We start from the raw sequence: 64,348 nt of genomic DNA on the forward strand, positions 1-64,348 counted from the left end.
CAGTCTGGTAAACCTTCGATGCACTCCCTCTATAGCAAGTACATCCTTCCTCAGATAAAGAGACCAAAACTGCACGCAATATTCCAGGTTTGGTCTCACCAAGGCCTTGTACAATTGCAGCAAGACATCCCTGTTCCTGTACTCAAATCCTCTGGCTATGAAGGCCAACATACCATTTGCCTTCTTTACCGCCTGCTGCACCTGCATGCTTACCTTCAGCGACTGGTGTACAAGGACCCCCAGATCTCGTTGCACATTCCCCTCTCTCAATTTATAGCCATTCAGATAATAATCTACCTTCCTGTTTTTGCTACCAAAATGGATAACCTCACATTTATCCACATTATACTGCATCTGCCAAGCATTTGCCCACTCACTCAGCTTGTCCAAATCACACTGAAGCATCTCTGCATCCTCCTCACAGTTCACCCTCCCACCCAACTTTGTGTCATCTGCAAATTTGAATATATTACATTTAATTCCCTTATCTAAATCATTAATATATATTGTGAATAACTGGGGTCCCAGCACCGATCCCTGCGGTACCCCACTAGTCACTGCCTGCCATTTGGAAAAAGACCCGTTTATTCCTACTCTTTGTTTCCTGTCTGCCAACCAGTTTTCTATCCATCTCAATACACTACCCCCAATCCCATGCGCTTTAATTTTACACACCAATCTCTTATGTGGGACTTTGTCGAAAGCCTTCTGAAAATCCAAACAAACCACATCCACTGGCTCCCCCTCATCAACTCTACTAGTTACATCCTCGAAAAATTCCAGTAGATTTGTCAAGCATGATTTCCCTTTCATAAATCCATGCTGACTCTGTCCACTTCTGCCTCTGTTTTCCACATGCTCAGCTATTAAATCTTTTATAATGGACTCTAGAATTTTCCCCACTACCGACATGAGGCTGACTGGTCAATAATTCCATTTTCGCTCTACCTCCCTTTTTAAATAGTGAGGTTACATTAGCTACCCTCCAATCTGTAGGAACTGTTCCAGAGTCTATAGAATCTCCGAAGATGACCACCAATGCAACCACTATTTCTAGGGCCACTTCCTTAAATACTCTGGGATGTAGATTATCAGGCCCCGGGAATTTATCGGCCTTCAATCCCATCAATTTCCCCAACACCACTTCCCTACTAATACTCATTTCTTTCAGTTCCCCCCTCTCACTAAACCCTGTGTTCCCCAACGTTTCCGATAGGTTATTCGTGTCCTCCTTTGTGAAGACAGAACCAAAGTATGTATTTAGTTGGTCAGCCAATTATTTGTTCCCCATTATAAATTCCCCTGTTTCTGATTGTAAGGGACCCACATTTGTCTTCACCAATCTTTTTCTCTTCACATACCTATAGTAACTTTTACAGTCAGTTTTTAAGTTCCCAGCAAGCTTACTCTCGTACTCTATTTTCCCCTTCTTAATCAATCCCTTGGTCCTCCTTTGCTGAATTCTAAAGTGCTCCCAGTCCTCAGGTCTGTTGTTTTTTCTGGCCAATTTGTATGCCTTTTCTTTGCCTCTAATACTATCTCTAATTTCCCTTGTGAACCATGGTTTGGCCACCTTTCCTGTTTTACTTTTGCACCAGACAGGAATAAACAATTGTTGCAGTTTACTCTCACGCTCTTTGAATGTTTGCCATTGCCTATCCACCGTCATCCCTTTAAGTAACATTTCCCAATCCATCAAAGCCAACTCGGGCCTCATACCCAAGTAGTTCCCTTTATTAAGATTCAGGACCCAAGTCTCAGAATCAGCTATGTCACTCTCCATCTTGAAGAAGAATTCTATCATATTATGGTCACTCATCCCCAAGGGGCCTCGCACAACTAGGTTGCATTTTGTAACTATGTCAGGCTCAAGACACGAGTGTGATGGAATACTCACCACTCACCTGGATGAATGCAGCCACAACACTCAACAAGCTTTGACACTTAGGCTGGATGGAGTGGTCCACTTGACTGTTTCCTCTACCACTGGGATGTATACCCACCTCCTCTGCCACTGTATTAGTTGTACCATTTACAGGATGCACTGCACCCACTCACTAAGCTTTTTTCAAGAGTACCTCCCAGCCCTGTGACCTCTATTGCTGAGGACAAGAGCAGCAAAGATCATGGGAGAACCATTATCTCAAACTTTCCCTCCAAGTCACAGACCATCCTGATCAAGCATATACTGCCAAGCTTTCATTATCACTGCTCCAGTGTCCTGCAATCGGGCACCTAGCATTGCTTTGGAAGCACCAATATCCAAAAGGACTGCAGGGGCTTCAAGCCTAAGGCCCACCACAACTGCTCCCGTGCAAATTAGGATTGAACAATAAACGCTGTCTTGACATCATTACTATCATTCCAAAAGCAAAGTTCAGAATGAGTGTATGGCAATAATGTTGGAGTGTATGGTCGTGTTATCAGGACTGTGAAGAACTTACACAAAAATTTACAAATCTGCATTTATATAGCATCACTTCATATCCTCAGGATATCCCAAAGCACCTTACAACCAATTAATTACCTCCAAGGCTCAGTCACTGTCGTTATACAGGCAAACATGGCAACTAATTCACACATAGCAAGCTCCTCCAAATAGCAAAATAAAGATACACTAGGTTTCTTTGGCCGTATTGGTCAAAGGGAGAATAATGACAAGGACGTCAGGAGGACTCCTTGGTGATCTTCAATTGGTGCATAGAATTTTTATTTTTGCCCATATGAGCCACTGAACAAGCAAACAGTTTAACATCTACATACTTTGCCTCCGACAACATTGCACACCCTCAGTCAGGCAATGGAGTGTCAGCCTAGATTTTCTTCTTAAATCCCAGAGTGAGGATTGAATGCAAGTTACACATCCTAGGGTGGAAATGTGTGTCTTGTGAAGTACATCTGTCCAAACTTTGAAAGATCGTCAAACCTTTAACAGATGGCGTGATGTGAGCAGAGAAATGCCATTAGGAGCAGAGTCTACACTTCCCGGTTACCCCAGGTCACTCTGAGCTTATCCAGTGAATACCTGAGCCAAGGAGGTTCCTCATTCAGTTTCCAATCTGTGCTGACTTAGCTGATCTCAAAACAAGATGGTTCTATGGCCTCAACTATTGACCCTGGTCATGAAGAAAAGTTTGAGGCCAGGTTCCTGCCAGACCATTACTCAGCGTCAACAGATGTAAGGATGTGGATTCTTGGTCAGCATCAGGCTCACAATGATGCAGACAGCTTCTCCCACTCTACTGCCACCCTCATTTTTCAGCGTTCATTTGCCAGCTGATGTTTACTGCAACAGTAAACGCCTGAGGAATTGGAGGTCACACTGTGACACGGGTCAGTAACTGATTGGGAGGTAATTGGGAATTGAGGCAAAAACAGTCACAATCTAAAAGAAGGGAATAACCGAATGGTGTGCAGCTCTCGGGACAGAAACAGTTATATATTCAGCCAAAGATATTTAGGATTATGAAGGTGTGTGTATGTGTGTGTGTGTGTCACTTGAGCTGGAGTGTCTTGAGTGTGTGCCTAATGCAGCCTGAATCAAATGCTGTCTGCATTGTCTGCAAGTAGACAAAAACATCCAAAAGTTTCATACCTGAAAGCAATGTTTCTTATTTTTCACCACCCTGAGCCAAAAACTGCAGGTTCAAGTCCTACTCCAGAATTTGATGGCCAAGGTGCATTCAAAACGTGGCCAATGTCAGGCGGTATAAGTGGGAGAGATTCCTGGTCAGACATGTAATGGAAAGAAATTTGAGCCTCTATCATCACCTTTCATAACTCCAGACTACAACATGCATGTGAAAGTGTATATTGCCACAACAACTCAGACTCTTTGGGTGGGGTGGGGAGGCGGTTGGCTCAGTTGGCTGGACTTTGATCCCAGTTTCAGCTGAGGTGGATTCGGGACCTGCCTCCTCGCCCTACCCGTGGTGGAGATTGTGGCTCTGTGGGTCAGACCTGTCTGAGGGCAGAGAACTGAAGAAGAAGCAGACTCCCTCTGCTGGTACGTGTGTGTATGGTGTCCTCAGGTGGACAAAATGCACAATGCAATTTTCAATACACTAGAAAGAGCCTTCTCCTGTTCCTATGACTTGCAGATGAATATGACCACTTGTGTAATGTAATGTAATAAACCTCATTGTGAGGTCAATGCGTAAAGCCTGAAAAGATGGAAGGGCAAATGACTCACCCTCCTGACTCCCCAAAGCCTGTCTATCATCTACAAGGCACAAGTCAGGAGTGTGATGGAATACTCTCCACTTGCCTGGATGAGTGCAGCTTCAGCAACACTCAAGAAGCAATAAAGCAGTCTGCAATAGGTATCCCACCCATCACCTTAAACATTCCCTCCTTCCATCACTAAAACACAGTGGCAAAAGTGTGTACCATCTACAAGATGCACTGCAGGAACTCACCAAGGATCCTTAGACAGCACCTCCCAAACCCATGACCTCTACCACCTAGAAGGACAAGGGAACACCACTCAAGTTCCCCTCCAAGTCACACACCATCCTAACTTAGAAATATATCTCTGTTCCTTCACTGTCTCTGGGTCAAAATCTGGGAACTCCCTTCCTAACAGCACTGTGGGTGTACCCACACCACATGGACAGCAGCGGTTCAAGGTGGCAGCTCACCACCACCTTCTCAAGGGGTAATTAGGAATGGGCAACAAATGCTGAACTTGCCAGTGACACCCACATCCCATGAACCAGTGAATCCTAACAAAGGAGAAAACTGACAAGAAAAACAAGCAGACATTTTCCTATTCCACTTTAAGATTTACATCTCCATAAAGCACAAATACAATAAATAGAAACACATTCTGCTGCAGACAATAAAAGATTTTAATGAACTTTGATATTTTCTATGTTACCACGATGTATATTCTATGCATTTTGTGAAAATATGGCCTGAAATGTTTTGCAATAACAATGATTAGACATGCAGCTCGCAAAATATAGTCAGATATAAAATAAATTGCTATTTAAAGGGAGCCCTTCAATCACTGAACACTGCCAATTTACACAATCTGCTTTTACCATTGAGAAGCATTTTCCACAGTTCATATCCTCATCTTGAAATAAGGCTGTCTGCTTCGTTTGGTGTAAGGGACCAGATGAGAGCAATCCTGACCTGTAGTTGGGAAGATTAAGCAAGGATAGTTGTGCCCTAAGTTAGTTAAATGGAAGTGATGGAGGTGACAACTCCCTCAGTGGGACAAACAGATCATTTTATATACAACAGTGAAAGAAACCAAGATCAGAGTATGCAGAAAATAGTTTGATTTAATATGGTTTAGAATAGGTTTGTAGCTGCAAGCACTTTCTGCCACAAAACAATCTCTGAGCTCTTTCAGGAATACTTCTTAAAAGGCTTGAAGCTTGTAACTGTTGATGTTCAGAAGGACTTGGGCATACTTGCTCAAGGAACACAGAAAGTTAGCATGCCGGTACAGCAAACAATTAGGAAGGAAAATGGCATGTTGGCCTTTGTGGCAAGGGGTTGGGAGCACAAGAATAATGATGTCTTGCTACAATTGTATGGAGCTTTGGTGAGACCACACCTGGAGTACTGTGCCCAGTTTTGGCCTCCATATCTAAGGAAGGCTAAATCTACCTTCGAGGCAGTACATGAAGGTTCATTGGATTGGTCCCTGGGATGAGAAGGTTGGGCTGAGTACATTTAGCCTATATTTTCTGGTGTTTAGGAGAATGAGAGGTAACCTCATTAAATCATACAAGATTCTGAAGCGACTTGATACTGAGAGATTGTTTTCTCTGACTGGGGAATCTAGAACATGGGGACACATTCTCAGAACAAGAGGTCGATTGTTTAGGACTGAGATGAGGAGAAATTTCTTCAGAGGGTTGTAAATTTTTGGAATTTTCTACCCAGAGGGCTGTGGATGCCTCGTCATTGAATATATTTAAGGCTGAGGTCAGTAAATTTTTGACCTCTCAGAGAATCAAGAGATATGGGGAACAGGCAGAAAAGCAGAATTGAGGTAGAAGATCGGGCATGATTGTATTGAACAGCGGAGCAGGCTGGAGGAGGCGAATGGTCTCCTATTACTCCTATTTCTTATGTTCTTATGTGATGGAAGGGGCTTAAAAAATTGATTTCAAGCATCTGGTCAAACAAGTCAGCACAAAGGGGTAGTCAACTGGTAAGCAGTTATGGTCAGATAAAACCACCATGTATCCTATTGGAAATACAAAAAGACGACTGTAAAATGACACTAACCTGCATCTGCAGCATCACAGGAATAAGAACAAACAGTTTCCAAATAATTAGACTCTTCTGGAAGAAAACAATATTAAAGTTTGGCAACTTCAAATTAAAATGTGCATAAATGTGACTTCCTGTGCTTTCAAAACACACATAGCAGTTATTCCACATTCACACGATGCCACCTTGTGGCAACTTTGAAAACAAACTTCTCAAAAAAGCATTTCAAAAGGAACTGCACAAAGCAATGGAACTTAGAGCTTTGTACACAGCCGGCCAATCCAGGGGACGCCATGATGGACACTGTACATTCAGCCTTCCCAGGTCGACAGCAATGGAGAGATATTTGACCCCGAAACCATCAAACCAACTTGGGACTGAAAACAGAGACTGAAAATAATACCCACATGTGGCAGGCTATCCAATACAACAGCCCATCACAATTTTATCAGGTCATGCTTGTCGGACAGCATCATGTCTGCTGTTAGTCGCTGTCAGGGAACAGTGAGCATTGTCTTTATGAAAGAGAAAGAAAAAATTAACTTTCACAACCTCAGGATGACTACCCCCCTAACTGCTCCCTTTTTTTGTTTATTCTTTCATGTGATGTGGGTGTTATTGGCAAGGCCAGCATTTGTTGCCCACCCCTAATTACCCTTGAACTGAGTGGCTTGACTATGCCATTTCAGAGGGGAGTTAAGAATCAACCACATTGCTGTGGGTCTGGACTCACATGTTGGCCAGACCAGGTAGGGATTTCCTTCCCTAAAGTGAACCAGATGGGTTTTTATGACATTTGATGATAGGTTCATGGTCACTATTATTGAAACTAGCTTTATATTTCAGATTTATTAATTGAATTCAAATTCCACCAGCTGTCATGGTGGGATTTGAACCCGTGACCCCAAAGCATTAGCCTGGGCCTCTGGATTACTAGTCCATTAACATTACCACTATACCGTCATCACCCCCTGACCCCCAACTCCTCCCTGACCGCCTCCAACTACCCCCAACCCAACCTGTCTAGCCCTCAACCTGACAACTCCTCCCAACCCGACCTCCCCCAACCAACCTACCTACTCATCTACCTGTCACCCTACCCACCTGCCACCCCACCCACCTGCCACCCTGCCACTTTACCCACCTACCGCCCTACCCACTTGCAACCCTTCCCACCTGCCACCTTAACACCTCACCTACCTGCTATCCTACCCACCTACCAATTTACCATCTATCACCCTACCATCCCACCCAGCTGCCACCCTGTCACCTACCCAGCTGCCACTCTACCCAGCTACTATCCTGCCAACCCACCCACTTGCCACCCTACCCAGCTGCCACCCTACCTACTTACCACACCACACCACCCTATCCATTTACCTACACACTCATCCATTCACTCACTCACCCATTCACTCACTCATACACTAACACACTGAAAAGCTGTTTAAATGTCTCAAAACATTTCAGTGCGTTAGTGAACACGTTCCAGAATACAACAGCTAGTGCTGTAAAAAGGGGGCATAGCTTGTCTTCCCCCAATGATCCAGCGCTATGAGGAAACAGTTTGATGGAAGACTGCTCCACATTTCTGAAAAAGAATCGGAAGACCCAGCCTGAAACGTGAACTCTGCGGTGGTGAAGAGAAGTAGGAGAGGAGCAGCAGTCTGACGGTGATTGCCGCTTCTCAGAAGATTCAGGCCAATGTCTTCAGACTTCCAGATCGTTAATAGGAGGAAATTTCTGCACATCCAGTACTGGATGCTGGGTAAGCAGTCTCAAAATTTCTTAGCAGTTTAGGAGTCGAGAGAGTTGGTGGTGAGGTACAGCTGGTTGTCGTCATTGTACATGCGAAGATTAATGGCGTACGTTCGGATGATGTCGCCATGGGACAGCATATGGATGAGAAATAAGAGGGGGCCAAGGATAGATCCTTCGGGGACACAAGACAGAAAGGTGTGGGAACAGGAAGAGAAGAATGATTTCCTGGCTACAATTAGAAAAGAGTGGAACCAGGTAAAAGCAACAACCTGGGGGGTATCATTGACCAGAAACTGAACTGGACCACACATGTAAATGCTGTGACTACAAAAGCAGGTCAGAGGCTAGGAATCCTGTGGTGAGTGACTCACTTCTTGACTCCTGAAAGCCTGTCCACCAACTACAAGGCACAAGTGTGATGGAATACTCTCCACTTGCCTGAATGAGTGCAGCTCCCCCAACACTCAAGAAGCTCAACATCACCCAGGACAAAGCAGCCCACTTGATTACCATCCCATCCACAACATTCTCTCCCCACATCACCAACGCACAGTAGCAGCAGTGTGTACCATCTACAAGATGCACTGCAGGAATTCACCAAGGCTCCTTAGTCAGAATCTTCCAAACTCACGACCAATACCATCTAGAAGGAAAAGAGCAGCAAACACATGGGAACACCACCACCTGGAAGTTCCCCTCCAAGCCACTCACCATTCCGACTTGGAAATATATCACTGTCGCTGGGTCAAAATCCTGGAACTCCCTCCCTAACAGCTCTGTGGGTGTATATACAGCACATGGACTGCAGCGGCTCAAGAAGGCAGTTCACCACCACCTTCTCAAAGGAAATTAGCGATGAGCAATAAATGCTGGTCCAGCCAGTGATATCCACAACCCATAAATTAACTTAAAAAAAAGTCCCACCCTGACTACAGTGGAGAGGCTTTGGAGGATGATGTGGTCAACCATGTCAAAGGTTGCAGACAGGTCAAGAAGGTTGAGGAGGGAAAGTATACATTTTTCGCAGTCATGTAGAATGTAATTTGTGAACATAGGGACATAGGAGCAGGTGTAGGCTGTTCGGCACATCGAGGCTACTCCACCATTCAACTAGATCATGGCTGATCGCCTACCTCAATGCCATTTTCCTACGCTATCCCCATATCCCTTGACGCCATTAGTATCTAGAAATCTATCGATTTTTTGAACAGCCCTCTGAGGTAGAGAATTCCAAAGATTCACTGCCCTCTGAGTAAAGAAATTCCACCTCATCACAGGCCTAGATGGCTTGCTGCTTATTATGATACTGTATCCCTTGGTTCTAGACCCGCCCCCCCCCACAAGCCAGGGGAAACATCCGTCCTGCACTACCCTGTCATGCCCTGTAAGAATTTTGTAAGTTTCAATGAGATCACCTCCCATTCTTCTAAACTCTAGAGAATACAGACCCAGTCACCTCAATCTCTCCTCACTGGACAGTCCCACCATCCCAGAATTAAACTGGTGAACCTTCGCTGCACTACCTCTATGGCAAGTATATCCTTCCTTAGTTAAGAGGACCAAAACAGTACACAATACTCCAGGCACGGTCTAACCAAGGTTCTATACAATTGAAGCAAGACGTCTTTTCTCCTGTATTCCAGTCCTTTTTCCATAAAGGCCAATATACTATTTGCCTTTGATAAGAGATGTTTTGATATTGTGGCAGTGGCAGAAACTTGATTTGGAGGAATTCAATAAAGGACGCAACTCTAAAGGGATGCAGGAACAGAGATTTGGTATGCACAAATATATGCACAAATTTTTGAAGGTGACAGGGCAATTCGAGTAAGCGGTTAATAAAGCATATGGCATCCAGGGCTTTATAAATAGAGGCATAGAGCGCAGAAGATAGGAAGTTATGGTGAGCCTTTATAAAACATCGGTTCAGCCTCAACTGAAGTATTGAGTCCAATTCTGGGCAGTGCACTTTAAGACATCGACATCACTGCTGTTAGCAAAACCCGGCTGGCTGGGGAGGGGCAGCTGAGGGAGGTCAGTGGAGAATACACCTTCTTCTGGAAAGGGAAGTCAGACCCTGACCCCCATGTCCAAGGAGTAGGTTTCGCCATAAGGAACAGGGTAACAGTCGCGCTCTTGGAGCTCCCCTTGGGGAAGCCATGGCGCAGTGGTATTGTCATTGGACTAAAAATCCAGAGCCCCTGCTCTGGGGACCAGGGTTTGAATTCCACCATGGCAGATGGTGGAATTTCAATTCAATAAAAATCTGGAATTAAAAGTCTAATGATGACCATGAAACCATTGTCGACTGTTGTAAAAACCCATCTGGTTCACTAATGCCCTTAAGGGAAAGATATCGGCTGTCTTTACCTGGTATGGCCTACATGTGACTCCAGACCCACAGCAATGTGGTTGACTCTTAAATGCCTTCTAAACAAGGGCAATTAGGGTTGGGCAATAAATGCTGGCCTAGCCAGCGACCCCCACATCCCATGAATGAATTTTTTAAAATGAGAGGCTGATGTCCCTACACCTGCATCTCAGTCGTAACCAATGCACCACTGTCATCAGCACATACGCCCCTGACCTTAGATTCTGACCATGAAATCAAGGAGAGGTTCTACTCCGATTTCGATTGGGTCCAAGCTTCCATCCCCAGGAATGACAAGATCATCCTCCTAGGTGACTTTATGCCCAAATTTGATGTGACCACGATATCTGGAGCAGAACTATTGGTAAGAATGGCGTGGGGAAGGCCAATGCCAACAACATCCTACTCTTGACCAAGTGCGCCCAATACAGGCTGATCATGACGAACATGGTCTTCCACCAGAAGAACCACCTCAAGACCACATGGAGGCACCTGAAGTCGGAGCATTGGCACCTCCTGGACTACATTATTGCCCGACACAGAGACCTGAGGAATGTGCCTGTCACAAGGGCCGTGAAGGGTTCTGAATATCGCTGGGCAGATGATTGACTTGTGCCCTCAGTGATGAACATCTGCCTGGTGCCAAGACATCAGAGGACCCAAAAAGCCGCCTGGAGAAAGCTAAATGTTGCAGCCGTGAAGGACCCGGGACTGTGGGAAGAGTTCCAGGCCCAGTTGCACAGTGCACTGGAGCAAGTGCCCACCACTGATGCCATTTGCATCCAGGCATACTGGGAGCAACTCCAGTCCGCTGTCCTAGATACCTGCGCATAGTCCATTGGGTTCATGCCACGATGGAGCCAGGATTGGTTTGATGCCAATGACACCCACGGTCCGTGATCTCCTCGAGCAGAAGTGAGCAGCCTTCATCGCCAGGCAAAGTCACCCACATACATGACGAATGACGGCAGTGTACCACCAACTGAAGGTTGAGGCCCAGCGATGCATTCGAGACATGAAGGACAACTGGAGGGTGGAGAAGGCAAACGAAATTCAGGCTTATGCCAACCAGCATGACATGCGGCACTTTGTAGAGGGTGCAGAAAAGATCCGTGAGAATGGATCTAGGGATAATGGACTTCAGTTACATGGATAGATTGGAGAAGCTGGGATTGCTCTTCATGGAGAAGAGAACATTGAGAGGAGTTTAATATAGGTGTTCAAAATCATGAAAGGCTAGACAGAGCAGATGGAGAACACCAGGGAGAACGTTTTTACAGAGCGAGTGGTTAGGATCTGGAATGCACTGCCTGAGTGTGTTGGAGGCAGATTCAATCATGGCTTTCAAAAGGAAATTGGTTAAGAGCCTGGAGAGAAAATTTGCAGGACTACAAGGAAAGAGCAGGGAGAAGGACAAGATGAGCTGCTTTTGCAGAGAAACAACAGACACAAGGTGCCAAATGGCCTCCTTCTGTGCTTCAATAATATTAAATGTTGGCCAGGATACGCAGAGAACTCCCCTGCTCTTTTTCAAAGTAATGCCATTGGATCTATAGTTCTAATGAACAATACTGACCTCAGGATGAAGGCATTGTGGCTGCTGCCAGAATAGTGGGCATTCACCAAATTATGATATGTGCAAGGTTCCACACCAATTATACATTATTGAAGTGGGATTCTTTGCGGTTCCTGTACCATTCCCATTTGATATGGAAGATCCCCCACAGAGTCACATGTGCATTTTTGAAGGCTCCATGCAACATTGGGAATCCCACCACCCCGGCAAGATCATACCCCCACTCATCTTGCTTCTCTCTACCTAGAGGGGAAACTGTCAACTCCTTTCTCCTTACATATATATCTCCTCCCCAATACAAGCATGGACTGCGTACTGGGGAATGTTCTCTACATCGTCTACCCTGTCAGGCCAGATCCGGTCATGTAGAAATTAAGAGCAAAGGTAATCTTGAAGATCATTGGCATGTAGCTGCAGATCCTGTAACTGGAAAAAGCACAATATTGTAACCACCTCTTAGGCATTGCTTCTGGCTAAGGTGGTGGTTGGAAAAATGAGCACTAAAAATTCATGGTGGGTAGGGCCTTCTCTGGAGAGTCTTCCTCCTCTTCGCAGAGCACCTTCTCTCTGCAACCTCTGCTCCATTTGTTAGTCATGTTGCAGACCCCGAGGCACTGCATCTACAGACCTTGTAACTGTTGCAAACTCCTCTGCTCTCCCTGTAATGAGCCAACACATAAAGTCACCACATCACCTCCAAAAGTGCTTCCACAAACTTTGTAAGTCAGAAGTGCCTCAGCTGCTAACTGGACGGGTGGTTCTTTAAATAGCACTACTGCAACTCCCTTAGCACGGGCGTTCTTCGGACCTGTGCAATCCAAGTTCCCAAAACGTGCAACAAGTCAGCCATAATAGCTGTTTGGCATCACCCACTCTGGTTCACATGTGCCTAAGCAGGAGGCACATGCAGATCACACCAGAAGTGCCACACAATATTTTCTGCCTTTGGGACTCTGTAGTTCTGTCATCAGTGGCACTACAGAGGTCAATTTTGCAGTCAGAGAGTTGTGCCTACCTAACTGGAGGGAATTGTGTCGGACTAGACTCTGAGAGATGTGTAGAGCTAACCTGCAGTTGTGCAAAACTAGTTTGTGGGAGATTTGGCTTGCGGGTAGAGTTAACAGAGAAGTATCTGTGCTCATTTCGCTCAAATTCAAAGGATATGCTTCAGAGTAACCTGCAACTCATGTTTTGAGAATTTGGTGAAACATTATTCCAAGAAAACCTAGAGCTACCAAATGTCATTGATCAATCTCACTGTATTAATCCACAACTTTTTCCAGTGGCTTTAACCCTGAAACATAACCAAACCTTGCCCACATTAATTACAAAACTTCCATTTGAAAGCAGATATTGAGGGTGATAAGGAGGATCTGAGAATGCTACACTGAATCACTAGTAGACGGGATGCTGAGGAAAATAGGAACACTTTCAAAATGGCTAAGAAGTAAACTAATGTGGCTATTGGGAAGTAATGAGGGCGCAGGACTTATGGGGGTGGAATGAAGAATGTGAGGTGTGGCAGGAAGAAAAAGTTTGTAGTATAAACAACAGGCAAAAGGTGTGCAAAAAGTAGAAGTTTAACTAATCAAGAAAGCTCAACTGGGTAGTAAGGTGATTACAGTGAGTATAAAGTGCTCAAAATGCTTTTCAATGTATTTTGCAACAGACAGGGCTATGGATATGGGTAGAACCTTCCTTTGATACTAAAGGTACCATGTTAAGTAACCAAAAACTCAGAAATAGCCTAAATGACTTGTTCACAAAAGAAGCATTACTTACCCTCCAATTTAGCATTAGTGTTTCTTTGTACCTACCTTTAAATTCTAAGAAAAATAGAAATTGAAAAAATATTGAGACCAAGATACCTCCTTCACAAAAGAGTGCATAGGAAATTGCTAATGAAATGGTCACAGCCTTGAAAGCTTTCAATGAAAAAAAGAAAAGTCTATTTTATACACTCAAAAATAATATCAAAAACTACTGAGCTAGACAACTATATAGTTTGTAAAACAAAGGGTATCTATAAGGATGGAATAATGATACACACGGCAAAATATGGACAAATGAACAATCGTCACGGTTATGAGTGGGAGGTCATGATGGAATGTAAGATAGTCTGGTAGTCCATTTATATATGTTTAGGATTAGGATTTGGCTTCTGCTCTTCTGATTAAGGCACCTGCTTTCTTTTTATTTTAAACTAGACTTGGGAAGGGGTGAAATGGTATCATTAATGATTATATGTCAAATTTTATAAATGTAATTATGTAAATAAAAATCTAAAAATCAGATGGAAATATAGCTTGGGGCAAGGTGTCAGACAATGACCATCTCCAACAAGAGAGAATCTAACCATCACCCCTCGACATTCAATGGCATTACCATCACTGAATCCCCCACTATCAACATCCTCGGGGTTACCATTGACTAGAAACTGAACTGGACTAGTCATATAAATACTGTGGCTACATGAGCAGGTCAGAGGCTAGGAATCCTGTGGTGAGTAATTCACCTCCTGACTCCCCACTGGTGCCTGTCCACCATCTACAAGACATAAGTCAGGAGTGTGATGGAATACTCTCCACTTGTCTGGATGAGTGCAGCTACAATAACACTCAAGAAGCTTGACACCATCCAGGACAAAACAGCCTGCTTGATTAGCACCCCATCGACATTCACTCCCTCCAGCACCGAAGCGCAGTGGTAGCAGTGTGTACTATCTACAAGATGCGCTGCAGGAATGAACCAAGCTTCACCAAGACAGCACCTTCCAAACCCATGACCACTACCATCTAGAAGGAAAAGGGCAGTGGATAGATAGGAACACCACCACCTGGAAGTTCCCTCCAAGCCACTCACCTTCCTGACTTGGAAATATATTGCTGTTCCTTCGCTGTCGCTGGGTCAAAATCCTAGAACTCCCATCTTAACGGCACTGTGGGTGTGCCTACACCACATGGGCTGCAGCGGTTAGGAAGTCAGCTCATCACCACCTTCTCAAGGGCAATTAGGGATGGACAATAAATCCTGGCCAAGCCAGCAACTCCAACATCCCATTAACAAATAAAAAAGTTAAAAATTCTGAAATGTATTAATCTAGGAAGCCTTGCAAGTTGCTGTTTTGCAACTGTGTCTGTGATAATAGCCATTGCTACCTGTTGATAAAATATGGAGTATTGAAAGTGAAATCAATATGCTGTGCCAAATGATATACAGGAATTTATGAATTGTTTAAAGATATTAGTGAGGGCGGAAAGAGGAAAAGGGTTCCAGGTTACTCAAGACACTTCATGCAGTTCTAGGTAAAATGATGCCTGTCTATAGGGCTGTGATGTATTGTAGAGGTCATCACCACTCCGTGGCTTCACTCTGAATGAAGAATTCCTGACTGTACTATATTGAGGGAACCCAAAAGAAAATTAACATTCAGACTGAGGAAGATATTACATTAGCCACTAAACCATAAAACATTTTGCTTTCCACCAACAAAAATAACCAAACTTGGCGATGAACTATTGCTGTCAGTCAGGCCTGTCCAGTTTACCTTCTAGATAGAAGCTGTATAGAGTGCTTATGAATTTTGGTCAGAAACAACTGTTTACTTCAATGGTTAATTCACTGTTTAAAAAATGATTACTTAGGACTTGTTTAATTACATGTTATTTAAAGAGGGATACCACTTACTACTAGTGGCAAAATGCATATAATTCAAGAGAATCACCTTGGGTGAGGTTCTCTCACATCCAGATGTCAACAATTTGTAGCATTGTTGAGTGTTTAGTGGGTTTGAAAGCCAGAGACAATATAAAACAGTAATATGAATAATTAAAAATGATTGATCTTGAGCTGTGAGAGATCTGAAGGTGACTGAAAGGTAACGTGGTCATGCATATACAGGGTTGGGATTTGTTTTATTCGCATATGTTTTAATTCTTTTTTGCTTTTTCTTTAAACTTACAAATGGCTTGTGGCTTTATACTATAGGCTGATACAAAGAAATTATTAGAAGTTGTCAACTTAGCTGGCAGTGCTGTTTAGCTTCTGCCAGCGCATATACAGGGAGAAAGCAGCCTGTGATTGCACGAGCAGAGAACAATAGGAAGGTAAGTTTTCAAGGTAAGGTCCAGGGCGAGGGGGCAGAGGGAGGAGCAGGGTGAGGGGGCAGAGGGAAGCACAGGCCTCAGAGCAAGGGGGAGGGGGCCTCAGAGTGAGGGGTGAGTGAGCACAGGACCCACTAGCATGTGAGCATGAGAAGATGTGATTGTGTGGGTGAGAGAGGTATGAGTGTGAGTGGAGAATGAGAGAGAAGAGTGAATGCGTGAGAGGGGAGTGTGTGGGTGCAAGGAGGGAGAGAGCATGTGTGTGTGAGGGAGGGGCGTGTGTGTGAAAGAGAGTGAAATGCAAGTGGAGAGAGAGGGGAGTGTGTGAGAGAGAGAAAGGAGGAGTATGTGCATGTGGGTGAGAGAGGATGTGAGAGAGTGTGAAGTGTGTGGAGAGTGTGGGAAAGGACAGTGTGTGAGAGATGAGTGAGAGAGAGGAGAGTGTGTGCGTGTGTGAGGAGGGGGAAGGAGGAGTGTGTGTGAGAGGGAGGGAGGGGAAAGTGAGTGAGTGTGAAACAGAGGGAGAGAAGGGCGTGTGTGTGTCTGGCTCACTCCCAGTCTTAGGATTCTCATTCACCCTCACCCACCAAAACACACACTCGCCTACCCTCAGTGGGCAAATGAGTAAGCACCCTAAGACTGGGAGTGAGTCAGACACAAACTCTAATTGTCATATTTACTCATTGCTAAATCTTTTAAAAATAATTTTTTGCTTTGGCTTTTTTTTAAACTCAGCAAGTTGTTTCTTTTCATACGTCAGCTTTTAAAAAAAAATTCATGTTTAATATTGTCCCAAGTCATTTATTTCCGAAATTTACTCATCAGCCCCGAGTGAGAAAAAAATTGAAACGTGGCTCCTCACACGAAAAGGTTGGACAGTCCTGCAGATGCATGTCGAATGATAAACAAGTTAGCATCTGATTTTTAGTAGGAACAAAGTCATTGTGTGATCTTGCTTGCAGTAACTTATCAAGATATAATGAAGCTATCAAGAACATGACACGCAACTGGAGATCTATAAAATTTTGGAGCTTTCCTTCACAATTTGTAGAATTGGGGTTGAAAGGATTGATGGAAGTTATATCTCTACCCAGGAAAACTGGGCAATTACATATATTTCCCCAAGTCTATTGTTTCCAAACATTGAGTCATTAGGAAAACATAATAAAACTATAAATTTGGTTGGCAAATTAGAGTGCTCTTAAAAGTCAAATCTATTTGATTTCAAGATCTGAGTAGAAGTAACTCAAGAAGTTTTAACACTTCAGATTTGAGCAAGCTTTTTGAGAGTGTTGGATAGAAGACTGGATTATATAGATAGAAAGCCTGCTATTGGAGGATGAGGAGGAAGATTCTGAATTGAATCAAGAATTGAATATTCATCAGGATGGAACAATAATTAGTAATTAATTATAAAATAATTAGTAAAATTTATTAATTTTGCTTCCAATTTCCACCCTCCATCATTTTCACATAGTCCATCTCTGACACTTTCCTTCCCTTCCTTGACCTCTTTGTCTCAATTTCTGGTAATAGACTGTCCACCAATATTCATTACAAGCCTACCGACTCCTACAGCTACCTCGACTACAGCTCCTCACACCCTGCTTCCTGTAAGGAGTCCATCCCATTCTCTCAGTTTCTTCGCCTCCATCACATCTGTTCTGATGATGCCACTTTCAAAAACAGTTCCTCTGACATGTCTTCCTTCTTCCTTGACTGAGGATTTCCACCCACGGTGGTTGACAGGGCCCTCAACCGTGTCCGGTCCATCTCCCACGCATCTGCCCTCACACCTTCCTCTCCCTCCCAGAACCATGATAGGGTCCCCCTTGTCCTCATTTATCACCCCACCAGCCTCCGCATTCAAAGGATCATCCTCCACCATTTCCGCCAACTCCAGTATGATGCCACCACCAAACACATCTTCCCTTCACCCGCTCTGGCGGCATTCCGCAGGGATCGTTCCCTCCCAGACACCCTGGTCCACTCTTCCATCACCCCCTACACCTCAACCCCCTCCCACGGCACCTTCCCATGCAACCGCAGAAGGTGCAGCACCTGCCCCTTTACTTCCCCTCTCCTCACCGTCCAAGGGCCCAAACACTCCTTTCAAGTGAAGCAGCATTTCACTTGCACTTCCCTCAATTTAGTCTACTGCATTCGCTGCTCCCAATACGGTTTCCTCTACATCGGAGAGACCAAATGCTGACTGGCTGATCGCTTTGTGGAACACCTTCGGTCTGTCCGCAAGTATGACCCAGACCTCCCTGTCGCTTGCCATTTCGGCACTCCACCCTGCTCTCATGCCCACATGTCCGTCCTCTTGGCCTGCTGCATTGTTCCAGTGAAGCTCAACGCAAACTGGAGGAACAGCACCTCATCTTCTGACTAGGCACTTTACAGCCTTCCGGGCTGAATATTGAGTTCAACAATTTTAGATCATGAACTCTCTCCTCCATCCCCACCCCCTTTTTTCCGATAATTTATATATTTTTCTTTTCCCACCTATTTCCATTATTTTTCAATGTATTTCCATCCATTGTTTTATCTCTGCCTTTTAGCCTATTTCAATCCCTTCCCCCCACCTCACCCCCATTAGGGCCATCTGTACCTTTATTATCACAGTCCTTAGATAACATCACCAGCTTCAACACCTCTTTGTCCTTTTGTCTATGACATCTTTTGGTTATCTCCACCTATCACTGGCCCTCTATCCAGCTCTACCTGTCCCACCACAAACACCCCCCCCCCCCCCCCCCCCCACTCCCTTAAACCAGCTTATATTTCATCTCTTTTCTATTTTTTCCTTAGTTGTTTTCATTTGGTCTCGAAACGTTAACTATGTTCCTCTCCGCAGGTGCTGTCAGACCTACAGCAAAAGAAAACTTGGTGGAGATGTTGCAAGAAACAAAGATCTAACATAAGAGGATTGAATAGTTTGCAGAAATAAGACTTAGGAAGAGAAAAGGTAACAGGAGCACAAGACTTAAGTCTACATGAGCAACTGGTCAGGACACTGGTCACAGGCCACTTTGTAAAACCAACAATATGGAAAGCAAACAAAATTAGGTACAGCACAAATCCCCAGGGAAATGAGTGACCTTGTATAGAGGACTAGTTTCCTCACCTGGGTAGACTGTGACTAGAATTGCAAGGACAATTTTGCTTTGGAGAAGAAGCCCAAAAAAACTGATAAACTCCTTGTACCAAGTAACTAAATATGTACGCTGAAGAGGTTGCTCATGGGAAGTTTAAAATTTTCATTGTACCAAAAAGAAATCACATCATATTAGTACTCCTCTTAAAGATGATTAACACATCTAAATGGGGAATTCTGACTGTATTCACAGTCACTCACAATCACCAATGTAGGTAAGAAATGGCACTGTGATGGAGGGTGAAACAACTAGGGTGATCCTTGCATTAATGTGCCTTGCGACAAAGGATACTTCAACCTTTGTTTTACAGATCGAAGATGCCCAACTTGCCAGTTATAGAAAAACCTATAATTTGCACCAAGTCTTTGTATAAGCAAAGCTTAGGAGAAGCAGAGTTACATGTTTTGGTCTAGGCATTTGCAAAATAATGAAGCAAAAAAGACAATGGCACCACATTTTTATTGACATTTGTTTGGTCCTTTGACAATTTCAGTACCATTGTTCATTTCTGGGAAAATAAAATTTATACAATTTTTCTTTTACATAAGTGTATTGCACGTTGATTTTGGTAAACTTTAATACTTCAACAATGTCCCGTATATTAAACATCCAGCTTCTGAGTAAATGCTTTTATTTATAAGAAAATGGAATTTGACAATTAATCTTACCAACATATTTTTAACAAAGAGGCAGATCCAATGTGCTTTGTCATCTGCCACAACACCCAGGTTGGTCAATTAGGTAAAAGGACGTGATACAGAAAGAAATCACTTAAAATGTTAAAACCTTGGTCATCAAACTTCCAACATTTGGCACCTTCATTGCACATATAACTGAAGGAAGACTCTTAACGCAATTCAGCCCTGTTCCCCAGTCAGGCTTCTTCCTTCACCCACACACAAAAGGCCAAAATCTGTAGGGAACTAGAGATTAAATGATTGTAGAGGGTTAACCACTTGACTGAAAAAAAAAATCAGAGGGCAAACAGAGGCTGCTGGTGCACAAAATGTTCATTCAAATAGGCCAATATGTAGTTTGAGAAGGGAACAGGCAAACTTACTCCAGTAATAGTATTAACTAGAATGCACAGATCTGTCCAAATTATTTTCGGTCCAGTTTCTAGACTTGAAATTTCAGCAACCCAACAAGGAAACCATTACCAACAAGGGATTTTGATCCAGCTGGGAGTACAGATATTTTAGATGTATTGTAGAAAAAAAATTGAAATTAAGCCCTTAAGTGAAGATTGCCTCATGTGTGGCACTGAAGCAGAAGGCATGTTTGAGCCATGATTTCAGAACCTTTGGTTCCCAGTCTCATTCTACCTACCAACAAAGACACTGGACAGGAATAAAGTGCTTCCTTATTTGGAGGATAGAGATAGTGTGTTACAGAAATGCAAGTCATTCTTGCACAACTAGAAATAGTGGATTAAGCACAGCTCCTTAAACACTTGGTCAGAAAATACAGTCACAGACAGTGACAAAACATTGACTCATGGCATCAACAAAATTCAGTCTATTAACTGACGGAGATGTCCAGTGGTCATAAAAGGCGCTATATAAATTCAAGTCTTTCCTTTTGATGGCTTTCAGATTTCCTTTAATCAATCTCTGCACCCCATCTCAACTTGCATGGTGCCACACACACGATCACCAGCTTGAACTACACAATTTTTGTTCTTCACAAAATATCGATCGCCAACTTGTCAAAGGCAGGCCGGCTCTTCCAATTCACATAGTCATACTTTAGAAACAGTTTCCTCCACTCTCTCCTTCCTTTTATCTGGATAACTTGACTTTTGTCAGTAGCATATGCAAGAAGACAATTCTGAAATTTCCACCATTTCGCCCATGTGCTGAATTTTCACAATCCAGGGAGTGAGATGCACACACAAAAGAAAATGTCCCAATTTAACAAGGGCTGCATATGTATAATGTAGACCAGGAAATAAGTAACCAGGTGGGAGTGTGGAAAACACTAAAAAACTATAATGTTCAATAATTTGCTGAAAAATTAAATATTACATCAGAATAGCCTAACTTGTTCTATTTGAACCACCCCCATCCAATGTCACAATTCACCAGATACAAAAACATGGAATGCATTTCAATAATTACCTCAGAAGATTCACTTACATCACAGGTAATTCAGAAACAGATGCTTTGAAAGTATTTGACAAAGAATTCACTGGTGATACATAAGATTATAAAGCAGGCAGTGCTGAAGTTTAAAGGGAGCATTTATAAATTGCCAAAAGTGCTAGAAGGATTCCAATAGCGAATGTCATCAAAACTAAACTGCACAAGATGGCAAACTAGAACAAAGCAATACCAGGGAATGAGTGTGTGCTGATTAGAGCTCAACTGCAGAGTTCCCAAACTGAGCTGTATCAATATGGAGGAGGTATTGAGCAGCATTCAACACACCCTCTTCCCCTTCAAAGGTTTGTGCAGTCTTGGCACTGCTGCTGCGACGATATCTGAGTTGTTTTTATATTTGAGAGAGGCGCAAAGAGAGTTTTACCTTCAGAAGAAAAATCACAAGGAATCACCCACAAAAATGAATCAAGTTGTGGCTGAAGAATATACTTCATAATCATGGCACATTTGAACGTAAGTGCTGCAGTCCATAACACAGGCACAATCCCAACCATCTAATGGGCATTGCATGCACATTAGACAGCTAGCAAAAGTCAATGCGGATTTGGTGCTTAGACAAGAGATGCCATGATCTACTTTTGGTGAAAACAGTGAGCTACAAGGCACATTAGGTAAATCCAGAGATTACACTTTCTACCCCCTCCCCCCCATATTTGGATGCCCTGCAACCAACACAGGACTCTTGGAAAAATACCCAAAAGTGTGTGCACGGTCTTTCACAGTTCAGATCGTCACCAATTCTTGGTTCTCAGTTGCATGCACAGCACTTTACATTAGTACAAATGTGCATTCTGTAATGTGCACTGAAACTTCATTTCAAATGATTGTACATTTATGGGTAAATTACACAAATATTCAAACCCACTTAAACAAATGCTAGCATAAGTCTTCTTACATTTTATTCTTTTTAGAAGAGCCCTGTAGTCAAGCGATTACTCCTATGCCTTCACAGAAGGCACTATGCATCAAAAACCCACCCATTTAAACAAAAACAATTCGTCCCCCTGCACAAAAGCAAAGGTTTAGATGTAATATCGCTATTACAGAGATGAAATTATATGTCCTAGAAATGTTTTGAGAAGTTGTAAAAATCGTAATAAATAAAGTCAATATATTTATACACAAAATAAAAAGTTGCATAGTTGAAGGTTGAGTCCCTGCTTATTCACATACGAGCCCTTTTTATGAGGTTGCTTTAAAGAAGTCCCACCATCTGGTCAATCTGCTGCATGTAAACTCCTTTCAAGGGCAGCGCATATCTCCGCTCACTGGGGACTCTGCTGCACTGTGGAAACATTTTTTTTTAAAGCAATTAGTTTTATTACAGCAATAGTATCATGAGCTGTCAAGCTAGAATGGGGTGATTTACAAACATATGCAAACAGCTGCATTTTTTTAAAAAATTGTACGAAGGTTTTTAACCTGCATATTTGCTAAATTAGATAGATGCAATAGTACATTATACTTGATACTACCAGCAACTGGGGGAGCAAATACACATATTCCCATCCACCAGCCCATGCCAATATCCCTCACCTTTAAGAGGAGGGAGAGAACTCAGAACAGGGAGTGCTCCATGAATAATTCTGTGTTATTTGTTTTATCAATTGTGTAGTTCTGTCTAAAGCTCTTTCAAATAACTCAGAATTCAGACAACAGGAAATACACTGCAAAAATAGACAGCCATATCTAATACAATACAGGTTTACTTCATTTGAAACTTTACTCTTCAGCCCATCTGAAGTTAGTGACACATTGACACCGATTGATAGGATCCAGACCCGTGATCCATGGCAATAACAGAACACAAAACTTCCTGGTTGCAGGATTTAGGCCTTTGGGACAAAACAGCAAAGCATCAAGACAACACTGAACCAGAGAGAGAGAAATAACACAGGGTATTTAAACAGCTACTCATGACCTGGGTTACAGCATGTGATACAATCTCAGACTGGAGGCCCTCACGATGTTAGTCTCAAAAAGGGTCCAGTATATAGAAAACAATAAAGTTTATTTTTATTTTCAAACCACAATGCAAACCCCAAAGGCTTACTTTACTTACATTAATGCTGGAATTGGCAGGTTTGTGGTCCAGCACTCCAGAGTTATCTACAGTACCTTCTTCCTTAGAAGATACATCTTCCCAAGGCTTTTCTCTGAAAAGCTTATCTACTGGCAAAATATGGCCTTCTGTTGTGAAAATATATTTGCTCCCAGATCTGTGCAATGGGTTGTCTTCGTCAAATAGCTGTTCAGATAGTCAAAAGGAAGATAGATTAAAAGTTCATCCAGACAACTAATACTGAAAGCACAGGATCTTATTTGGATTATACACTACAATGGTGTAGGGAAGTAAAGTCTTTATCTATTTGGATTAAATATTAATACAGCAGGATGTCAAACATCAGCTTGTGAATTTACACAAGGAATGAAGAACATTTAAAATGAACTTCAAACACAGTAGTAGACAGACATGCCTATAGGGGTTTGGGGTAGCGAAGAGAGGTGAAGGCATAGTTGGAAGCTGGTTTGGAACTGCTTGAGTACTGGAGGGATGAGCTTTGATGGATTAAATGACAATTTTTCATCCTTAACTTCCTATGATCAGACTGACATTTAATACTTGGACCTTCAGAACGCACTGATCCATCCGGTTTTATATGTAAAGCTTTAATGGCTTTGTGAAACTCCTATTAACACAGCACAGATTGGAGCTATCAAGTATGAAAGAGTACTGCAGAACTCCACATAAGTGATCACAACCTCATAATTAGTCCAATGCTAGCTGTGAGAAAGTTACTAGAATGTTATTAAGGGCACAACGACTGAGCATTTGCTCAAGTAGGAGTTGATCAGAGAGCCAGTGTAGATTTGTAAACAGTAAGTCATGTTTAACAAAGTTGTTGAATTTAATGAAGGGATAATAAATATGGTAGGTAAGGAGTATCTATGGATATTACTTATATAAACTTCCAAAAAGCATTTGACAAGCTGGATGACTAGGGAAAAGGAATAAAGAGCCATACAATCTAAGTTGGCCAACAGCACTAAGCTTTGTGGTACAGTATATAGAGAATCATAGAATGCTTATGGCAAAAGAGGCAATTCGGCCCATTGTGCGCATGCTGGCTCTTTCAGCTAATCCCACTCCTCTGCTTTTCTCTATTACCCTGCAAGTTAATCATCTAATTCCCTTTTGAAAGCCACAATTGAATCTGCCTCTTCTCAAGCAGTGCATTCCAGATCCTAGCCACTCGCTGGGTAAAAAGGAACCGATCGACAGGCTGAAAGGTTTATCATCTTGTTGTGTTCCTAGCTTCTTTAATATACAGTGACAGGATCAGAATCCATAAATTTTAAAAGAAAACAACAAGTATTTGAAGGGTTTGGGAAAAGGGCAGAGGAATGGGTCTCTCAGTAAATTCTGTGACTGCACTAAAACACTCTTCAGCCAATTTCCCTCATGCCAAACTCCTACATCCACGTTTACAATCAAGACTCCTAATGTAAACTTATAGAACTGCAGTTACACTCTATCAATAGTGACTTAGTGTCTTAGTTTCATCCCTCAGGCCCTCAGGTTGTAATACACAGAATATGCTGTCCTATAACCAACTCCGCTTTCCAACTTCACAAATTTTAGAATTCTAGAATGATGCAGCACAGAAGGCTGTTTGGCCTCTCACGGTTCTTTGAAAGTTATCTGACTTGTCCCTGCCCTTTCCTGATAACCCTCCAAATTTTTCCCATTTAAATATTTATCTCACTCTCTTTTGAGAGGCATCACCGAATATTTCCCTTTCAGACAGTGCATTCCAGATCACAATTTTTCAGGCAGTATATTCCACATCACAATAATATTCTTGTGCAAATAAAATTATCATCTTAGCTCTGGTAGGTTTGCTATTTGCCATGAATTTGTCTCCCCTGGTTATCAACCCTCATGCTGAAAATTGCTCCTCTTTACCTACTCCATCAAAACCCTTCAGGGTTTTGAACGCCCCTGTTAAATCTCCACTTAACTTTCCCTACATAAGGAGAATAACTCCACTGGCTCTAGTCTCTCGACGTAACTAGGTCCCTCATCCTGCTTACTATTCTAGTAATTATCCTCTACACCCTCGCCAAGGCCTTGACTTCCTTCCTAAAGTGTGGTGTCCAGAATTGGACAAAATTCACCGGTGGGAGCCTCATGATTTGCATAATTTCTTGCTTTTGTACTCTGTCTCTATTAATACAGTCAAAGATCCTGTATGATTTTTTTTTTGAAACAACCTTCTGAGCTTGTCCTGCTACCTTCAAAGGTTTCTCTGCTCCTGCAGTCATTTTAATTTTACTGTTTCGGTTATTTTGCCTCTCCTCATTCTTCCTACCAAAACGCATTATTTCATACTTTGTGTTAAATTGCATCTGCCACATTTGTGTCTGCCTATTTCATTAAACTACGCTATTTAATTATAAATAACGGAATGTGTGGTTTTTAACATGGAAAAGTGTTGCTCCCTTGTCCAATTATTTCCCATCCTATATCCTTGTTTCACCTGAAGACTTTACTTGGTCTTGGCTCTCTATACACAACACTATAGAATATATATTGGTGCTGCATTAAAAAGGTATTAGCATGCAAACAATCACCAAAGTTCAAATAATTTGTATTTTCAATGTTACAGCTTTGAACCCTAGGTCAATTATTCTGCAGTTACACATATTTAAGAAGCATTCTGAAAAGAACACTGATATTAACCAACTGACTCCCTTTAAATTTATAATTCCACTTAAAAATGTTTACAGGAACAACATACCAAATATAAATATTTACAGGTCTCACTCAGAAAGAAGCTCTCCATTCGATCCTCCTTCGACTTGTCTATTACATGGTGAAGTGTGGCATAACCACATCTGTTTGCAAAGAAAACAGCCAACTGTAATTGCAGTGTCAGATTGGTATGAGTTTTCACCATGACAACAAAATTTTACAGCACATTAGAATAAACAGCTTCTCATTCTTTTTTGTGGTCTATAATTTTACTACTGATAATTTACTCGTACCAAAACAATTTTTGCCCCAGCTATCTTTAAGGTCCACTGGCAACAAAACTCTGCTGTTGATTCAGCTAGGTATGTCAGGAAGAAACCAGCGGACAGGAGAAGCCCTTCCCTCTTGCAAAATCTCTGTTTCTACGCTCTTCATTGGCAGTGGGCACTTGGATGAGATACCAAATGTCTGCAAGTACCCATAGGACCGTGGCCCCAACACAAGGATCACTGCCTGCCTAAAAGAAAGGAATTGACAGGAAACTGTTTATTTTAAAAGTTATTGAAGTAACAAAGTGTGTATCTGCATCAGGAATCATTTTTAACAGATGCCAAGATAAATGGTGAAATTCTCCCTGGTACTTGAAAGGTACCTACAGTTTTGTTCTTTGGTCAACAGAAACCAAGTGAATAACAACACAAAGTTAGCAGGGAGCAAACACACTTGGGATATGAACTGCAGAAACACATACCAACTCACTTTGCTGCCAGATGCAAAATATAGCTTAGAACGCCTACACATGCTTCAGGACAATGAGGCAGCTGAGACATCAATCTAACAAATAGGAAAACACTCAAGTCGAGACAGTGCATAATCCAGGTGAGCATCTGCAGTACTGCTTGTTAGCTGAATCTTCAATTGTCGCTCAGATTATGGTACTGGGGGTTTTGTTAATTTTAGTCTATTGGTTTAGAAGTGTTATAAAGCATTTAAATAAGAAAGCAGATAGACATGAAGTGGCAACTTTATTAAGGGAACAACAATAATGTGTCTCAGGTGGGTTCTATTGAAATATGTGGGAGTAACCAATTTTTATATCATTAAGGATAATGAATCAATTCTTAAATCAGTTAGTTGGCCTAACCCTCCTTAACCATTAGATGGAATTAGATGGCCTTAAATTCATTAACTGTTAACAATTTGCATGCTTTTACAGTTAACTGGAGGGAAGCCACACCTAATTCTGGACAAACGAGGATACAGTGAAAGATAATGGTTGGTTAAAGTGACAGAGTGCAGCCACCAATTGGGATATGTGATACCTCATTAACTGTTACATGGAATTGGATAGTTCTAACCCCATTGACTACTAACTTATATAACTGCATGCTTTAATTGTCGATTGGAGGAAGGTCACACCTAATTCTGGGCAGACAGGGGCACAGTGGTCTGTATCATATAATGACATGCTGGAACTAGGCGGAGTGGAGCCAATGAGTTTCAGGGCATAGATGCACAAGAGAACCATAAAGGAAAGGGGCATAAACAAAACAGCGCTAACAGAACAAAGATCTGAGCCAAGAACTACCATGCTGAGCTGCTGTCCAGAGACTCAGTGGTAGCTGGGGGTACACCAGAAGATGTGCTCAAGTCCCCATGCAGGGACTGCACGGGAATTGCCCAGAAAGTTAAAGCTTGCAATGGGCAATGACCCTACACGGGACCATCCGAGACTCCAGTTTAAACCTGAGACTTCGGATGGTTCCCACTTTCCAATGGGCTGCCAATAACATCCATGCAAACTTCTCCTCCTCTTCCCATGGCTCATTGACTCAAACAATCTAGTGCAAACTATCAGTGGAAATTTATTTTGTTACATCCAATTCAGCAAATCAAAACCTTTTCACCCCTACCTCAAAGATCAGGTGTTGATAAGTGATATAAATTCAACAGTATTAAAAAGAAATCTGATACCCAGAGAAGATGGAGCAGAGAGTTTTTAAAACTGACTTGAAACAACACCAGACTTTAAACTTTTATAAACATCAGATGAACAGCAAGTCACCCCGATAAAAAAAATCTACAAATTTTATTCCAGCACTGACCTGACTTTGGTGTACTTCTCTAAACTCTGGAGGATATCCATCCCCACATGCAAGTAGAAGGGATTTTTTGTTGCCTTGTATCAAACAAAAACAAGAACAAGAAGTGCTTTAGCAATAGAGGGCATCAGATCAAACAATCAATGCTGGTGCTCCACAGCATAAAATCAACTGCAGGTTTCTTTAAATGCAGTGTTTATAGAATCGTTTTCAAGAAATAATGTATACTTCATTAATGAATAAAGGCACTTCAAAGTAGCATGCCAAACCACACAATTGAAAACAGGTAACTAGTCTGTGCCTAGTTGGCTGATCTCGGGCAAAACAATAATGAGATACTGCAATTGACTGAATTCAGTGTCCCCAAAAGCTAAGTTAGGTGTATTTGGAATAGCACCATAGCATGAGTCAGTGTTGGGTAGGACAAGTGAGAAAGCAAGAAATTTGTCAAGATAGCTGCCTGTCCCTAGTTTTAAAACTGAACAAAAAAGAAACCATTTCCCATATACATAGTTTCATGGGATTAGTTTAATTAAATTTAGCTGATAAGCTGTCACAAACAGACATGTATTGGGAACTACAAAGATGACGTCGGTCATAAACATGAATTATCTGTAGATAAACTTGGACCAAGAGATAGGTACCGTCCTCCAAGGGGTTGCAATTAGGTTCCTCTGCACTACAAATCTATCCCACGCAGAACATTCCATGTCTGACTGTACAGAACTGTAGAAATCACGTCCTGCAAAGGGTCCAGTTGCGACTTCTTATGACTGACCAAAAGCCAAATTTCTGGAGTCCAGGCTGGAAGCTCAGACTAACCATTCGTCCAGATACAGCTACACATGAAAATCCTGCAACATAGGTATGCAGCTATTACTGAAAGGCCCTCTGCAAAGACTCTGGAAGCCTGGAAAAGTCAGTATTGAACAACTGTTATTTTCCATCCCACAAAATTAGGTTAGTTAAGCCTGTAACTACTGTAAATCCACAGTAAGTCATTGCTTCTGTTAACATCCAGTTAATGCTTTAATACATCTGTTTGTCATTGTCAGCCTAAACCATAGTCCACTGAAGTGTTTATTCTACTACCTTCCTAAATCAAGGTGGATCATGGGGATATGCAACATGGTCAGCAAACAAAATTACAGAGCATAGAGTTCACAATCAACTCTTGTGCTCATTACAAATTGCCTAGCTGTGACACAAGAGGTCTGTGGTTGAATGATTGCTCTGTAAGGAAGTGGAATTTTAAACTGGCACAGGATATCCCGACTAAAGAACCCATAACTGACTAAAGAACCCACAGCTGTGCAGTGGTGCATGCTACATTGTCCAAAATTTTAATATTTCAAGTGCAGGTACCATGCTTGTTTTAATGATCTTATTGTGCCAGCTCCTCAACCTAAGTGGGACAGCAACTTATAATTGAAGAAGTGATCCAGACACACCATCATTTTTTTAAATTCGTTCATGGGATGTGGGCATTGCTGGCTAGGCCAGCATTTATTGCCCATCCCTAATTGCCCTTGTTTAAGAGACAACCGCATTGCTGTGGGTCTGGAGTCACATGTAGGCCAGACCAGGTAAGGATGGTAGATTTCCTTCCCTAAAGGACATTAGTGAACCAGATGGGTTTTTTTTACAACAATCGAAAATGGTTTCATGGTCATCATCAGACTTTTAATTCCAGATTTTTGCTGAGTTCAAATTCCACCATCTGCCGTGGCGAGATTTGAACCAGGGTCCCCAGAGCATTTCCCAGGGTTTCTGGATGACTAGTCCAGCAACAATACCACTACGCCACCACCTCCCTATTTTTGCAGCATTAAAAAATATTTAAGGCCACCCAAATGGGTCAGGGGTGGACTGAGGGGCCCTAGGGAAATCACTTTCCATTATAGGTGATCTAAATCCTTGAGTGAACCTACAGTGCAAACCTATGGAGGACATGTTTAGCTTAGTGTATCAAAAGTCTGTCCTGATCAAAATCCCTACACACTTGAAATATATATGCAAGTACAACAATCTGGGTTTAAAAAAATCAATCTAAAAGGACCCGAAATGTTGTAAAACTCCTTGAACCCATCCAGGGGTGGTGCAGGGTGAAATGAATTTGCTGTAATGAGGGAAGATTTGAAGATCCACCTGAGCCACTGTGTCAGAGTGTATCCTATATTGTATCAATTTAAAAGTGAAGCCAAAATGCTTCCTTTTGTAGAGCACAATTTTGTAACACTCGCCCAACCTCAAGGTTTCAGAAAACCAAATGAGATCCTACCTGGCACAGCTTGTGCTGATAATGAGGGTGGAAGAGAATTCAATTGAATGGGATACTGTTAAAGAATACATTTCTAGTGCCATACCTGATACAGCAGATAAGTAGACTCAACTAATTCAGGTCTTAGTGGGTAAAACATCACATCAGGTGCTTGAAGCTGCCAGTTATACCGCTCTGGAAGAGCTCCAAAGCGTTTCCATATGGCATAATAAAAGGCATGAAGGCAAATGGCATCTTCTACATCACCTGTTAAAACCTGAAGCAAATAAAAAAAATTTTATACTATAAGGTCATGCAAGGAAGGTCATAAAAAGGCTAGAAAAAATTACAATTTTAAAATCAATAAAGATACCTGAAGACCAGGGAAAAACGCCTGTAGTGAATCAATCCATGTGTTCATTAGTTGACCATTAAACATATTCACATTAACATAGAGCGGAGGATCTCCCTCTCCCTCATTACAAGCTTCACGTCTGCATGTTAAGAAATATAATACAAATTTATACCTATGCTCTGGCAGTAAATCCCAATTAAAAATAAACTGTTGAGCTGGACGAGTCCACTGACTCCAGCACTCCATAACGTTTGTTTCCATTCAAATTTGTTGCTATGCAAATACCATCAAGACATTGCTATAGGCAGTATATCAGTTCATCACAACAGCACATATTCAATGCTATATTGTGTACCATGTGGTAATTTACTCTATGATTGTTTTCAAAAGTTGAGGCAAGAATTTTTATGGACTGATTCTCAAATGTGGAGTATCCCATCTGGAGACCTGCAGTTATTCAGACCAACATGACATGGAGAACTAGGCAGGCTAATAAAATAGGGCAAAAGTAGTCTACAAAAAGCATTAAGATTGCAGGTGAGTTTGTAATCCATCAATTAATCCTCTGACTCTCTGCTTGGCAATTGTATGCAGCTTTCTAAAATATGTTTTAATATCCAGGCTGAAAGAGCAATATAACTTCTGTGTATTCAAGACACAAATTTTCAGGAGCAGAAGGTGGCCTTTAAGCTGGCATATTTTCCAGACACCCATCATACTTCCTTGCTGTCACTTCAAATTACATAAAACCTTATGCCCAGAATCCTCACCCCTCAGAAAAGGTGTATTCTATCAACAAAGGAGCATAGAAAATATTAGGAAAGGCTTTGCAGAAATTGCCAGCTTATTTAATTTCACCATTCTTGAGTGCATTGGTTAAAACATTTAGTCATAAGTGTTTTGTGGGCAGAAAGTTTAAAAAAAGGCTGATTGGTCCCCATTTGACAAATGATCAAATCTATAATGTGTTTCCAGGAGAAAGGTTTAAAATGTCAATGTTATGAAGCTATTAGTGTATATAATATTATTGGAAAATATTTTTCTTTTAGAATAGAGATCTAGTCTGTGGGTGTGTCTTAATTGGATTAAAACCAGCTCGTCTGGATGCTTTGATGTGTACTGGTTCTGAGGTGTAAGAGAGGTAGAGTGGATTTGCATTTTCATGAATAGAGCATTCAAGAAAGGGAGTGAATTCTGGCACCTAGCTAGCAGAAACCAAGCAATGCTCATATCACTAATAAAATTGGTATTATGAAAGAGGTTTCATTGTTAGAAGAGGTGGAGTTCAAAGGGGCTGGTGATACAATGAGAATTTACATTCAATGTGTTGTGTTTGGGTATAACTGTGTGCAGGGCAGGGGCAAGTTAAGATCAAAGCAGCTGTAAGCCTACAACTGTCTCGACAGGAACCAAAGTAAAAGGAACCTGAGTTTGAATTTGTAAGATGAAAATGCTTTGCCTGGTGTTTGCTTAAAAATCTATGGGTTGCTGTTCCTTAGTGGAGATTAATGTGGGAATTTATTAAAAGTTATGATAGTGATTTATAGCTATGTGTATGTCTTTAATGTATTATAACTTAATAAAATGTTTCATTTAATTTAATATAAAAACCTCTCGAGAACTGGTGGTCTGATTCCTGAATTTAGAGTTGCATCTCAAACATACCACTTAAAAATATAGGTTATGCCAATTGTTTAAAGTTTCTCTCTGGGATTTTTAAACAACTCAGCTTTACCAACTGCTGGGTCATAACACAGAGCTTCACTTGCACCCAGTCTACTTGTGGCGAAATGCAGAAACATGGCTGTCCTTTGTGAAATAGATAAGAACTAACCAACAAGCTCCAGCACTATTCACGTAAGGAGCATTGTCCTCACATACCACCCGCCACGATCAGGTGCTATTTTATTATATAAAAGCAAAGAACTGCTGATACTGGAAATCCAAAACAAGAGCAGAAACAGAAATACCTGGAAAAACTCAGCAGGTCTGGCAGCATCGGTGGAGAAGAGTACAGTTGATGTTTCGAATCTTCCTGACCCTTCAACAGAACTAAGGAAAAATAGGACAGGGGTGAAATATAAGCTGGTTTAAGGGGGCGGGGTTGTTGGGACAAGAAGCCAGTAATAGGTGGAGATAACCAAAAGATGTCACAGACAAAAGGCCAAAGAGGTGTTGAAGGTGGTGATATTATCTAAAGGCATGTGCTAATTAAGGGTAGAAAGCAGGACAAACCAGGTACAGATAGCTCTAGTGGGGGTGGGGTGAAGGAATACTAAAAAGGCTAAAAGGTAGAGATAAAACAATGGATGGAAATACATTTAAAAATAATGGAAATAGGTGGGAAAAGAAAAATCTATATAAATTATTGGAAAAAAACAAAGAGGGGGAAGAAACGGAAAGGGGGTGGGGATGGAGGAGAGAGTTCATGGCCTAAAATTGTTGAACTCACTATTTAGTCCGGAAGGCTGTAAAGTGCCTAGTCGGAAGATGAGGTGCTGTTCCTCCAGTTTGTGTTGAGCTTCACTGGAACAATGCAGCAAGCCAAGGACAGACATGTGGGCATGAGAGCAGGGTGGAGTGTTGAAATGGCAAGCGACAGGGAGGTCTGGGTAATGCTTGCAGACAGACTGAAGGTGTTCTGCAAAGCGATCAGCCAGTCTGCCTTTGGTCTCTCCAATGTAGAGGAAACCGCTTTGGGAGCGACGAATGCAGTAGACTAAGTTGAGGGAAGTGCAAGTGAAATGCTGCTTCACTTGAAAGGAGTGTTTGGGCCCTTGGACGCTGAGGAGAGAGGAAGTGAAGGGGCAGGTGTTGCATCTTCTGCAGTTGCATGGGAGGGGGTTGAGGAGTGGGGGCGATGGAGGAGTGGACCAGGGTGTCACGGAGGGAACGATCCCTACGGAATGCCGCCGGGGGGGTGAAGGGAAGATGTGTTTGGTGGTTGCATCATGCTGGAGTTGGCGGAAATGGCGGAGGATGATCCTTTGAATGCGAAAGCCTTTTTAGTATTCCTTCACCCCACCCCCACTAGAGCTATCTGTACCTGGTTTGTCCTGCTTTCTACCCTTAATTAGCACATTCCTTTAGATAATATCACCACCTTCAACACCTCTTTGTCCTTTTGTCTGTGACATCTTTTGGTTATCTCCACTGGCTTCTTGTCCCAACAACCCCACCCCTCTTAAACCAGCTTATATTTCACCCCTTTCCTATTTTTCCTTAGTTCTGTTGAAGGGTCATGAGGACTCGAAACGTCAACTGTGCTCTTCTCCGCCGATGCTTCCAGACCTGCTAAGTTTTTCCAGGTATTTCTGTTGCTATTTTATTATTGTTTTGATGGCAGTATAACTTGTGTAAATACCAAATCAGAAAAGGAAACCAGTTTTCCATACTAAAATCTAAAACGTTCTCAAATAACTTGGCAGAGAAATCTTTTCTTTTGATTGTGCAAAAGCAGCACAAGAATCTCTCTTTTTTTAAAAAGATAGTCATATTGCTGTGCAAATTGTAAGTTTAAGTCTTGATGACACCAAGTGAATTGGTTATAGTTGCACTCAAAATTGCTGAAATGAGTGAATTTCTGCAGCCCTAGAAACAGCCCTGCTGTTCTCAAAAAGGCAGGAAATGTGCTTTGCATACATGAAACCGCAACCAAAAATACAGCTAATGGATTTAGTTACCCTTTTGAAACTACATACAAATCACTTCAATTTGCAAGCTACGAGCTGTACATTTTATAGACAGAATGCAAGTTATAAGTATTATAGGTACTGAAAATATGCCTTTGCTCACTTTCTGCAAGGAAATCTGCTTTATACTGTTAACGCTTCCTAGTAGAATAGGCCAACATTTCCCCATAATATAAAACTATGGAAATCAAGTGCAAGTTAAGATAGTTTGCCTTGAATTGATTAAACAACCAATCCCACTTGCTCCAGCGTTTTCTGTCATTAGCGTTTTTAAAAATTTGTTCAGTGGAGGTAAAGAGAAAACCCATTGTTTAAAATTAACGTCAAGTTATAAATTTACAATACACAAACTTAAGAGCTTTGTGGTGGGACTTCTCAAAATTAATTGTTTACGTTGATTTTCATAACCATTCTCCCCCAACCTCCTTTAACCATTACTTTACAAATTATACAGCTTAATGCTCTAAAAATGTTTCAGAAGAAAAATTTCAGAAATTACTGTTTACTGGAATTACATGAATTTTCATTGAATGTACAATTGCATGACAACCTATATCAATAAGGTGCAAAGATATACAAAACTAAATAAAACGGTTGTAGCATGGCTGGATGAAGCTACAGCTGAAGATAGTAATTATCCATGAGCTTAAAAGCTGTAGTTACAAGGATATCATACCCTCTCCTCAGATGATTCTGAATGCTTTCATAAGCAGCATTAAACATCTCCAGATCTTCACTTTCTCCAAATAGTATGTAGGATTTCAGAAGATACTCATAAAATGAGTCCATTCCTGCCCCTAATCCACTTTGTTTTCCAACCCATTGTCCAGTCTGAATGTTTACCACATTCCCTGTGTAAAAAATGAAGGCAAACTAAATGTCCAGGAGTTCAGATAAATTCTCTAGGCTCAAATGTTAGATCTTGGCAGAACTTTAATTTTAAATGCCATTCAAAGACATCAGTTAGCAACTTCATTATATCAGTAAAGAAATAGACTCTAAACTGAAAGGTATGCCCAATGAAGGTGCAGGAATTCCAACAGTGGCTGTAAAAACTTTCAAATGGACAGATTAAGCCCGTGAGAAATAAACCACCTCCCCAGAACTCAAAGTTCAGACATCCTATTTTTTATATAAATTTAGGGAGTGATGAAAAATGAATCAAGTGCTGTATCAGTTACATCATGTGTAGACACCAGTGATCAAGTAATACATTGAAGGGCAGTACAGTTATTTCAATTGGTTTACAAATCAAATTATACTAAGAAAGCTTGATATCTGTATGAATAAAGCTTCAATGTACTTTACGCACACTGAAGCTGCAGTCTTCAGTGTTACACTAGTATAATTTGTCAATTGTTTAAAAAAACACCATGCTATTCTCTAAACAGAGGAATTAGCTTAGCTATTGCTCAGGGATTTTTTTCACAAATGCAACGAACACCAAGTTTATTCATTTCCTTTCTCAGCCACAGATAAGGACAACTGACAATCTGCTCCTAAGCTTCCAAGTATACCACAAGAGCAACTCTAGATTGATTTTTTGACCATTTCCAGTGGAAAAGTATTAAACCTCCAGAAGGAGGTTATAAACCACAAAACAAAGTTTGGTTCAGGATGCTAATCCAGATCTCACTGTTCATGCCAACATTTTTGATGCTCTACCCCACTGTGTCACCAAGTACAAATGGAGAATACATATCGATCCAGAAGACGAGCAAAAATGTACACAAAATAGCTGATTCAGTGAGCTAATAAAATCAGAAGCCCTGATAATAGTGTGTTGGGACTTACCACTTGTGCTTATAACCAATTTAGTTATATAAAAAAAAGTGCCCTGATTGAAAGAAGATCCACTAAAACCATGATATGTTAGTGGATCTCATTACAATGTTCAGTCAGATGATATCAATGCATCTCTTAACATGAAGGCAATTGGTGAGGTTTCATTCATTTCTTTTTCCGTTTTGCTCAGTCTCTCCTTACCTTCAAGGCCCTTGACTGTTGGTTCTTTTGTGTAGAATTATGTGCACTTATCCTTCCATGGAAATCCTTCTATCACCCCCCCCCCCCCCCCCCCCCCCCACCCACGTCTCTGCTTTTCTCTCTCCTTTTATCTATCTCCTTTTAAGTTTTAACTTCTGCAATAATTCTCTGCCATTCGCCCTTCCTGCTCATCTCTCATGTTTATGCTCTCTCTGCATTCTCCTGTTGTAGCTGAGTTACATGAGACATGAATGGGGTTATCAGGTAGATAGAGTGTAGAGGGGAAGCTCTGAGGATATCTCAATTGAACAGTTTTATTCAAGTGTGGGAGGTCAACAGGTTGACAGAAGAGCAGTTAGAGGAGTGAGGCTTTGGTTGAAGTGGGCAAGAACAATACAGATGGCGAAGGAAGCCCCTGGTCAAAACAGAAAAGCTGGAGGAGTTCCTGACATGAACAGGGAGTAGGGTGTCAGAATGGAAATAAGCATACCAAAAGTGCAGTCAGCCTTTCAATTAGAATTAAATCAAGCCTTAGGTTAAAATATAAGTAGCTCAAAGTGAGCCTGAGGCCTGTTCCTTAAAAGCCTCAAATAAGTAACCCTCAAATCTGCAATGCAGTGGATCCAAAATTGGAGCTCACCACTATGACCCAAATAACAGAAATTGGCTGGAAATAGTTATCTCTCATGAAATGTGGACTATCCACATAGGTCATATCATAGAGATTTTTTTTTCCTACTACATTCGCCCAAATATCTGGAGCAAATTATACATATCAGTAGGTTACTAGTGCCACTGTATAACCCACAAATATACAGATGGGCTGAAACACTATATTAAAACTAAATAATTGTCATTTTTGCAATGACAAGCTCCATAGGAGAAAATGTTGACTCTTTGCAGCAAGCTCCTAATCTTCAGCATTATCGAGCAGCGCACTGAACTAAAAACAAGTCTAATTGGAAAATAGCAGCAGCACAAAAACCATAATCATCTGAGATTCCCATTATCTTGGCAACAACTTTCTGAAGTGCTCTCTTGGAATAAAATGGTTCCTACATTTTCTTATAATTATAATTTGTATGCCTACATTATAATTGAACTGTTTGCCATTCTCCAATTCCTAGTGACATTACCATGGTAACTTCTATTAGAAGTTATGGCAGTAACAGCAACCATTGCTGTTCCTACAAATAAGGATTCAGCTCCTTCCACATTCCAAACATCAAAATGTGGAATAACGATGGTTTAAATGAAAACAGGTTACATTACAGCCCACCTTGCACCACAAGCTACAACTTAATGTTTAAAAAAGTTCTTAATGTAAAAGAGTTTGTCAAAATGTTCAAAGTTAATCAAACATTTTAATTGGCATTTTTACATCAAGAACTTTTGCATTAAAATGCAGCTTTTGTCAAGTTTCACGAGTAACTCAGAAGCACAAATAATGCATTTTAAGTACCTAGCAGTCCCGTCTCATCGCTTCTCAGTTTCCAAAGGGCTCTCACAGCTTGGCGAGCTACCCACTCAAATGTAGAATCCCCAATGAGGCGGCTCAGGATTCCAAACTCCACAAGCAGAGAGCCAGCTCCAGCAGTGCACGTTTCATTAAGACAAGTAGAAGGCACACCTTTCTTTAGATTTACCTGCAAGTTTTTGTTTTAAACAAAAAGGTAGAGTTCTTTACTTCATTACTTTCTGCCATGCCACACTGCAAAATAAATTCAAGGTCAGCAGGGAATTAAACCACTACAATACATCCAAGAATTTTTGGCTGGTTTCAGTTTGAACGAGCTTCTCTTTGAAGTCAGACTTCCGTGTTCCACTTCAACAAGCAATTGCAGTTCATTCATCTGTGACAAACTCTTAATATATCTTACCATGTCTTTTCTCACATCAATGTGAAGCAAAATTACCTCTCTTCAGCTGTAATTACTACTGTAGATGTGGCTACTGCACATTGCTCATTTATTCTGACTGAGCACCTACCTTTCAATATGGCAAGAATAATGTTCATTGTGCATTCACTTAAAAGACAAGCAAGATATTGCAAACTTAAAATGTGATTTTAAAAAGCCACGGATTGACTTCTTTAGGTGCAGCTTAAACAATTTTGAAATCCTACACTTCAATATTTAACTCAAAATATAGTTCATATATACAGTCCTTTCTGCTTAGGTCAATATTTCAATTATCAACATAAGCAATTCCTTTTTTATTTGAACTGATGTGCAGCTGACCAAGCAAATTGCTACCACAGTGTAAATTACCTGCGTTTCTGAAGGATACAATAAAAAGAAACCTGTAGGATCATAATGAATGGCGGAGCAGGCTCAAAGTGCCGAATGGCCTACTCCTGCTCCTAGTTTCTATGTGAAAGCCCCCAACAACTGGAGTCTGTGAACTGTCAAGCCCCGGGCACTGAGAGATGTCACAGAAGCAGGGGCGATGTTCTCAGCCGAACTGCACTAAGCTGTTTACCAGCCCAGGTTGGGTGCTGAACCCTGCATGCGCTTAGATCACAGGAATCATCATGAAGATGTTTACCAGTCCAGTTTGGGCACAGAAGTAAGTGGTAAGCTTTTAATACCTTTAGGGGCTGAAAACTTTAAGTTAAGCAGGCCAGAGTTAATATGAATGTCAACAAACAGTAAGATTTTTTCTTTAAACTCAAAAGGGACTGTGCCTTGACAATTATCATCATCATCATAAGTAGGTTGTTGACCAAACCAGGGTCAAGATATGTGGACAGGACTGTAAAAGCATTCAGAAGTTAATTGATGTTCAGTGAATTTTTTGTGTAAAAGAAAATTAACAAACTTCACTATCTCACAAAAGTTACTTTTACACTGGCCTTAGAGAAGGGTTCAAGTCATGCCAGTAACGAGTCTTAGCGAATCAGGCTAGTTCATATTGAGATTGCCATGGGTGCCAGAGACTGAAATTTTGGGGAGCAACAACTTGCAATTATAGAATGCCTTTAAGCATACCACTAAAGTCAATGTAAAAGCAGCTATGACTCTGCCCCAAAGCCTTGAGGTAATTGTTTGGGCTGGTGTTTTAAAATCTTTGAAGTGTTCCGCACAGGTTTGCCTTCATTTCTGTTCTTTCTCAACCATACACTATTTCTCACACTGCATCCAAAAGTCAAGCAACCTGCTCCAAAATGTGTGTCAATGCCATTCAACAATTGAAACTCCCCAATTTTACTTCCCCACAGGAGATCTTAACCTCTGCTCAGCCCTTCCAAAAAGCACCACAAACAAGACTATAACCTTTTCATTTGTAGAAGGGAGAGAAGAAAAAGGAAGCACAAGTCTACAGGGAAACCAATGCATTAGCCCATTATAATTTGTGTGTAAATACACATTAGTTAAAAGACAAGAAATTCTCTAAATCTAATACTGTACTAAATCAGATTATGGGCAATTTGAAGTTGTAACAGTTTTCTCAATGTAATGTAAAATAAAGAACGTTAAACAATTTTATAGTTCTTCGCAGATATAAAAAAATACAAGCACCAGTTTATAACACCATGTGCCACATACCCTAGGATGAGGAATGCCAGTTTTGGTGTTTTCAAATGCTGGCAGCAATCTCACAGCCAAGTCACGAGCTAAGTGAAGCAACTCATCATCATAACCATCTGGGGTCATGTTTCCAAAAGGCTGAGCAGGGTCCATTATAATCATATGTGCAGATAGCAAGCTTCCCAAAATCCTACAGCGGAACAAAACAAGCTGTTAAAGCATAACTAGAAATAGTTCTGAGAAGAAAAAAAAGATGTTTGTTAACCTAATTGCAATTTTAATCCAAAAAGAAGCCAATTAACATTAAACACTAATTAGGGAATACTACCAAGTAGGATATTTAATAAGGGAAATTCCCTCATCATTTCCAATTTGCTTTTCTACCCTCCTGCGCATGGACTCCCTGCTGCCAAGCACACTCCAGTATCTAAATTAAGTGATCATTCTTCATGGAGGAGCTTAGGTGGTGAACATGCTTCAGTTGTACAGAGATTTGGCCAGATCCCATCTGGAGCCCTGCACTCAGATATGGGCACATCCCAGGAGAGAGATAGTAGCCTTGGGAGGAGTACAGCACAGATTGACCAGAACGATGCCAGGATAAAACTGAGGGCAGTTTGTGTAAACTTGCCTTATATTCCCTTGAGGAGGTTAAGGGGCAATCTAATCAAGCCATTTAAATTAATCAATTTATTTGATAGCATAGGTAGGGAATCCAGAACAAGAAGTCATAATTTTAAAATTAGATCTAGGCCATTTGCAGTGAAATAGGAACATAGGAGTAGGCCATTCAGCCCATCGAGCCTGCTCCACCATTCAATATGGTCATGACTGATCATCCACTTCAATGCCTTTTTCCCCACTATCCCCATATCCCTTTACGTCATTAGCACTTAAAAATGTCAATCTCTACTTCAAACATGCTCAATGACTGAACTTCCACATGGTAATTCCACAAATTGGGTAACACTTATTTTCTTTACACAAAGGTTTTCCACATTTCTCCTAATCTGGAACGTGCTCCCTCCAAAAGGCTGTGGAAGCTAGGCGAATTGAAATATAAGACAGAGATTGTTAAATTTCACTAAGGGTAGCAATGAACAAAGGTCTAACAGGTTTGGGGGCTGGCATGACCCACTGGGATAAGTGCGCTGTAATACCAAGCCCCACTGTTCCCCAAGCCGTGACAAACACGCGATTTTAATGGTGGGATAAAACAGTTCAGTAGCACCAATGTTAGATGTTCTCTCTTTACAGGCCAGGAGCTTTTTGCAGTGCCCTCAAAACCCTGGTCACCTGGTCCAGTTAAAATGCTGTTGTCAGGAGTACACGAATCAATGGGTTGATTTTGATTAATGTCTTCCAAATTCCTTTCAGTTCTCGATGTTGACACAAGGTGGTCTTCCAGCACTTTCAGTATTTAGTTTACTGGTTGAGATCTTGCTTTTCAATGTCTCTAACAGTGGTTTTCCCCTTTTCCTTTTTACAGGGGTTTCCTCAGAGAGCAGATTATAGAGATATGAGGAGGAGAGATTTTAGATCTTCTCTCTTTGCAGGTCAGGAGCTTTTTGCACGGCTCTCACAAAGCCCTGGTAACCTGGCCAGGAGCCAATTAAAATGCTGTTGTTAGGCAGCTCCCTTGGTCCAGGACTCCTTTCTGGCACCATCCTGTCTTTCATGGCACACACTATTCCAGGACTGCAACATTGTATATATCTCTCATCCTGTTCCAGTGGACATGTCTTTCAACCTGCAGCCACTGTAATTTTAATTCACAGTCCAACAGAATATAAAAAGATACGTTCTTTACAACAGTCCAACAGAAATAAAAATATATGTTCCTCACAGAGCTGACTGGCCCACCTTCATATCCATGTTTGAATATTACTCATTATAGGCGAGCTTGACCCTGTCCTCGCCCGATACATACACAAATTCTTAAGGAGTTGTTGAATAGAAACATGGAGCAGAATCTCGAAGGTACAAGAATTAGGAGATTTGTGGCTCACCTGATGGTTGCCTCAAAGACTTGCACAGTTGAATCTTTATTAAAAGAAACTGTGGTAGTCACCAGCTTCACTGCTCTCTTAAACTCTGAAGCATTGCCCAAAACCTGAAAAGCAAAAGGAAAAATTATGAAATTTAAATATATCCTCAGAATATTAAGTGTGAATTTAGAAAAAACTGCAGAATAAGTATTATGTTTCCCAAATATGCTATCAGATATGTTGCAAAATAAATGTTTTTTAAAATTAATTCATGGGATATGGGCATCACGGGCCAGGCCAATATGAAATGGCGAATGATCTTATCCACTCCAGTAATAACGATTCATGATATCCATCCAGAAATCCCCATTGAACACTTTCTTCCTTTGCACTTTAATCCAATTTAGCATTGTGTTTAGCATGACTTTAATTTACAGGGGGAGTATAAATCAAAATCAGAACAGACATTCCAACAATTGCACCCATGATCTCAGAGGTGAGGAAGGTGGAAAAAGGGGAGAAGAAAGAAGAAATATTAATTAAGGGAAATATAAACATTTAACTTGGAGTTGTGCCCAAGTCCAGAGTTTTAACCAACCTGGCATAGAAGGATGTAGGTTTACTCTCACTGTTCCCTACACAGGGAGATAGCAATCTTGGGCATACTGTCAGAGGGTAGCCAACCAAAAGCCACGCAATTCAACAAGAGCCACTTAAAAATAGTCCAGCTGTTATAGCATGCCAGAGGCCTGGCTCCAGAATTTCAGACTCTACCATCTGGAGAAGGTGTAAGGCAGACATGCACTGAAGGGAAGAAGAGTAACTTCTAAAATAACTCCACATATTTACACTGCAAATATTACACTATAGGGCCAAAAAGCGAGGGCATAGGTGTACAGAATATGACTGCAATGTATCAATATTCCTCCAGGTAAAAATGATAAAAATGAGATACTTCATTGAAGGTAGGCCTTGGAAAGCAATATTCTAATGAATCACTTTTGCAATTTTTCTGCATTCTGGCAATCACTGTACAATAATGTAACTTCAACTCCTGCATCCACCATGCGCATTTTGTCAGTTCGACTTTCCAGCATGGCAAGTTGTGAAATTCATTTCGACCATCTAGTAATTTGCAGACCAGCAAAAGATGCATGGCCATGAAAGCTGAGAGTTTGTTGAAAAAACCCAACTAATTAACAAATGTGCATTAGTCAACCAAGTCTGGCTCTGGTTGCCACGCTGTGGTTGACTTTTAATACCTTCAAGGTAACTGGGGATGGGCAATACTGTCTTGTTTCCTAAAAAATTTTATTCATTAAAATTTATAATTTACATTACACAACTGTTCAACATTGACATTACATAAAGTGCAAAACAACTCAGTTTCTCCAATACTGTATGTTACTTACTATATTTAAAATTAGTCAATATTTACAATGCTCATTACATGTCAAACATACAGACCAATGGGTTTTACACAGTTTCCAGCCCTCTGTGTACCATGGCTGAAGAGTCTTAGGCAGTGGCACTGCTAAGGCTGGATCGCTGTAGCCACAAATTTTGCATGTTCAGTTGTGATATAAAAATAAGCTTAACTACATATCAACATAAATAATTAGGCTTTCATCACAGGATTTCTTACACCCTTTGAACAACCAGCTAAACTCTAACATACAGCATTTGTAAACAAACACCTGGATAGTTTTGATGTCATTTAAATCTACTGCAAGAAACAAGATTGTAATTTTATCAAGTCAAATGGGAAAGCTCAGTTTGTTTAGAAACTGCTCAGGCTAGTTGAGAGATGCCATGACATTGGTTTATGTTAAACATCATTTATCATCTAACTGCCTCAACACGCAGTCTCAAGTAATTTAAGTGACAACTTAAAATTAATTATCCGCCATTGTAAATGTCTGATGTTCACCTACAATCCTGGACAAGAGGTGTCAGCTGTGGCTCAGATCATAGCACCCTCGCCTTTGAATCAGAAGGTTGTGGGTTCATGTCCCACTCCCGGAAACCAAGAACTGTGAATGTACTCGAAAGAGTTACATGCGATCTGTTGATAACTCGAAAGAGTTACAATCCTGGACAAGAGGTGTCAGCCGTGGCTCAGTTCATAGCACCCTCGCCTTTGAATCAGAAGGTTGTGGGTTCATGTCCCACTCCCGGAAAACCAAGAACTGTGAATGTACTCGAAAGAGTTACATGCGATCTGTTGATAACTCGAAAGAGTTACAATCCTGGACAAGAGGTGTCAGCTGTGGCTCAGTTCATAGCACCCTCGCCTTTGAATCAGAAGGTTGTGGGTTCATGTCCCACTCCCGGAAAACCAAGAACTGTGAATGTACTCGAAAGAGTTACATGCGATCTGTTGATAACTCGAAAGAGTTACAATCCTGGACAAACCTACTACTGAATCCGCATATTTGTGCAACAGAAACTTACCTGAATGCTGTAGAATTCAAAGGACACAAACTAGTCTGTTTTGTTTGCAATGGCTAAACAATTACCTTTCAACACTTAATATGTTATTGGCAACTTCACACAGTAACTACAAACGCAAAGGCTTGTATTTTTCACAGCTTGGTTATGAATTTATGCTAAAAAATACTTTTAAGCCAAAAACTTCCATCAACCAGCAATTTGTTCTAAATCAAGCAGCTCAAACTTAAATTTACTGAATTACAAATGTTACTTTACTAGAGGAAATCAAAAGGCAGTACTCATCAATATTCTAATTTCTAACATCAACCTTTCAAAAAAGCCTTTAACATATCAAACCCTAACAAATATCATTCAGAAAATAAAAGATTGCTGGGAAGGCATTAAGTTGGATTTAGTAGGTATGGATGTTACGGATGTTATAATCATAAAGGCAAATATCAGCACCTGGATTAAGGTCCAAGAGCATCTACTGTCATGTTGTATAGTAACCATTTTACCTGGGAAAGGAGATTTTTAGTCCCTTTATCTCCCCACCTCTCAATGTAAAGATCTTTCCTCTTTTTATGTTAAGCTTTTTTTGAGACTAAGCAGAGCCTGATTTCAAAGCTGCATTCTTTGTTTAAGAAACTTACAAATCTCTATTTTGGTAATACTGCAGCTGTATGCTACTTACTGATGATTCATCAGATGTCTTGCTTTATTTTAGGAACAGTAGTAAAAGAGTTTATAGCTGCCAATTTCATTCTACATGTACTGTACTTTTCAGAGAATGGCCCATCCAATAGCGTTTCCTAGTGCAATGATAACAGCCATTTGTACTTTCCTCGACATTGCTCACTGGTAGTCCATTAAGGTCTCAGGTAGGCACATGCCCTCAACCACTACTGCTTCTGAGGCTCAGATTGCAGCACTGTCAATTCAGTGTGCTGTATTACAAGGCATCACAAAATAATTATCCTAGCCAGTTTTTGCTGCAATCTGACTGGTCAATGCACCAATAAGAAAGCAAAATAAGAACCTTATAATCTAGCAATGGCCCAAGACAAAAGTCCAGTATATTTGTGTTACATTATTGAAGCATGGTAAGCACAAAGCGAGGCCACACAAATGCACATTACTCATCTTCACCTATGCTACTCTAATTAAAAATTACTCACTTATAGTGCACATACATTTACATTTCATCTAAACAGGAGAAAACCCATCTAATGCAACAAAAATTTAAATAAAAACAGTGCAATACAAAACACATTGGCTTGTATTCTGCAGTCGCAACATTGACAAAACAGTCAGCATTCGCGGTCATTACTCTGTTGAATCTGACAGCAACTTGAGTCTTCACATATGCAGTTAAATGCAGAAATCCCAGAGTTGCTGTTGATGATCCTACACTTCCCCATAAGGTGTGAAGTCCCACTGGACTACAAACTTCCCCTTTTACACTATTGGACTTGCTGTAAAAACCCTGAGAAAAATTTACACCTTGCTGAGTGAGGCATAACTGGGTTTTTAAACAGTGCACTGAGTTCATAATTAATGCTAAACAGCTTCACTAGCCCTAAAAAACTAAATCTATATTTGTGGAATGTCAAATTTCTCAATGATGATAAACAGCTCACATTTAAATTTTTTAAGTCTGTTATTTCAGCTTCTACCTTAACCCCATGCGAATGTCTTAATCATTAATTTCACTTTCTAAAATTTTAATTAAGTGAAAGGTTCAGTGTACTTTACTTCCTGGTGTGCAGTCTCTGTGAATGTTTCAATGTGATTAGCTGCTTATCTTGCTTGACGACAGCACTGTCACTGGACACCTGGCCATCCCGTCAACATGGCGCCAGAATCAAAATGACATCAGGGAAGGGGTAATCCACAACGATCTTTGTGGGCAATGTTTTTGAGGTCAGCAGCGAGTGTCGTCACTTCACCGCTGATCACGAAATCTGAGTTACAAGTGTTCTTTATTCCAAAGCATCCCTGATTAAAGAAATGACAAAATCATAGGAAAATTATTTCTGAATAAATTACTATTTGCAAGAGGTAACTAATGGTGAGAAGAGTGCTCTTCCCATTAGTTCATCACTAAGTATTCACATCATGACAGCTGTTCCACTGTCAGCACATGCAGCAAACACTCCCTAAGCTGTCAGCCTATTGAGAATGTCAAAAAACCTCTTTCTGTTTTTAAGAATACAAATCTTTACCAAATATTCGAGCAGTTTCAACAAGTAGAAACACTTAATAAAAAATCCTTTACTTCTTTGCCATGAGCTGAACTGGAGATATCCTGCTCTCAATTGTACATTCAATTTGAACAATTAATATTGTGGTTATGGACAAGTTTAATTTTGCTTAAATGAACTTGCACTTCAAATGATTCTCACTAAGGATACTTCAACACTTATTTTGTCACAAGCTACTGTAAACCACTATAAAGGCAAGTACCTTCTGTTTTGTGCCAAAGTACTGTACTTCAGAATAAGTAATGATAATTCAGCTCCATGGCTCCAATCAAAATTTCCAAAATCGATTACCCACTGCTACACAGAAATAAGCATTGTACTCTACGCTGTTTGCAGCTGTCAGTATGGTACAGCTACCATGGACCAGCTTTTCATCCCCCTCCCCACCTCATACTGCAGGTCTGCACCAGTAACTAGAGTATCCCAACTGTTACTGCATGATAAGTTTTATACAACACTGGTGCACAATAATATTAGTTTATCACAAAGCTTGCTTAACACATTAAAGCTGCTTTTATCGTTGATCTTTACACAATCTACTCACATCTAGCAGTAGCTCACATGTTTCCTATTTCTAAATCATATTCGAGGCCAGGAAAACTCTGTGCTTTTTGCAGCCATGCAAACCTAGAGCTATACTTTCAGATGGTAAACTTGAAATGCTTTGAGCACACCCAGTGGAACTACATTTTAAAGCCAACACGACAAACAGAATGGTGTATCATACACAACTAATGGAAGATTCCATCCAGATGGTTCAAGCCCAGCTCTGCGCTTGCTCCACTGTCTGCTTCAGGAGAGCAACACTTGCTATCCTGCTGGTACTTTGTCCATTTACGTTTCCACTGCGAAACCAACAAGCTCAGTTTATTAGAAGTTATGAGAAACTAGACACCTACAGCTGCTGGCATTAAGCAAGCCATGCAGCTTATATTTCTAACCACAGCTGAAAACTGCAAGTTTGCCACCAGCTAGTTACTCAAAAGGGCAAATAACACCAAGTCATTTTTTACATTACCACAAATGATAAATTACTATGCAAAATTCAACAGCAGGAATATAACTCTACCCTACGATGTTGCGGTTTTGCACCTATTTGGTGCTTAGAATTTAATTCCAATAGAAGCATAACAATGTGGTTGTAAATTTATTAATCGCTAATAATCTACTTACATACCATTTATTGCAAATTAGCAGGCAATCAGAGATTGCTACAAGATTGTGTGTGTTTGGGGAAGGTTTGAACATGGATGAATATATACAGAACTATCACTGGCAACAAAGGAACAAATCTATACAAAAGGGGCCAGAATATTCATTTGTGACACATTGCATCTAATTTATTATGTTTTTAGAAGAATTTTGTATAGTAGATATGCAAACATGCCACTAGTACAGCAGAACTGCTTTTAATAATAATGATATCCACTTGGCACTTTCTGGGTGTATATTCTTACATACTACCTAGGTATTCCACATCTGCACAAGTTTTTACACCTTGAATTGTACAGCCAAATCACTGAAAGTTCAAATTAATATCAGCTATTTATATTAAACATTATAACCTCATTGCTGCAAGACTGGGACTTCAATCATCTCTCTATCTTTAAGCTCGTAACATTGCTCCCTCCTAAATGTTCAAACTCTCCCTCCAAATGCACAAAATTAAACTACAAAATCATTTCATCAAGACATTTTATTTTCAAAGAAAATCTTATTTCCTGCCACATCCACTCTGCTAATGAAGGGACTGCAGCAAATTTCAACCAACCATTTCTCAACTTTTGTTGCAAACATTACAGCGCTTCCAATGTAAGAATGGGAAGGGCTGGCAATATGAAGTGATGGACATGCAACCAAGATCTGTAGCTATGAAAAATGAGGCAAGGGGACAGTGATATCCTCCCCTTAACGCTTCATGACACAGCACATATGGCACAATATATGTCAGCAAGTCATAAAAAGCTTCTTAAAAAGTGCAAGTTTCATTGCCTCTACCCGAATACAGGGAATGGAAAGAGAATACAATGGAAGCATTAAATAGGGCCAGTACCCTATATGAGGGCATTTACTGCCAAGTTTCTGCTGGGACTTTCCAATGTCTCTGAGCATTGGTCTACATGAGAACTAATTACAACCACTGCAGAAACAAAGTTGCCTAGTAGGAAATTAAATCAACTTGCACTCTCGCTTCATTATCAAAGTGGCCTTTACCACATCAAGCACTGATTGATACATGTAACACGGGAAAGCCCACTTGTTTGTATGGCATAATTCAATTGGCTAAATGTAAAAACACCAAGCACATCAGCAGTTATGTAAAGACTAATTTTTTGATGTAACTGTTAATAAGTTTTGTAGGATGAATACAATAAATTCCTATCACAATCAACTTTGTCTCACCAAAAGGAAGTATTACCTTTTAAAGGAAGTAGTAGTTCTAGTTTACTTCTTAAAACACAAGAAAATGTTTAAAAAAAAGACAAACAGGAAAAGACCTACTGGTCCACCAACAATGTATACACTTCTTCCACCACCATGTAACTTCTAAGAGATACTGTACATCTTAATGTTACGCTACTAATGTGAATAGTGCTAACTGAAGCTAAGCAAAAAATCAAAGCGTTTCCAGTTAAATTGGACTCTCTTAGCTGGAGCAGTGCAATTCACATCAACTGGAGACATTACTAGCCTATATGCATTTGGGCTATCAAAGTTAGCTTTCATTTATGCAGAATTTCATGATCACAGAGAAACCAAGTATGATCCAAGCAACCTTGTTAATTAATCAAGTAAAAGCACCATGAATTGGAATTTTTTCCTTCACCCTGAAGATCATATCAATTCTCAATTACGGTGCAAAACCGATAAACTCAACACATCTGGGATCTCATAAATGTCTGGTCTAATACTTACTCTCTAACAATGAAATTTAAGGACAGAAAAAAAGAGAGACAGAACAGGAAAAAAAGAGGGAAAGAAAGAGTGGATTAAGAGATGACGGGCAGAAAGGAAAAGTAAGAAAAATAGAAGAGGACACTGTCACCCATTGAGTTTCAAAATTGTTGTACTTGTCCTTGAGAAGTTAATGAGTAAATGGAGGGGTAGGTTTATGAAATGCACAAACATTTTTACTCATTCTGCAACCCAAAATTATTTTCTTAAAGAAATCTAATTTGTATTTCTGAGTGTCAAAACAGCTTTGCATCCTGAAAATGATTGCCTCCCGTCACAATCAGGAATGTGGATAGCAAAGGTCAGTGCAAATATACTGCCAGGAGAGAAGAAGAAAAGTTTTTAAAATTCTAGGAACAGATCATCAGCTACTAGAGAAGACAGGCACAGCTATATTTGTTCTCTGTCAAGGCCTCCAAGGTTAAGTCACATGGTGTGACTGGTGTGATTTATGACATGAAACACCAACCTTAAATGGCAATGGCAACCTTAATTCCCACTTACATTGCAGATCCAGCAGTTACATGACATTTTACACAATTTCAACAGAGAGCTTACAAAGGTTTTCATTTCATGAGACTAATGAAGGTGCGACAAATCACCCAGCAGTTCATGGGTAAATGTGAACTCAGGATGCACCTCCTCTTCGTCGCAAATAGCCATTTTTTATCATGTACCAACCATGACTGGGAAATGAACTCAACTGTTTTTTTCAGCAATTTCTGGGTCATTCTTAATTGTAACTGGAGACATTACTAGCCAGTATGCATTTAGGCTATCAAAGTCAGCTTTCATTTATGCAGAATTTCATGATCACAGGGAAACCGAGTATGATCCAAGCAATCTTGTTTACTGATCGAATAAAATGACCATGACGATGTGGCCAGAGATACATAGAGCCAGAACTTCCTTGGTGAAAAAAGTTTGAAAATGAAAAATCTGGATAATACAATGAACTTCAGAAGATTTACATCCAACATACAAATTACCTCATGTAGCTAAAACAGGTTATAGAAGATCTTTCTACACAAAAAATATTAAGGTTCCAAACAAAATTACTTCATAAAAACAAGAAACATGCACAACCAAAGTGAACACAACAAAAAGAATGTAAAGTCCCACCAAGCAAAGCAGTTACTAAACATCTGTTACTCACCGCTAGTGTATCAAGCGCATCGATCAGTGTTAAAGAATAGTTCCCAAGGACATCATTAATGTTGATGTTTGAACTAGAAGGAAAACAAAATCAATTAACAGTTCCAAAAGCAAAATGAACCCAATTTGTTTATGGTTGGGATTAGGAATGGAGTTAGTCATCGATACCAAGAAAATCATTATGTCTCTTCCTTGCAAGAACTTCTGTGACAAAGATTTTGTTATCTCTGTGCAGTCTGATCCTGCAAACTAACTGAACACAGCTAGACTAACTTTAATTAATTACACGAATACAGTTTTCAAAACCTAAATATACACCAGTGTCAGCACAAATACTTCAGGGTTGGGAGGGAGAAGAAGCAGGAGAAGAGTTTACTTTCTTTAATTGATAGCTACATTCATGATGGGACCCCAAAGTCAGCAGGGTAGAGTTGAGCCAATCAGCCATGATCTTACTGAACAGCAGAGTAGGCTCGTAAGGTCAGAATGGCCTATTACTGCTCCTATTTCCTATGATCTTTAGATGGCATGTGCCTGCAAACTATCACAATTGATGTTAAAGATCATAATGAGTAACTTCTTTTTAAAAGTGTTAATACAAGGATCTGCACTTTAATTCAAATTAAGGAACTTGTGCATGTAGACACACAAAAACCAAAACTTTGCAGAACTGTAATAATACACAAACTAAAAAGAGGACCTGAAAATTAATGTCCTTAATGTCATCATTAACACATTCCTTAGCTAATATCACCACCATCAACACCCCTTTGTCCTTTTGTCTATGACATCTTTGGCAATCTCTTCTTTGCCTCCACCTATCACTGGCCCTCTATCCAGCTCTACCTGTCCCACCCCCCTCAACCAGCTTATATTTCACCTTATTTCTATATTTCTTAGCTCTGATGAAGAGTCATATGGACTCGAAACGTTAACTGTATTCCTCTCCGCAGATGCTGTCAGACCTGCTGAGTTTTTCCAGCTATTTTTGTTTTTGTTTCAGATTTCCAGCATCTGCAGTATTTTACTTTTACCTGAAAATTAAGCTCTCTTTTATAGAAATTACCCTAATTTAAGGTATATGATGGCAGGTAGAGCACGCTGTTGGTGAGTGGAAACATTTTTCAGCTTCCTTGCTTTTTCTATAAGAATTCTATCTCTTTTTGGAGCCTATTTAAATCTATATCGTGCACACAACAAACAGACTATTCAGAAGCTCCAACGAAGTCAAGTGCTAACTCCATTTCTGCAACACATCCTTAAACAAGCTTGCAGGGATTTTCACTAACTGTCTGAAAATTATCATTGTTTTTTAAACTTTAGAAACACATGGCAATACGAAATTAAGTTTTCAATATACTCTATCTAGTCCATCACCATGTTTTTGCCCTGTAGTTGCATTCCAGTTTTAAGTGGGTTTGTTAAAAAGTGAAATCGGTAAATGGTGCACATATACAGAAAAGCAAAAAGTGCAGATGCTGGAAATCTGAAACAAGCACAGAAAATGCTGGAAGTATTAAGAAAGTCAGGCAGCATCTGTGAAGAAACCAAATGAGTTAAACAAGGAAAGTGTGATTAATTCTTCAAAGTGCAGTTTTGATTAAGGGTCCAGACTTGAGACATTAACTCATTCATTCGCTCCATAGATGCTACCTCACCTGCTGATTTTCATCATTCCCTATTTTTGATGTGCATCACACTGTTGTACTGGCTGCTGCACCTCTAAATGACTTTGGTTATTGTCTGATCCAGGATGGCATGCACCATCAAGGAATTCATTAGCACCCTCACCTTTGAATGAGGGTTGTGGGTTCATGTCCCACTCCCGGAAACCAAGAACTGTGATTGTACTCAAAAGAGTTGCAATCTGTGACTGTTGATAACTCGAAAGAGTATCAAGGAATTCAGGGATGCTTTATAACTTGTTGCCAAAAACACATGGCCCCTTCTATGAAATTCCATTCTGCAGTTTGTTGGTAGGCCAAAATCAGCTAAACACCCTCGGAATTCTAGGGCACGAGCAATGTTAATTTAACTTTCAAAACCATATTCATACCTTTCATCTACATTCACCAATCCAGAAACATTTGATAAAATTATGGCAAACAGCAATAGTTTCCAATGGAGATGTGCTTATGGGAGAGGACAGCTGAATTAAATCTTAAACCTAACTAAATCAGACGCACTTGTACAAAGTTAGCCTGCAGGTACAGCAAGTAACTCAGAAGGCAAATGGAATATGGCCTTTACTGCAAGGGGGGTGGAGTATATAAGTATGGAACTCTTTCTACAACAGTGCATGACATTGGTGAGATTACATTTAGAGCACCGTATACAGTTTTGGTCTCCTTACTTAAGGAAGGATGCATTGGAAGCAGTTCAGAGAATGTTCACTAGGTTAACTCCCAGAATGAAAATGCTGTCTTACGAGGAAAGTTTGACAGGTTGGGTCTATGCTTATTAGAAGAACGGAAGGTGATCTTATTGAAACATATAAAGATTCTGAAGGGGCTTGACAGGGTAGATGTTGAGAGGATGTTTCCCCTTGTGGAGGAATTTAGAACTAGAAGGCGCAATTTCAAAATTAAGATTCTCCCGTTTAAGACTGAGAAGAGAAATTTCTTCTGAGGGTCGCTGGATTCTGTCCCCAGAGAGCAGTGGAGACTGTGTCATAGAAACATAGAAAATAGGAGCAGGAGTAGGCCATTCGGCCCTTCAAGCCTGCTCCACCATTCATCATCATGGCTGATCATCCAACTCAATAGCCTGCTCTCACTTTCTCCCCATATCCTTTGATCCCTTTCGCCCCTAACTCCTTCTTGAAAACATACAATGTTTTGGACTCAACTACTTTCTGTGGTAGCGAATTCCACAGGCTCACCCCACTCTCTGGGTGAAGAAATTTCTCCTCATCTCAGTCCTAAACGGTCTACCCCGTATCCTCAGACTGTGACCCCTGGTTCTGGACTCCCCCACCTTCGGGAACATCCTTCCTACATCTACCCTGTCTAGTCTTGTCAGAATAGGGTCATTGAATATATTCAAGGCTGAGTTGGACAGATTTTTGATCTACAAAGGAGACAAGGGTAATCAGGACAGACAGGAAAGTGGAGTTAAGACTGCAAACAGATCAGCCATCAAATTGAATTTGAATGGAATATTGAATGATGGAGCAAGCTTGAGAGGCCAAATAGCCCACTCATGCTCCTATTTCTGATGTGCTCATGCTTTTTCTTCTCTAATTTTGACAAAAGTTCATCAACCCAACTGTTAACTGTTTCTCTCCACCATGGCTGCCTGACCCAAGTGTTTCCAACATTTTACGTAACATTACAAAGAATGTACAACATAGAAACAGCCTATTCAACCTAACAAGTCCATGTTCTCCTCCCACCCCTCTTCATCTAACTCAAACCTCTCCATATAAACCTTTATTATTTTATCCCTTGTGTTTATCTAGGTTCTCCTTAAATGCACCTAAGCTATTTAATTGTGTTGGCGATTTCGGTTTTCTAGCTTATTATGGCTTCTTTCAGTTAAACCATGTACAATGTAACCTTTCTATTTAATCATTTTTAAGAGCACTTTTTGGGTAGAGGAGAATGGCGTTGTCAAGGCAGGTTAAACAATTGCCACCTCAGCAAACCAACTGTAAACAGTCTCTGCATCTTACACTGTTTCACTAATTGTGAAAAGTCGTCATTAGTAGATCAAGCACCCACGTAAAAAACATGACCTCAAAAGTTACTGCTTACATGGCATGCTACAAGAAAGATTTCTCTCCAATCTTGCTGGGGTTAGGGGGAAAGACAGAAGCTGCTTTTACGTTAATTTGGTGAATACAATTCAAGTTCAACAAAAGTATCAACGTGTGTATTTTAATAATAAAAAGCTTCAAATGTGACAAAAAATTACCTTTTCTTCACAACATTAATAAAAGCCAAAATTAAACAGATATAATATGTGTATTATTCTGAATATATCAAATTCTGAGTCATGTTCAATTAATAATGCAGTATGCATTTATGACATACAATTCTATAGGTTATGTTTACAGCCAACATAATGAAAAACTAAAGTTTTTTTTCCATTTTAATTTAATTTTTATGTTACTGCAATCCTAAGTGAGAACTGATCTGTGGAACAATTTACAAGCAGGAGGAATCGACAAAAACAGGGATAAAGGGTCCAACAAAAACTGAACATTTAATGTTGATTATTTCAGCCATTCAAAAGAATTCCTTCACATTGTCACAATTCAGATATGCCAAGGTTTTACAAAGGGGCTGTGCAAAAATTATATTCTTGAAGATCTGAAATTTCTACATGTAAACGCTTAAAAAACCCCACAGGATTTAGAATGAAATCACTGCTATAAACTCTTGTTCACACATCATCACCTTTGCAATTGGGCCATGTCTCCCTATTTGCATTATTTAAAAAAATGAAACAGGATCTCAGCCAAATATAACATGAGTGGTATCTGCATTTGCCTGTTTCAATTCATGCGGCAAGTATCTGCTGAAGTGTTCATGCAAACAAAACCAAATGTTGGGTTTTACTCACCACAAAAGCGACCACATCAGCATTAGCTGCCCATTGAAAGCTTGCTAAGTACAGTTTTATTGCCTACAGCACAGTTGTTTGGGCATTTTCTACTAACTGACAACTGGAATGAATCACAAACCAACAGCTCTGGTACGAATGGCTGCAATTCTGAAATCAAAGCTGAATAAAGTGTTGGGAGTACACGGCAGAAGCATCAGTGTCCAAAAGAAAAGACAGGTTAACATTGAAGTGCAGTCCTGCCACACACCTCTCTTGTCCTTTCTCAGATACTGATTCCTAGCATCTTTTTATTAATGCCGGTTTTTGGCAATAATGTTTACTGCCTCTACGAAGTCAGTTCCTGCGAACGTCTTTTGTTGTGGGCAGCAGGAAAGACACATTGAATTTAATGTCAAAATAGTGGAAAGATAAAAAAGGGAATACTCCATTTGTTCTGACTATGATTGCCCCATTCCATGGAAGTTGCAACTGAATGAAAATTGTCATCCAAAGAAAAAAGCTGTAGTAAGCTGGGATTGATGTTCCACCGTCGATGTGGAACAAGATCCAAAGTCGCTCAATACCCTCCCAGGGTGCCCTCACCCCAGCCCCCTCCGCCCTCTACCCCTCACCCCAGCTCCCTCCGCCCCCTCGCCCTCCCCCTGCACTCACGGGTTGTCCCGGTCGGGCCCGCGGCCCCGGCAGTCGATAGGGTTGAGCTCATCCTGCGGGAAGGCGTGCTCCATGTAGTTCTCGTAGCCGAAATAGAACATGCGCTGGGCGGCCTCCTTCATGCGGCGGCGCTGCGGCTCGGGGAAGGCGCTGTACTTGCGGCTGTACTCGCCGAAACTGTCCAGGAAATTGTAGCCGGGGCCGGCGGGGCTGGAAACCACGGGAGGCCGCCTCTTACACACCATCGGCTCGCCGCCCGCCCTCTGCCGCTTGGCCCAGGTCTGGTCGAACCAGGACGGCTTCTGGGCGGCCTGGGCCGGAACCTCGGCCTGTCGGACCACACTCAAGCCGAACCGAAAGGGCACCAGATTCTGGTAGAATCCCAGGCTGGGCCCGAAGCCGCAGAGGAGCCAGAGGGTGAGGTGGAGGCCCAGCCGCAACAGCAAGAGCCCCAACACTATCGAGCGCCATTGCATTCTCAGACTGGAGCCACCGCATCCCCTCAGCGAGCGAGCAGCGAACAGGGGGAGGGGCGACCACCAACACTCGCCCCTTGCCGCCGTCCATTGGATAGCCTTTCGACGTGCTTCCCGCTCATTGGTCATTTTGCATGTCGGTCTCATGCTTCAACGGCGTCACCAACATTTACCCCGCCCCCATATTCTGGCCAATGGGAAGAAGCGAGGAAATGCTGACGCCCCGCCCCTCTGTCGTTTGACTGACAGACAGACTGACCAATCAACAGTAATCACAGCGACACCGTGTCCAATTAATGACCAGCAAGTCAACAAGCTGCCCAATCAAAGGGCGAGAAAGGAGGCGGAGCGATTGCGAGCGCTCTTGCCGGAGATACTCGCCTGAAGCTTGAAACTCAGAAGAGTTTAAGCAAAAAGATAAAAGCAAAAAACTGCGGATGCTGGAAATCCGAAACAAAAACAAAAATAGCTGGAAAAACTCAGCAGGTCTGACAGCATCTGCGGAGAGGAACACAGTTAACGTTTCGAGTCCGTATGACTCTTCAACAGAACTAAGGAAAAATAGAAATGGAGGTGAAATATAAGCTGGTTGAGGGGGGTGGGACAGATAGAGCTGGATAGGGGGCCAGTGATAGGTGGAGGCAAAGAAGAGATTACCAAAGATGTCATAGACAAAAGAACAAAGGGGTGTTGACGGTGGTGATATTGGCTAAGGAATGGGACACCCTGGTCCATTCCTCCATCACCCCCTTACACCTCTACCCCCTCCCATGGCACCTTCCCATGCAACCACAGAAGGTGCAACACCTGCCCCTTTACTTCCACCCTCCTCATCATCCAAGGGCCCAAACACTCCCTTCAAGTGAAGCAGCATTTCACTCAATTTAGTCTACTGCATTCACTGCTCCCAATGTGGTTTCCTCTACATTGGAGAGACCAAACACAGACTGGGGGACCGCTTTGCAGAACACCTTCGGTCTGTCCACAAGCACGACCCAGACCTTCCTGTCACTTGCCATTTCAATACACCACCCTGCTCTCATGCCCACATGTCCGTCCTTGGCCTGCTGCAATGTTCCAGTGAAGCTCAACACAAACTGGAGGAACAGCACCTCATCTCCCGATTAGGCCCTTTACAGCCTTCCGGACTTGACAGTGAGTTCAACAACTTCGGATCATGAGCTCTCTCCTACATACCCACCCCCTTTCCGATCCCTCTTTTTTCTAATTATTTATAATTTTTAAAGTATATTTTTTTAATTATATTTTTCTTTTCCCACCTATTTCTATTATTTTTAAATTTATTTCCATCCGTTGTTTTATCTCCACCTTTTAGCCTATTTCGATCCCTTCCCCCTCCCCACCCCCACTCGGGCTATCTATCACTTGCTCGTCCTACTTTCTACCTTTAATGTCACCATTAGCACATTCCTTAGCTAATATCACCACCGTCAACACCTCTTTGCCCTTTTGTCTATGACATCTTTAGGCTATCTCCACCTATCACTGGCCCTCTATCCAGCTCTACCTATCCCACCACTCCCCCCCTTAAACCAGCTGATATTTCACCTCTTTTCTATTTTTCCTTAGTTCTGTTGAAGAGTCATACAGACTCGAAACGTTAATTGTATTCCTCTCCGCAGATGCTGTCAGACCTGCTGAGTTTTTCCAGCTATTTTTGTTTTTGTCTCAGAAGAGATACATTTGACTCAAAACATTAACTTTTTCTCTCTCCACAGAGGCTGTCTGACATGCAGGTGAGACAGTATTTCCAGCACTTTGTTTTATTTCAGATTTCGAACATGCGCAGTATTTTGCGATTGTGACACAAGATTGGTCATGGTCACATGGCTTAATGTGGGAGCTTGCTGTGCACAAAATGCTTACCACATCACAACAGCAATCACACTTCAAAAACTTGATTGCAAAGTACTTTGGGACAGCTGATGTTGTGAAAGGTATATAAAAGCAAGACTTTTTGGTTTTCAATTAATTTGCAGCAGATCAAAAGCAAATATTGACGCTCAAGGCATAATATGGTACCTGCCTACTAAACGTAAAACTGTAATATAACAAGGTTAAGCTGTTATATTAAAATTAACACGTAGGAAGAAAGGAATGGGAAAGGTTTTTTACCTATTCTTGTAGACTCTTAAGATTCTAACCACCTCCCCTTCACATCCAATAATGTTACAATCACCAATACCCCCATCAACATTCAGTAGGTCCCCATTGACTAGAAACTCGGCAGGACCAGCCACATGATTGCCATGGCTACTGCAAAGTCAAAGGCCGGGGGTTCTTTTGAAAATAACCCACCTCTCAACTTTCGAAAATCTTGCCATCAACTACAAGGCAGAAATAATACTTAAATTGCCTGGATGGGTAGAGCTGCAATATTCAGGAAACTCAGCACCATCCACAACAATATAAAAGCAAAAAACTGCGGATGCTGGAAATCCAAAAAATAAATAAAAATACCTGGAAAAACTCAGCAGGTCTGGCAGCATCTGCGGAGAGGAGCACGGTTAACGTTTCGAGTCCGTATGACTATTCAACAGAACTAAGGAAACATAGAAAAGAGGTGAAATATAAGCTGGTTTAAGTGGTGGGTGGGACAAGTAGAGCTGGATAGAGGGCCAGTGATAGGTGGAGATAACCAAAAGATGTCACAGACAAAAGGACAAAGCGGTGTTGAAGGCGGTGATATTATCTAAAGGAATGTGCTAATTAAGGGTGGAAAGCAGGACGAGCAAGGTACAGATAGCCCTAGTGGGGGTGGGGTGGGGTGAAGGAACCAAAAAAGGCTAAAAGGTAGAGATAAAACAATGGATGGAAATACATTTAAAATTAATGGAAATAGGTGGGAAAAGAAAAATCTATATAAATTATTGGAAAAAACAAAAAGGAGGGGGAAAATCAGAAAGGGGGTGGGGATGGAGGAGAGAGTTCATGATCTAAAATTGTTGAACTCAATATTCAGTCCGGAAGGCTGTAAAGTGCCTAGTCGGAAGATGAGGTGCTGTTCCTCCAGTTTGTGTTGAGCTACACTGGAACAATGCAGGAAGCCAAGGATGGACATGTGGGCATGAGAGCAGGGTGGAGTGTTGAAATGGCAAGCGATAGGGAGGTCTGGGTCATGCTTGCGGACAGACCAAAGGTGTTCTGCAAAGCGGTCACCCAGTCTGCGTTTGGTCTCTCCAATGTAGAGGAAACCACATTGGGAGCAACGAATGCAGTAGACTAAATTGAGGGAAGTGCAAGTGAAGCACTCTTCACTTGAAAGGAGTACTTGGGCCCTTGGACGGTGAGGAGGGGGGAAGTAAAGGGGCAGGTGTTGCACCTACTGCGGTTGCATGGGAAGGTGCCGTGGGAGGGGGTTGAGGTGTAGGGGGTGATGGAGGAGTGGACCAGGGTGTCCCAGAGGGAACGATCCCTGCGGAATGCCGCCAGGGGGGGTGAAGGGAAGATGTGTTTGTTGGTGGCATCATGCTGGAGTTGGCGGAAATGGCGGAGGATGATCCTTTGAATGCGGAGGCTGGTGGGGTGATAAGTGAGGACAAGGGGGACCCTATCATGTTTCTGGGAGGGAGAAGAAGGTGTGAGGGCAGATGTGCGGGAGATGGGCCGGACACAGTTGAGGGCCTTGTCAACCAACCTGGGTGGAAAACCTCGGTTAAGGAAGAAGGAGGACATGTCAGAGGAACTATTTTTGAAAGTGGCATCATCAGAACAGATGCGACGGAGGCGAGGGAACTGAGAGAATGGGATGGAGTCCTTACAGGAAGCGAGTCGTGAGGAGCTGTAGTCGAGGTAGCTGTAGGAGTCTGTAGGCTTGTAATGGATATTGGTGGACAGTCTATCACCAGAAATTGAGACAGAGAGGTCAAGGAAGGGAAGGGAAGTGTCAGAGATGGACCATGTGAAAATGATGGAGGGGTGGAAATTGGAAGCAAAATTAATAAATTTTTCCAGGTCCAGACGAGAGCATGAAGCAGCACCGAAGCAATCTCACGTCCAACCCTGACATAGTCATCAAACCCGCTGACAAGGCTAGTGCTGTTGTTGTCTGGCGCACTGACCTCTACCTCGCAGAGGCTGAGCATCAACTCACAGACACTTCCTCCTACCTCTCCTTGGACCATGACCCCACCACTGAACATCAAGCCATTGTTTCCAGGACTGTTACTGACCTCATCTCCTCTGGAGATCTTCCTTCCACAGCTTCCAACCTGATAGTCTCCCAACCTCGGACGGCCTGCTTCTACCTCCTACCCAAAATCCACAAACATGACTGTCCCGGCAGACCGATCATGTCAGCCTGTTCCTGCCCCACGGAACTCATTTCACGCTATCTTGACTCCATTCTCTCTCCCCTTGTCCAGTCCCTTCCCACCTACATCCGTGATTCCTCTGACACCCTACATCATATCAACAATTTCCATTTCCCTGGCCCCAACTGCCTCCTCTTCACCATGGACGTCCAATCCCTCTACACCTCCATCCCCCACCGGGATGGTCTGATGGCTCTCCGCTTCTTCCTCGAACAGAGGCCCGAACAATCCCCATCCACCACTACTCTCCTCCGTCTGGCTGAACTTGTTCTCACACTGAACAATTTCTCCTTAAACTCCTCTCACTTCCTCCAAATAAAAGGTGTGGCCATGGGTACCCACATGGGTCCCAGCTATGCCTGTCTCTTTATGGGGTATGTGGAACATTCTTTGTTCCAGTCCTACTCCAGCCCCCTCCCACAACTCTTTCTCCGGTACATCGATGATTACTTCGGTGCTGCTTCATGCTCTCATCGGGACCTGGAAAAATTTATTAATTTTGTTTCCAATTTCCACCCCTCAATCATTTTCACATGGTCCATCTCTGACACCTCCTTTCCCTTCCTTGACCTCTCTGTCCCAATTTCTGGTGATAGACTGTCCATCAATATCCATTACAAGCCTACCGACTTCCACAGCTACCTCGACTATAGCTCCTCACACCCCGCTTCCTGTAAGGACTCCATCCCATTCTCTCAGTTCCTTCACCTCCGTCGCATCTGTTCTGATGATGCTACTTTCAAAAACAGTTCCTCTGACATGTCCCCCTTCTTCCTTAACCGAGGTTTTCCACCCACGGTGGTTGACAAGGCCCTCAACCGTGTCCGGCCCATCTCCCGCGCATCCGCCCTCACACCTTCTTCTCCCTCCCAGAAACATGATAGAGTCCTCACTTATCACCCCATTAGCCTCCGCATTCAAAGGATCATCCTCCACCATTTCCGCCAACTCCAGCATGATGCCACCACCAAACACATCTTCCCTTCACTCCCCCTGGCGGCATTCCACAGGGATCGTTCCCTCCAGGATACCCTGGTCCACTCCTCAATCACCCCCTACACCTCAACCCCCTCCCACGCAACCGCAGAAGGTGCAACACCTGTCCCTTTACTTCCCCTCTCCTCACCGTCCAAGGGCCCAAACACTCCTTTCAAGTGAAGCAGCATTTCACTTGCACTTCCCTCAACTTAGTCTACTGCATTCGTTGCTCCCAATGTGGTTTTCTCTACATTGGAGAGACCAAACGCAGACTGGGCAACCGCTTTGCAGAACACCTTCGGTCTGTCCGAAAGTATCACCCAGACCTCCCTATCGCTTGCCATTTCAACACTCCACCCTGCTCTCATGCCCACATGTCCGTCCTTGGCTTGCTGCATTGTTCCAGTGAAGCTCAACGCAAACTGGAGGAACAGCACCCCATCTTCCGACTAGGCACTTTACAGCCTTCCAGACAAATATTGAGTTCACCAATTTTAGATCATGAACTCTCTCCTCCATCCCCACCCCCTTTCTGATTTTCCCCCTCCTTTTTGTTTTTTTCCAATAATTTATATAGATTTTTCTTTTCCCACCTATTTCCATTATTTTTAAATGTATTTCCAGCCATTGTTTTATCTCTGCCTTTTAGCCTTTTTCGATTCCTTCACCCCACCCCCACTAGGGCTATCTGTACCTTGCTCGTCCTGCTTTCTACCCTAAATTAGCACATTCCTTTAGATAATATCACCACCTTCAACACCGCTTTGTCCTTTTGTCTGTGACATCTTTTGGTTATCTCCACCTATCACTGGCCCTCTATCCAGCTCTACTTGTTCCCACGCCCCCCCCCTCCCCCCTCCCCCACCCCCCACCGTCCCCCTCCCCTCTCCCCTTAAACCAGCTTATATTTCACCTCTTTTCTATTTTTCCTTAGTTCTGTTGAAGAGTCATACGGACTCAAAACGTTAACTGTGCTCCTCTCCGCAGATGCTGCCAGACCTGCTGAGTTTTTCCAGGTATTTTTGTTTTTGTTTTGGACCATCCACAACAAAGTAGTCCGTTTGACCGGCACTTCAACTGCCAACCTAAGAATCTAATGCCAGTGCAGTGCACCAGTGCTGGATTGTGTATAACCCGCACGATGCACAGCAGAAAATTGTTTAGGTTTCTTTAGCAGCATCTCAAAGCAACTACTTCCACCACCTAGCGAGAGTTCGAAACATCACCTCCACGCTCTTCCCCAAGTTACACATCACGCCGTGTTGGAGATATTACCATTCCATCACGGTTGTTTTCCTCCAGATGGTGAACCATAGGAAGGGAAAAAGCACAAGAGGAGAAATAGTCCCAAGAGCATGGCAAATAATGGAATTCCGTGGAGAAAAACAGAGTTAACCTATCAGGTTGATGATCCTTCACCCTCGATATGACACATAATGAAGAGAATGCTGAAGAGGAGGATGAAGATAATGATGATAAATCTGAACAAATTGTGCTGGCCACGAGGTGTTTTAGTCCTGTGATGAATGTGTTAGCACAGACTCCTTCGACTGTGCAGTGCTGGATAGGGCTTGTACTTCCAACAGCATGAGGGACAGATTGGTTAAAGTGCTATCTTGATTCACTAAGGATCTACGCAAGGTTAGGAATATTAAAGTGCTACTTGCTTTAGGTTTGGTGATGATAACACATTGAGATCACTAAAGAGAGTTGTAAATGCATTCAAGATAGCTGGAGTAATTGATTTTATAAGTACTGATATAGTCTCTGATGAGATAACCAAGCTGTTGAGTAAACCTTCTATGACACAAATTAAACTTCACAAGGAACAGGATAAGGCAATTATTTTTGGAAAAACAGTTGATCTGCAATTTACCCAGTCAGGATGTTTCTCATCAAAATGTTAGACATCAGGTGATAAGAATCAAAGGAAGAAGGAATATATGGCTCAGAAATAAATCACTCAGCGCAACTAGTCTATGCTAATGTTTATGCTACACATCCCATCCGTCATCAAACCCTATTGCATGAACATATAAAATGAGAGTCAGGCGAAGAGAGCAGCTTGTCTATCTGGCTACCCCAATTACCACAAATACTCCCACCCATCTTAAGCTACAATTGCTTGAAAGCCAAAAAGAAAACCTAGGCCAATTCAGGGACAAAAAATCTAGAAAAATTCATGAGATCACCAAAAGTGATACAAAAAAATTTCAGAGCAGTGACCATGAGGCACATCACACAACAACGCTTCTACTCTGTGCATGCAGTGGTATCAGCCTGCATCAGGAACTCATCCAGGCCCTCTTGTGTATTTGAAGTGAATCCACTCATTGCATTTCAACCTCCATTCATGCATTTAACTTGGGAGCTATTATAGGACAGATTTATATTCAACAGAGCAAGGCAACTGGCAAAAAGAAAGTAGGGATAGAAGAAATTATTTTAGGGTTATGATCTGTTACACATTACCTGCTAATGTGGCAAAAGCAGCGG

The 64,348-nt window shown here is 41.5% G+C and overlaps 1 protein-coding gene across 2 annotated transcripts; it reads right to left on the bottom strand.

Moving 5' to 3' along the window:
- Positions 1-19,646: 19,646 nt before the first annotated feature.
- Positions 19,647-56,580, bottom strand: edem1 (ER degradation enhancer, mannosidase alpha-like 1). Of its 2 annotated transcripts, XM_078543778.1 has the most exons (12): positions 56,065-56,580; positions 50,846-50,918; positions 42,059-42,162; positions 40,068-40,239; positions 37,982-38,165; positions 35,210-35,384; positions 30,860-30,980; positions 30,593-30,763; positions 28,230-28,303; positions 26,171-26,267; positions 23,431-23,616; positions 19,647-22,653 (listed from the first exon to the last, which is right to left on the bottom strand). In XM_078543778.1, exons 1-12 carry the CDS (start codon positions 56,538-56,540, stop codon positions 22,564-22,566), a joined length of 1,923 nt encoding a protein of 640 aa, XP_078399904.1. In that variant the 5' UTR covers positions 56,541-56,580; the 3' UTR covers positions 19,647-22,563. The 2 variants fall into 2 exon arrangements, 1 of the variants encoding a protein (XP_078399904.1); XR_013576854.1 differs by lacking the exon at positions 26,171-26,267.
- Positions 56,581-64,348: the final 7,768 nt, after the last annotated feature.

Source organism: Cetorhinus maximus, chromosome 6 (assembly GCF_964194155.1).
Source record: "Cetorhinus maximus chromosome 6, sCetMax3.hap1.1, whole genome shotgun sequence".
NCBI lineage: Eukaryota > Metazoa > Chordata > Chondrichthyes > Lamniformes > Cetorhinidae > Cetorhinus > Cetorhinus maximus.

Bases quoted from the DNA above. Each gene is read 5' to 3' on its own strand.
- edem1 (XM_078543778.1), bottom strand. From the start codon at position 56,540: ATGCAATGGCGCTCGATAGTGTTGGGGCTCTTGCTGTTGCGGCTGGGC. The intron at 38,166-40,067 runs GTATGTGGCACA...AAAAACTTGCAG, and splicing joins CTGGCATTCCTCATCCTAGG to GTAAATCTAAAGAAAGGTGT. The intron at 22,654-23,430 runs GTAAGTAAAGTA...ATGTTTCCACAG, and splicing joins CTGCCAATTCCAGCATTAAT to TGCAGCAGAGTCCCCAGTGA.